Consider the following 72,089-nt stretch of genomic DNA (forward strand, 5'->3'; position numbering starts at 1 on the left):
CTCTTGTGGTATTACATTATGACAGTTTGCATTTGCCTTATGACTAAGCATGTTGAATTTTTTTCATATTGCATTTATAGATAATTTTGGGGGGGCAGATACAGTGTCTAAATATTTTGCCCATTAAAAAATAAGCTTTTAATTTTAGAGTGATTTTAGATTTACCAAAAAATTTCAAGATTGTACAGAGAGTTCCCATATACTCTATACCCAGTTTCCTCTGTTACTAACATCTTATATTAACATGGTAATATTTGTTACAATTAATGAATCAGTATTTCTACATTATTATTAATTAATGTACATGCTTTATTCATATTTCCTTAAGTGTTGCCTAATGTCTTCTTTCTGTTTCAGAATCTGATCTAGGATATCAGATTACATTTAGCCATCGTGTCCTTTAGGTAGGCTATGACAGTTTCTCGGACTTTCTTTGTTTTTGATGACCTTAATAATTTTGAAGAGTACTCATTAAGTATTTTTAGAATGTGGAATGTCCCTGCATTGGGATTTGTCTGTTATTTTTCTTTGGTTATGCTGGTATTGGGGCAGGAAACTGTAGAGTTTAAAGTGACATTTTTATCACATCATAACAAAGATACATACTATCACATGACTAATCCCTGTTGATGTTGACCTTAATAACCTGGCGGAGGTAATGTTTGTCAGGTTTGTTATACTTTTTTCTCAAAATGTATTTTGTATTTTTTCATTTTTATGCGTTTCCAAGACAATGTGTTTCTAGAAAATAAGAGCTGATCATAATACTCCCAATATAAGATGGTTTTGCTAAGTTAGTCTTTGATGTTTTGCTAATATAAGATAGTTTTGCTAAGTTAGTCTTTGATGTTTTGCTAATATAAAATAGTTTTGCTAAGTTAGTCTTCGATGCTCTCCAACTTCCTTTTCCTCTAACAAGTAAAACAAGCTGTAACAGTGGCCACAACATAGTCTATGTCCTCAAGAAACTCATTTTTCAGGGAGTGGCTAGAGAAGTAAAGAGATCATTGCAACAATGGGACTGCCATGTGCTATAATAGAGGAAATTTCAGGATGCCATGTGTCACTGATGTAACAAGAGAAGGCTTTATGGAGGAAATTGCTTCTAAGCAGAAACCTGAGTGAGGAGGAATTAGCCAGATAAAGCTGGAGAGAGGATGATGAACAGTTCCAAGTAAAAAAGGTGGTTTCTACAGAACAGCAAGTGACAAAGACCACTGTGTGTATAGATCATTTAGGTAGTTTATGAGAACTAAAGGCCAGGACAGACTGACTAGTGACAGTGTTGGTTGGAGAGTAAGAAGAGTCCAGAACACAAATACTTAACAAATCACATCAAAGGGTTTAAGTAGTTATTTCTCAGGGTGGGCAGTGGGAAGAGGTAGTACTGTCTCCACTGTCCTGCAACGTACAGAATTTGCTTTCTAATGTAAGCATGGCCAAACATTTAAAACTTGGGCTAGTGTTACATGAATTTCCTTTCTGGATAGTAAGGGAAGGAGGTAGTAAATTTGATGAAAATTATTTGTTATATAATTTTTTTCTAATAGGGTTGAGAACCACTAGTATAGACTATGTCGAAGGCAATGAAGAATCCCTGAAAGGGTTTAAAAGGGGAATGACATGATCAGATGTACATTTGGGGAAGATCATTCTGGCTATAATGTGGAGAACAGATTGGAAGGAGCCATCCTGGCAGAATATGGACCAGTTGGATGGTAATTTTGGTAATCCAGGTAGTAGACAATGGTGGTGTAAAATAAGGTATTGGTCATGGAGATAGAACATAATGGTGTCCTCCCCTGGATTCTCTAAACAGCTTTACTTTTGCCATTATATTCATTTTCAGGACCAAAATAGCATTTGAAATTTCAGGTATTTTTAAAAATAATGAAGAAATATTTTGCAGCAGGCCAATTACCAGGTTTCTCGAATTATATCAAGAGTGTAATAATTTAGAGTCAGACTCTGGTTAAGAAGTCTGAGTCCTCACTTTGACACTGAATAGCCCTAGCTTTGGGAAAATTTGGCTAATTTTTCTAGGCCTCAGTTTCTTCATCAGCAAAATGGGAATATTAATTGTATTTGCCATGTTGTAATTCCATGAGCATCAGTATTTACTTTACCTACTTATTAGACCAGCCTTGACTCTAGCTAAAAGGAGTTTCAGAGGCACATCACATAATTATCTTTCAAGTAGTGGTTTTGGACTTATCTCAACTATCTACATGCTCACATTTTGTTTCATATTTGGATAAATTTCAGACAATTCTAGGGTTGGAATTTCTGATTATGATTAGCAGCCATGGAAGAGAGTGAAACTTACCTGTTGGCACCAGGCTTTAACTCAATGCTTTTATAATTTGTTATCATCCTTTAGGGGCATGAAGTATCTTCAAAGGACTTGTGCATGAGGAAATAAAATAGTCCTCTGAGAATAAATTGTAGGATCATGGGAGAAAAATATATAATTACCTGAAAGGGACAGACTTGGGCCAGCTAAAATGTCAGTAACCTAATTGAAGATATTTTACTATGCCCTAAAGATAACAGTCTAAAAAGGATTGATTGACATTCAGTTCCTAGATTAAAAAAACACACACACATAGGCAAAACTGGCAGTATCCATCCAACTCAGATTAGGAAAGGAAATCGTAGCTTGCATGCTTCTGATTCTGATTAGAGGTGAATGCAAGGGTTACAGGGCTTCTCAGGTGGCACTGGTGGTAAAGAACCCACCTGCTGATGCAGAGACACAAGAGACGCGGGTTCGATCCCTGAGTCAGGAAGCCTGGAGGAGGTCATGGCAACCCATTCGAGTATTCTTGCCTGGAGAATCCCGTGAACAGAGAAGCCTAGTGAGCTACAGTCCATAGGGTCGAAAAGAATCGGACGTGAATGAAGTGACGTTTTGTAAGGCTTTGTAAGTTGTCATTATTAGGTTTTGTAGGTTGTCATTATTTCTTTTCTTCCTTTTCCTTGGAAATAGGAGGCTTTATTTTTCAATGAGCACTAAGTTACCCAGAATGAGGATGGTACTTCCAGCTTCCTTTGAAACTATGTGTGGCTCTATGACCAACTGTTTGTCTATGAGACGCATGCCGGCATGGTGTGTGAACTTTCAGAAGTTTCCATAAGAAAAGGGAATGCTTTCTTTTACCCTTGCTTTTTCCTTCTTCCTGCTGGTTAGAATATATATGTGATGGCTGGAGATTAAGCAGCTATCTTGAGCTATCATGAAGTTGAAACCATGTGTTGAGTATGGAGAGCAGCAAGATAGTGGAAGCCTGGGTACTTGGTAATGGTGGATCTGCTTTATCAGTCTTGGACTGTTTAATCAGGACTTCATTTTTGTGAGAGGTCATAACTTGTTCAAGTCTACTTTGTTCAACCTACTTATATGTGGGGATTTCTACCTCTCACAGCTGAATGTAATCTTAATTACTGCCTCAGAGTCAGTATTAGTTTCCTTTTGCTGAATGAATTACTACAACCTAATAGATTAATATTAAAACTCAACTTTCAAAAAAAGCTAAGATCATGGCATCCGGTCCTATCACTTCGTGACTGGGAAAACAGATGGGGAAACAATGGAAACAGTGTCAAACTTTATTTTTTTGGGCTCCCAAATCACTGCAGATGGTGACTGTAGCCATGAAGTTAAGAGACGCTTGCTGCTTGGAAGAAAAGCTATGACAAACCTAGACAGCATTATCACAAAGCAGAGACATTACTGACAAAAGTCTGTCTAGTCAAAGCTATAGTTTTTCCAGTAGTCATGTATGGATTTGAGAATTGGACTATAAAGAAAGCTGAGCACCGAAGAATTGATGCTTTTGAACTGTGGTGTTGGAGAAGACTCTTGAGAGTCCCTTGGACTGCAAGGAGAACCAGCCAGTCCATCCTAAAGATCAGTCCTGAATATTCATTGGAAGGACAGATGCTGAAGCTGAAGCTCCAATACTTTGGCCACCTGATGTGAAGCACTGACTCACTGGAAAAGACCCTGATGCTGGGAAATAGTGAAGGCAGGGGGAGAAGGGGACAACAGAGGATGAGATGCTTGGATGGTATCACCAACTCTATGGATATGAGTTTGAGCAAGCTCCGGGAGTTGGTGATGAACAAGGAAGCCTGGTGTGCTGCAGTCCACGGGATCGCAAAGAGTTGGACACGACTGAGTGGCTGAACTGAAGTAAATAGCTTAATATAATGCACATGTGTTCTATTATAGTTCTGGAGATCCGGAATCTAAAATGCATCTCATTAAGCTAAGATCAAAGTGTCAGCAGTGCTGCATTCCTTCTTGGAGGCTTTAAGGGGAAATCCACTTCCTTGCCTTTGTGAGCTTCTTGAGGCTGCCTGTTTTCTTCAGCTTATAGCCCCCTGCTGGCATCACTCCAACCTCTTGTTCCCATCATTACACCCCTTCCTACTGCCTTTGACCTTCTTTTCTTTCTCTCATAAGGAAGCTTGTAATTATACTGGGCCTATCTCAGTAATCTGATAGCTCAGTTTGTTAAGAATTTGCCTGCAGTTTAGAAGACCCCAGTTTGATTTCTGGGTCGGGAAGATTCCCTGGAAAAGGAATAGGCTACCCACTCCTGTATTTTTGGGCTTCCCTGATGGCTCAGCTGGTAAAGAATCTGCCTACAATGTGAGAGACCTGGATTGGATCCTCAATTTGGGAAGATCCCCTGGAGAAGGTAAAGGCTACCCCCTCCAGTCTTCTGGCCTGGAGATTTCCATGGACTGTTTAGTCCATGGGGTAGCAGAGTAGGACTGGACTGAGCAACTTTCACACTTCACCAACTCAGTAATCAAGGGATGATCTTCCCATCTCAAGATCCTTCATGTAATCACACCTGCAAAGTCCTTTTGCTGCAAAAGGTAACATATTCACAGGTTCTGAGTGTTAAGATGTAGACATCTTTGGGGCCTTTATTCTGTTTGCCACATTCTTTTAGTTTGGTTCCATATGTTCATCTTGGAGAAGGAAATGGCAACCACTCCAGTATTCTTGTCTGGGAAATCCCATGGGCAGAGGAACCTGGCAGGCTACAGTCCCTGGGGTGACAAGAGTCGGGCACGACCGAACGACTGAACACAGACACAGACACACACACACACACACACACACACACACACACACACACGTTCATCTCTCTATTCTTATTACTGAGTAGTATTCTGACTATGATTTGATTTCCCAGGTAGGCAATCTCTAGGGAGAAAATATACAGATCATGCAGACACTGAAGTTTCTGTCCCTATGCAGAGATTTCCCATGGCAAATTAGTAAAGTACTTTCTTAGTATGAATTCTCTTTGCCTTGACTTCAAGGAATCAATGAGAACATGCTGGTCCATGTGAGAAGTTAATTTCTCACTGCAAATGAATAAACTGGCATTTGAATATCTACTTCTATCTCTGCATGGGTCAGCCTCTTGGGGCTTGTACCTAGGGCATTGCAAGGAGTGAGTTTCTGGGCCAGATCCTGAAAAGTGGCTGGATCTAATTGTGGTGTTTCAATCAATCCTGCCCAGCTCCTGCTGCCTTTCTGGATGACCCCTGACCATTTCCCTTTAAGTTCCTTCTCCACTGATTTCTAGATCATTAACTTGAAAGGAGTTAGTCAAAGGTGTGTGAAGTAATGTTGTCCTTAAATAATGTTTTGTAATGTAGGAAAAAAATTAGAAAATATTTTAATGGACATTAGGGTTTTTTTTTTTTATAATACTATTATTAGCTAATACCTGGGTTTGGGTGGACTCTGGGAGTTGGTGATAGACAGGGAGGCCTGGCATGCTGTGGTTCATGGGGTCGCAAAGAGTCGGACACAGCTGAGTGACTGAACTGAACTGAACTGAGCTAATATCTCTGACAATGTGACAATAAATAAAACATACTTCTAGTTAAGTAGTAAATGAATAAAGCAATGGAAAATTGGAATTCATTAAACAAATGAATTCTAATGTTACATTTTAAAGAAAAATGGTTATCAGTGATCATATCAGCAGATAAGATATGGTAAATACCAATTAATGAAAGATTCTTTCAACATATGGTAAACATCAATCAACAAAAGATTCTTTCAAGAATATGAAGGTGACTTAGAACTAGCAAATTCTTTTCACTCAGTGCATTGAATAGATTGGGGTAAGCATTGCCTAAGAGTGTAACAATCTCTAAAATTTTCTCTCCCACACAGTGAAATGACTATAATTTAATATTCAGTGTTATCAACACTTTCCCTTACATAATAAAGAAATTAAAGCATAAATTAGGAAAAACAAGTTGGATTTATTGAGACAACTCCAGATCACCACTTCCTGGAAGGTGGGAGGACAGATTTATTCTTATCTCTGAGCCTCCTGATTTAAACATTTGTTCTGTGTCCTTGGCCTGGAATGCCCTTCTTGTTGGTCTAGTAAGCACTTCTTCATTCTCTAAGATTCACATTAAATATCACTGTCTCTGTGAAGTCTTCCTTGAGTCTAAGGGGAAGTTAACCCTTACCATCTTCTGTGCTACCACTGTGTACTCTGTACTTTTGATAGATACGTTTTCCTTTCTACTATCTGTGAAATTCTTGAGAGAAGGAATATATACATACATACATACATACATACATATATATGTATGTATACAGTTATTTATTTATTTTACTTAATATAGCACTTACTATAATGCTATATTAGGCACTCTTCCAAGTGCTGCATAAATATCCAATCATTTAATCCCCATTAGTTATAAGGAACTGGCTCAGTGGTTGTAGAGGCTGAGAAGAAGGCCTATAGGGGGATTGAGAAGTCCCAGGATCTGTGGTCAGCAAGCTGGAGAGCTAGCAGACCAGTAGTATAGTTCCAGTCTGAGTCTTAAAGCCAGCATAATGTTTGGCCAAACGTCTGGGCAACCTGTGACCCAATCAAATTGACAGCTAAAGTGAGCCATCACAGATGTGTAACAGAGAAGGACTCACTGAGGAGGGAACATCTGAGGGAAGGAGGTGAGTGAGTGAGTCATGTCTGGGGGAAGAACATCCCAGGAACAGTAAGTGCAAAGGTCTTGAGGTGCCTAGAAGGTTTAAGGAACAGCAAAGGGTAGGGAGACTCCTACTAGAATGGACGAGGTGGAGGATAAGGAAATAGGGGACAAAGTTGGTAAAGAAATGAGCCAAGGGCAGAATGTGAAGAGCTTTGAAGGAATTTGAGGAGTTGAGCTTTTACTAAAAATGTCATTGGAAAGTTTCTGAGCAGAAAGGTGACCTTCTCTGGTTTATGTTTTATCAGCATCACTCTGATTTGTGTGTTGAGAAGTCTGAACAGTGTCAGAATGGAAGGTAGAAGACTAGGCTCCTCCACTAACTTAGGTGAGACACAGCAGTGATTATGATAGTGGAATGATGAGAAGTGGTCAGATTCTGCACATATGCTGACAGTTGAATTGACATATCAAATGTGGGGAATGAGAGCAAGAAAGGCATCAGGGATGACTTCTAGGTTTTGGCTTGAGCATCTGGGGAAAAGTAGAAGAGGCACAGGGTTTGGCAGCAGGGAGGTAGTGAGAGGAGGTCAGGAGTTCAGTTTTGGACTTGTTGAATTGAGATGTCTATTAGTCATCCAAGTGGAGGTTTAAGGAGGCTTCTGGATATGTGAGTCTAGTGCAGGGGAGAAATGTGGGCTGGACAAAACATATATTGGGTGGTATTTAAAGCCATGAGACTAGATGAGATCACCTAATAAGTGAGTGAAGAAGATGAAGAGGAAAGGTTCGAGGACTGAATTTTGGAATACTCCAAGTTTTGGAAGTCTGAGTGTTGGAAGAGAACCTAACAAAGAAGACTGAGGAGGAACCAGAGATATAGGTAGAAGACCAGATATGTCTCCTTCTATAAACCAAGTGGAAAAGTGGTTCAAGGAGGAGAGAGTGATTGTATTCTGCTAACCAATCAAGTAAGAGGAAGACTGAATATTTAGCCTTTGGATATAGCAACAGGGAGGTTGAAGTGATCTTGATAAGAGCAATTTAATTGGAGTGGATTTGATAAATACTGACTGTATTAGGTTTAAGAGAGACTGGGAAGGGAGATTTGGAGGTAGTAGAGATGGTAACTATAGACAACCTCCAGAAAAGAAAAAAAATGGGAGTAATAAATGGAAGAAGTGGGGTCAAGACAGGGTTTTTCAGAGGTGAGAGAAATAATGTCCATAACTGATGGAAAAGATCTAGTGAAAAGGGAAGAACTGAGAACAGAATTGCTGGAGTGAGCCCTTGAGGAGGTGACAGTAAGTGGGCATCTAGTCTACAAGTAGAGCAACTGGTCTTTTGTAGGGGCACGAAGTTTTCATCTATAGCCATAAGAAAGAAACCCAGGACTTGGGCACTCATGCAGTTGGTGGGTGTTTGTGGGAACTCTCTTCTAACTCATTCTACTTCCTCAGTGAAATAGGAAGCGAGGCCATCAACGGGGAATGAGAATAGGTGGTGAGTAGGTGTTTGAGGTTTGAGGACAGAGGTGAAGGTATGTAATACCACCAGAGAAAGAGGGAAAATAGAAGGACTTGGGAAATATAGTGTGATTGCTGGCCTACTCAAGGTTTATGATCATAAATTTAAAGTGAGATCTCTGCATGGTTTGGTCCTTCACCAGGCACATTTAGCTTGCACAGGTGTAAGCATGGACTACAGGGAATATTGCCTTTAAGAAGGACCATTGTGGAATCAAGTGAGTTTCTCAGAGTGTTGAGGGGCAAGGAGACTAAGGGTACTTGCAATGTATAATAGGAGAAATTCAGCTGAGAAGGGAAACAAGTGAATGTATACATGAATGAGGACTTCTGTGGTGGCTTAGACAGTAAAGAATCTGCCTGCAGTGCAGGAGATCTGGGTTCAATCCCATGGTTGGAAAGAACCCCTGGAGAATGGCAGCCCACTCCAGTATTTTTACCTGGAGCATTCCATGGACAGAGGAGCCTGGTGGGCTACAGTCCATGGGGTCGCTAAGAGTCGGACACAACTGAGCAACTAACACCTAGGCTTATACATGAATGAATGTTTTCCTTAGTTGCAACACATTTTTTCCTCTCTCATTCATTGATTCAAAACCTCTTTCTTCTTAATGGCCCATGTAAGAATTGTATCACCCAGAAAGCATGCTGTGCTTAAACAGATTCTTGAATGAGCATGATTTAAGAGGGGGCAAATGTTTTATCATGGATCTTGGTGTAGAGGAATTTTGCTGTTTAAGTTTTCCCTTAGGTAATTTAGAATTTTTATTTCATTCAAATTTTAGCTTGTTCTGGCAGGAAAACACTGACCTCTGCTAAATGCTAGAGTGTGGCTCAGAGAAGTTTGCACAAGCATTCTTTTTTTTTTTTTTAATTGGGCCGGATCTCAGTATCTTTCTGAGTATTTGGTGAATGATATTTTGATTGATCCTTATTAGGGGTATGTGTCCAGGGGCATGAGGGTGAAGGGACTCTTATTCCCTTTGGGTCCCTGTTTGGCTTCAATTTTGTATTCAGCAGGCAGAACAAGAGAAAACCTTTGTTTACAATACAGAGTCTCCTTTAACCCAAGGTAAGGGTCAGAGAGTACCAAGAAAAAGGTACAAGGCCAACCAATGCACCACCCTGACACATCCTCAGTTCTGCCTCCCTGTTTTACATATGACACAAAATAAAGGCTCTTTCTACTTCACTCTATATAACCATCAGTCCATGCATAGCATGGCCACTCCCTAGCATGACTCTGTGGTCAGGAAACTTGGTGATAGTGGCGTGTGTATGTATGTGGGTACTATTTTAAAACTAGTGTCCTAAAAATAGTTGTGTACAAATAGAAAATGCATGCTGGTTGAGCTCAGGCTTGTTAAGCCCTGGAACTCAGTCTGGGAGTATGGCAAGTATATCGTATTCTGTTACATAGAACCCGTAACCAAGGGAGAATCTAAAGGAATCTAATACAAAGGCACTCCTGCAGAGACCACTAGTTCTCAACAGGGGCGGTACCACCTTTTAGGATGTGTTATAGGAACTATGGGTACATTTTTGGTTATTACCATCATTGAAGGCATGCTAACTGGTATTTGGTGGCTGAGGGCCAGGATTGACAGATGTTTGGAAGAGTTCCATAGGACATAGAAATTGTCCCACCCTACTATCAAATGTCCTTTAAGGTACTGATGCGGGTGAAAACCTATTTATAATTATCTGAACATAACCCTAACTCTAGTTTTATTTTTCTTTTGTACCACAGTTGAAGCATTATGTCAATTAAAATGAGTTTTTTTGTTGTTGTTGTTCCTGTATGTTAGTAGATTATACTATCTATGAATTCCCTTTCAGGACAATGAAGGGATGTTTCATTATAAAAAGGGGATAGTGGGTCTGATATAGTTGAAAACTACTCTTCTAGATATTTGCTTGTGCCTTATTCTTTCCATGCCAGATTGACAAATTATCTATAATCTCATTCAGTTTTATTCACAGGAAGTAAGGAGGCATCAGTCAGGAGCCCATATTTAAGTCCTAAAGTCAGAAGAGTCTCAGGCGGAGGCTGCCTGTGAGTCCTCCCTTCTTTTCCCATATTTGGAAGAAATGAAGACAGGAACAATCCTAATTTCTTGTAGAAAAAGAAATCACAGTGAAAATGTGTGTAAGGATGGGGTGATCTGGGGCTAGACATCGTGTTAGGTGGGAATCCCCACCGGGGCAGAGATAACATCTTCTCTGTCTCTTAGTCCTCCGCCTGCAAACTCTCTTCCACCATAGCTGTCCACACACAACTGGTTCCTTTCCCTAGAAATGTAACTTGCATGTCCCAATATTACTCGATAAACACTGCAAACAGATTTCCTTTCTTCTCAAGATATGTGTTGGATGGTAAAAGGTTTACACCAAAACATGCTGTCCACCAAGCTCCAGACATTCCACTTGAGTGAAGGTGCCAAGTGAAAGGTTTGGAAAGATCTTCAAAAGGAAATGCAGAGAGGCAAAGGATTCATTAATCAGGACCCTGCAATTACGAGGATCCAAGGCCTTTTCCCATCATCAGGGTGAAGCAGCTGCAAATATCACAGTGCGGAGGAACAGTACAGACACTGTGATATTATATGCTTAAAATGGAAATGGTTAAGTTATTTATGTTTTAAAAGAGGGAAGCAGACTGATTAAAAGGAAAATGTTAGGGACCAACCAAAGAGAAGATTGATATTCAAAGGATACTTGCTGCTGTTGAGCATAATGTGAAATTTAGGCATGTAAAAGGATTAACTGAGAAATGAATGTCTCCAGACTGGGCCTGTGTCTCTCAGGAATTCACGCAGGACTTCTTACAGCAGTGTTGTGGACTGGACAAAATGTTTGCTGAGTTTGGTTGAGGTATCAGAGAGGAAGGACTTAGTGGAGGGAAGTGACTGAGAGCGCATGGTTGAGATCACTGCCAGCTCATGTGTATACAACCTGTGCAGTCACACAGGGCCCTGTGATTATTAATGCTTTTTGAATGGAGCCCCCCCACATTTCCATTTTGTACTGGGCTTTTCGAATTATGCAGCTAGTCCCGATCAAAAGAATGGATATCTGAGTCAGAGAGACCTGGGTTCAAATCCAAGCTCTACCACTGGTTAAGAGTATGGTCTTGGGCCCCTTATTTAACCTCTCATCTGTAAAATAGGAACCGCCATAGTATCTATCTCATAGGGCTGTTCCAATGACTACAAGAAATCGCATAACAATACTTAGTAAATATTATTAATCTTATTATTAATGACAAAAATTTAAATGGCATGGCAAAGGCACCAAGACACAGTCATCGCAAGAGTAGAATTGTTTTCGAAACTCTTTTTTGTAACACACTTCTGCTCTGGATGAGTAGATTGACATTGCCATCCTTGTGGCAGGACAGCCCAAGATAATTTTCTTAATTGCAGGCTTCACTGACACATTTTGTGCCATAACCAGAGGAGAGTAGGTGTTATTTCAAATCTGTGAATCATCACATATACTCATGCCTCACATATTTCTTATAGATTTAAAAGAGTTGAACTCTAACCAAGATAATGGAGACATTATTTTAGAATGTAGAAATATGCCCATATAAAGGCAACTCGCTATTGAGAAAACTTCCTTCTCTGTGTGGGCCTGCCAAGTCATTTTATTTGCCTTTCAGTTATTTAAGGCAATATTCCCAAACAAAGAAGGTGCAAATCAAAAATATCACCAGGCCCATTTTGCTAGGACTACATACTAATTATCACCTTGTCATGAGCACATTGATTGTATTGTATTAGAATATAGTTTGGGCTAAGTGAGGAATGAAATGTGGAAATAAGGCTGAGTAGATGCGTTTTCTTCCATTTTTACTGAATACCCCCTATTAGTTCCTTGCTTATTACTATAATTAAAAGTAGTCCTTGGCAGTCCTTTAAAAATTATTTCTGAAGTTGAGAACAAATTTTTTAAATATGAAATGGAATTCTTTAAAAAGGCTTTAATATATGAAATATGTCATGACCATTCTACTTAGTAGAAATACCTCAGCTACCATACCATGATAAGGAACTCTCCCTGCAAGAATTGAGTCATAGTTCTAGAAGGACACTCTTCAGTCGTTAGGAAGACAAAATTGCTCCTGTGATGTGGAAAGTGAGTTCTTTTCTTTTCAACGAAGGCTCATCCATAGTTGCTTGTGAAGGTAAACTTGGACTTCCACCTCTTTCTAAACAGTTAACCTTGGGGTTCACTCCATCATTAAAGATCTGATAAATACAGAGTTGTAAATTTAGGAATGACCCTCCCTAATTTTATTTTCTTTCATTTTTTTGGGCCATTGCCTCACAACTTTCAGGATCTTAGTTCCCCAAGCAAACCTTGAACCTGTGCCCTCAGCAGTTCTAACCACTGCACCACTAGGGAATTCCCTCTCCCTAATTTTATATCTTACTTTAAAAAAATTTTTGTGATAGTAAAACCTATATAACAAAATTTACCATTGCAAACATTTTTTTTTTTTTTTTGTGGCTGTGCTGAGTATTAGTTGAAGCATGTAGGATCTGGTTCCCTGACCAGGGATTGAAACTGGGCCCACCCTGTTTGGGGAGCACAGAGTCTTAGCCTCTAGACCACTAGGGAAGTCCCACCATTGCAACCATTTTTAAGTGTATAGTCCAGTATCATTAAGTGTATTCACATATCTTTCTTTTTTAAAAAAGAGGTCTTTAGCTTAAATCTGCACGTGTGTGTGTGTGCTCAGTCATGGATGACTCTTAGCTTGCCACCCCCACAGACGGTAGCCCACCAGGCTCCTCTGTCCATGGAATTTTCCAGGCAAGAATACTGGAGTATATTACCATTTCCTTCTCCAGAGGATCTTCCAGACCCAAGGATCGACCCCACGTCTCTTATGTTTCTTCTATTGGCAGGAAGTTTCTTTACCACTGCACCACCTGGGAAGCCCTGTAAGTCTGCATAATTGTTGCCAAATCTCTGTAAATAATTAGTATAGACACTGACAAGGAAGTGACAGACTTGCCCGTGGCATTTTCAGGAAGTGCACCTTTGTGGCTTGTGAGAGAGCACCCCATACCAGGCAAGAGTGGGTGCACCTCAGGGCTCAGCAAGAAGCGAGAGGGAAACAGGACAGAGGTTTTCTTGAGGTTCTGCACGTGTCACTCTTTGTCCCGGGATAGGTTAGAAATAATGAGCTGATTAGTGCCATCCGCACACTAAGTCGCTTCAGTCTTATATGACTCTTTGCAACCCAATGGGCTGTAGCCTGCCAGGCTTCTCTGTCCATGGGGATTCTCCAGGCAAGAATACTGGAGTGGATTGCCATGCCCTCATCCAGGGGATTTTCCCAACCCAGGGATTGGAACTTTGTGTCTTATGTCTCCTTCACTGGCAGATGGGTTCTTTAACATTAGCGCCACCTGAAAGCCCAGTCTTCTGTAAATCCTTCTAACAAAGATTGCCTCCCCTCCTCAGACACTTCCCTTAATCAGTTATTTCTATTTCTTCCCTGTTTTATTCTTTTCATCTATTGGTTTTTTATAACTAGCTAACTGTCTCCTATTTTAATAAAACATAGAAACCAATCCAACCAAACAAAACCCTCTCTTATCAAAATATTCCCTTGATTGCCTTATATTCTAACTTTTTGTGTGTGTATTCTTTTTAATGTAGTTAAAATTTTTCCTTCAAAGCTACACAAGCCAACATGGAAATGGTTTAAAGTGTCAGATTGTGTTCTAAGGCTTTTGACAACAAACAGTCCCTGCCCCTATGCTGCTTCTTACTCCCCAGGAGCAATGATTTACATTCTACTTTTAACAATATATTAAAAAAAAATTCATCTCCACAACTCAGAATAACATGCTTGTTCAGATTTTTCCATCTTTGACCATTGGGAGCTCTTTCAGATTGGTTCCAGTGTCCTTTTTGTTGTCTGAGCCCTTCCTTCCTTTCTGGCACTAGACTTATCCTCTCCAAACTTCTTATATCTTCCCCACCTGCACCCTAGAATCAGCCATTACTCCAAGAAGGCCTGGCTCCTTCTATTGGAAAATGGCACAGGTGTGTGCTCACTGCTATTGGGGAAACACTTCTAGGCTTTCTCAGTGGACAGAGCTAGGAAATATACATACGTATTCCCATGTATACACACATTATGTATAATTATCTATTTCTCTACTATCTATCTACTCAAAGTATGTAAATTAGGCATGAGTTTATACTGATGTCCCCAACTCTAACTTATTATCACTTAGTCTAGCCTCTCCCTTGTTTATTTTTAACTTTTTCCTTTAACTGTGAGGAACTTGGTTCCAATTATCTATTTGTTATCACTTGTTCAACTCTAGTATAGATGTAAAGTACTTTCAGAATTCTTATCTGGTATTCCTGTAAGAAACTAATTTGCAGACTAGAGTACAGTGTTTATATACAGTCCTTTTTATCTTTAGTTTTAGAGTATCTAGTCTAAATACTATTTTCCAAAATTACTTTAGGTCAGCTCTTCCCCTACCCCTTTCAAAAAGGTTATGTCATGCATCTGTAATAGAGTTAGATTCATTTCTCTAGTCTGTATTGCATACTAGCCTCCTCTAACATCCTAGTTAACTTTTTAAATTTGCATTCGTTAAAGTCCACACTTGGTAATGCATAGTTCTATGGGTTTTGAAAAATGCATAGTCACATATATACACTACCTCAGAGCCATACAGAACAATCCTATGACTCTAAAAATGGCCTAATCTCTAATTCGACTTTGGATTGCTTTTATCAAATTGCTTTAAAGAGCTGTGCAATACTGTATCACAATTATGAGCTACCCTCAACAGGGGCTGTAGAGAGACTTCTGACATAGCCAACTGTAAATGACTAGAGGGGCAGGTTAGAAGATCAGATTTACTGGGGGATTGATGGAAGCAGGTGGTACCTGGGGACAAGTTAAATTGTAGGGGAAAGCAGAGAGAACAATTAACTGGGCAGGTCTGTTTCTATGGAGGGCTTCAGTCAGAGGGTTAATGTGCTTATTATTAATTCATTGCCTGTTAGCTCCCTTCATTGACTAACCTGTTTGAATGGGTCTGGGCCCTGTAAATATTTTTCCTTTGGCATTTGGCACTGGAAAGAGAAACACTGAAGGAGAAAGGGGAATTTCTCTTGGTAGCCTGAAGAGCATGCTTTCTTTTTCACTGCTCACTCCTGTAGTGCGTAGCTTTTTCTGTTTGTTTTCTTCAGATCTTGTAAGTAAGCGTGGTTGGGAGCTCCAGAGGGCACAACCTTCCCTGCAGCCCAGGTTGCTGCTCTGTGAGGGCATGCTGGGACTCATCGAGCTGGCTGTCTAGTGAGCAAGATGCTTAATCTTTGTCCTGTTGAGTGAGTGAGAGCTGCTCTGTCCCCAGCCAAATACAGAGATGTGCCAGTTTCCTGTAGAGGGAGGCCCCTCTAGGTCCTGGTCCCAGAAGTGTCCACAGCGGCAGTCTGGCCCCTCTGTGCACCCACCCATTAGCTTCATCTCACCTGTGCCCCACAAAACTGTTTTCCATGGCTGTCCTGACATGGGCACTGAGGATCCCAGGCCTTACCTGCAGTGGCCCTCTGACTCAACTGCCTCCTGACTCTCTGCACCTCTTGCCCCTCTGCATACCCAGTCTGCCAACCAGCTCTGGCTGGCCTGTCCCCAGAGGGTTGTTTCTGCTTTCCTGGCAACTTTGGACCATCTCTGGCTTAGGTAACTTCTCTGCGTCAAGTGGGCTTTGACAATACCTCCGTCAACAAACGCTGAAGTCTGACCTCCTCCAGCTTCCTCTCTGTTGGTTTTCCCTCAGCTCTTTAGCACCCGTTAGAGCTCTCATCCCGTCTTTATAGTTCCTGTCCTATCACTGCTCAGTAATGCTTTATAGTCAGCTCCTCCTGTTTAAATTACTGTGTCGTTTCTGCTCTTGATCTGATTGTGACTAATTAAAGTCTGCTCGCACAGGGAGAGGACACAGGTGTGCTCGGTCTTTTATTAACTCTCATTTCAAGAAAGAATAAAGCAGTTTCCTGTCAGGAAATTTGATGACGATATTGGCCCAGGTTCTCTAAGCAGAGGATCAAGTGGATATACGAAGCTTATTTAACCAGTAACTCAAGGCCCCACACCTTAGATCCTAACTTGAAGCTCCAGGTAGAGTTCTGAAAAAGGGAGTTTTCTATATGATAAACGGACACTGATGAATGCATTATAACCTGGAACTGATAAAGGTTCAAATCATTTGTTAGACTTCTGCCTATAGTGGAATTAGATGAATTATTCTGAGAACAGTACAGTGAGATGTAAAATTCAGTTTCTTTTCTGAGCTTGGCACTTAAAAATGGCATAATAGCCACATAGTTTCTAGATTAGGCATGTATTAATTAAAGGAAAAAAAAAAAGGTTCTTTGCTTCTTTCTGATTCCTGCCAACAATGCAATTCTAAGTTTCTCTTTTAAAGAAAATTTCCTGGGTCTGAAGAGGAAGTTTGAATTCTGCTGACAGACTGATCTTGCTTTAAATTTATTAAATGTTCTGTTTCTCTTATTTGGCAGATAATGGGTCATTTTAGTTTCTGGATTTTACATAGCTGTGGTTTGAATACTCTTCTTAACACAGTAATTTTCTTTCTTTCTTTTTTTTTTTTTTTTGACCTAGAAGTTTCATATTAACGACAAAACAAAAATAAGCACACAACACTTTCTCTTTCATCCCATTGGTTACAGTCAAATCACACGGTCATACCTACGGAGTCCTTGTGTTCAGCTGAAACCCAAGGGTTCCATTACTAAAAGTAAGAAGTGGAGAATTATTTAGCATTAGCTATAGACACTATACTATATTGCTTCACTAAGCAACTGAGTGGAAGGGGTGGTGGTGTTGAATGGAACTGCTGAGCTAGCCTGGGTCAGAATATTAAGGGGGCTGCTTTGCAGGTTAAGGACTTCTAGCTTTCTTTGGGAGTGATGAAGGGAGTCATTGTTTTTTATCAGACATGTCACTTGATGGAGTTACTTAAAAACAGCCGTCTGTTGACAGTTCAGGGTTGGGTTGATCTGGAGGGACTGGAGATTAGGTCAGCAGGTAGCTGACTTGCAGAAAGAGATGAGGTGACTAATTCAAGATACGTTTAATCAGCATTGAGATGAGAGTTCACGAAAGTATTGAGGATGTCATTCCAATTTCAAGCTAGACCCCTGGATTCTGTATTCAGAGGTCCAGGACATGGAACTCTTTCAACTCAGCCTAGAGGCAGTTTCTACATGAGAGGAAGTATAACACTACTATTTCTTCAGTTCAGTCTCTCAGTCCTGTCTGACTGTGACCCTGTGGACTGCAGCATGCCAGGCTTCTCTGCCCATCACCAACCCCAGAGCTTGCTCAGACTCGTGTCCATCGAATCGGTGATGCCATCCAACCATCTCATCCTCTGTTGTCCCCTTCTCCTCCTGCCTTCAATATTTCCCAGCATCAGGGTCTTTTTCAGTGAGTCAGTTCTTCACATCAGGTGGCCAACGTATTGGAGTTTCAGCTTCAGCATCAGTCCTTCTAAAGAATATTCAGGACTGATTTGCTTTAGGATTGACTGGTTGGATCTCCTTGCAGTCCAAGGGACTCTCAAGAGTCTTCTCCAACACCACAGTTCAAAAGCATCAATTCTTCGGTGCTCAGCTTTCTTTATGGTCCAACTCTCACATCTATCGACGACTACTGGAAAAACCATAATTTTGACTAGATGGACCTTTGCTGGCAAAGTAATGTCTCTGCTTTGTAATACACTGCCTAGGTTTGTCATAGCTTTTCTTCCAAGGAGCAAGCATCTTTTAATTTCATGGCTGCAGTCACATCTGCAGTGATTTTGGAGCCTAAGAAAATGAATTCTGTCACTGTTTCCATTATTTCCCCATTTATTTGCAATGAAATGAAATGGGACTGGATGCCATAATCTTTGTTTTTGAATGTTGAGTTTTAAGCCAACTTTTTCATTCTCCTCTTTCACTTTCATCAAGAGGCTCTTTAGTTCCTCTTTACTTTCTGCCATAAGGGTGGTGTCATCTGAATATCTGAGGTTATTGATAATTCTCCTGGCAGTCTTCATTCCAGCTTCTCCTTCATGCAGCCCAGCATTTCTCACAACGTACTCTGCATGTAAGTTAAATAACAGAATGACAATATACAGCCTTGACTTACTCCTTTCCTGATTTGAAACCAGTCTAGTGTTCCATGTCCAGTTCTAACCATTGCTTCTTGACCTGCAGACAGATTTATCAGGAGGCAGGTCAGGTGGTCTGGTATTCCCATCTCTTGAAGAATTTTCCACAGTTTATTGTGATCCACACAGTCGAAGGCTTTGATGTTTTCTATAAAGCAGAAGTAGATGTTTTTCTGGAACTCTCTTGCTTTTTTAATGATCCAACGGTTGTTGGCAATTTGATCTCTGGTTCCTCTGCCTTTTCTAAATCCAGCTTGACCATCTGGAAGTTCTCCGTTCATGTACTGTTGAGCCGTCACTGGGAGAATTTTGAGCATTGCTTTGCTCAAAATTTTGAGCATGTGAGATGAGTGTAAATTGTCCAGTAGTTTGGACATTCTTTGGCATTGCTTTTCTTTGGGATTGGAATGAAAACTGACCTTTTCCAGTCCTGCGGCCACTCCTGAGTTTTCCAAATTTGCTGGCATATTGAGTGCAGCACTTTTACAGCATCATCTTTGAGGATTTGATATAGCTCAACTGGAATTCCATCACCTCCACTAGCTTTGCTTGTAGTGATGCTTCCTAAGGCCTACTTGTTAACCATGCCCTAATTAAAGAGTGAAGCTGTTTGCCAATGTTTCTTAAGGATTCCCTTGGTTAACTCTACCACATCTACAAATCTCTGAAGATTATGTATGTAACAGTTTTGCTGCAAGATGAGATGATGGTCCACATACCTAAAGAGAGAAGGAACAAAAAACTCATGTGAGACATTTATTGAAAGGATTTGACATCTTTCCCATTGTTTTTTCCCTCCCGTCATTTTTCTGTATGTATCCTCTCAGTAATATAGTGAGGCAGGAATTACTTTAGAGATAAGAAAGCCAAGCTAAATAAGTTAGGGAGATTTGTCCAGGAAGTTGTTAGTGTTAGCACTCAGATTAGCAGTGGTATTCTAATTCTCTGGCTGGTATTCTTTACTTATATAGCTGTGAAAAGAAGAGAGGCAAAAAGCAAAGGAGAAAAGGAAAGATATAAGCATCTGAATGCAGAGTTCCAAAGAATAGCAAGAAGAGAGAAGAAAGCCTTCTTCAGCGATCAATGCAAAGAAATAGAGGAAAACAACAGAATGGGAAAGACTAGAGATTTCTTCAAGAAAATTAGAGATACCAAGGGAACATTTCATGCAAAGATGGGCTTGATAAAGGACAGAAATCATATGGACCTAACAGAAGCAGAAGATATTAAGAAGAGGTGGCAAGAATACACGAAAGAACTGTACAAAAAAGATCTTCACAGCCCGGATAATCAAGATGATGTGATCACTAATCTAGAGCCAGACATCTTGGAATGTGAAGTCAGGTGGGCCTTAGAAAGCATCACTACGAACAAAGCTAGTGGAGGTGATGGAATTCCAGTGGAGCTGTTTCAAATCCTGAAAGATGATGCTGTGAAAGTGCTGCACTCAATATGCCAGCAAATTTGGAAAACTCAGCAGTGGCCACAGGACTGGAAAAGGTCAGTTTTCATTCCAGTTCCAAAGAAAGGCTATGCCAAAGAATGCTCAAACTACCGCACAATTGCGCTCATCTCACATGCTAGTAAAGTCATGCTCAAAATTCTCCAAGCCAGGCTTTAGCAATACGTGAACCGTGAACTCCCTGATGTTCAAGCTGGATTTAGAAAAGGCAGAGGAGCCAGAGATCAAATTGCCAACATCCGCTGGATCATGGAAAAAGCAAGAGAGTTCCAGAAAGACATCTATTTCTGCTTGATTGACTATGCCAAAGCCTTTGTCTGTGTGGATCACAATAAACTGTGGAAAATTCTGAAAGAGATGGGAATACCAGACCACCTAACCTGCCTCTTGAGAAATCTGTATGCCGGTCAGGAAGCAACAGTTAGAACTGGACATGGAACAACAGACTGGTTCCAAATAGGAAAAGGAGTACATCAAGGCTGTATATTGTCACCCTGCTTATTTAACTTCTATGCAGAGTACATCATGAGAAATGCTGGACTGGAAGAAACACAAACTGGGATCAAGATTGCCGGGAGAAATATCAATAACCTCAGATATGCAGATGACACCACCCTTATGGCAGAAAGTGAAGAGGAACTAAAAAGCCTCTTGATGAAAGTGAAAGAGGAGAGCAAAAATGTTGGCTTAAAGCTCAACATTCAGAAAACGAAGATCATGGCATCCGGTCCCATCACTTCATGGGAAATAGATGAGGAAACAGTAGAAACAGTGTCAGACTCTATTTTTTTGGGCTCCCAAATCACTGCAGATGGTGATTGCAGCCATGAAATTAAAAGACGCTTGCTCCTTGGAAGAAAAGTTATGACCAACCTAGATAGTATATTCAAAAGCAGAGACATTACTTTGCCGACTAAGGTCCATCTAGTCAAGGCTATGGTTTTTCCTGTGGTCATGTATGGATGTGAGAAGGCTGAGCGCTGAAGAATTGATGCTTTTGAAGTGTGGTGTTGGAGAAGACTCTTGAGAGTCCCTTGGACTGCAAGGAGATCCAACCAGTCCATTCTGAAGGAGATCAACCCTAGGATTTCCTTGGAAGGAATGATGCTAAAGCTGAAACTCCAGTACTTTGGCCACCTCATGTGAAGAGTTGACTCATTGGAAAAGACTCTGATGCTGGGAGGGATTGGGGCAGGAGGAGAAGGGGATGACCAAGGATGAGATGGCTAGATGGCATCACTGACTCGATGGACGTGAGTCTGAGTGAACTCCGGGAGATGGTGATGGACAAGGAGGCCTGGCATGCTGCAGTTCATGGGGTCGCAAAGAGTCAGACACGACTGAGAGACTGAACTGAACTGAACTGATCTTAACTTTCTCTTTTTCTCAATATAAAAAAGAGCTGACTATACAATAACTAATTTTTCTTGAATGATATAACTTCTTTTTTCCTAAATCATATATCAAAAATAATAAAAATTAAGTATTATTTATAATTCCATTATAATAATATAGATAATAAAGTAATAAACATATATCATAATATTTTATTACTTATGAACCATTTTGACATATATTATCCAATTTCAATCTCACAGAAATCCTTGTTAGCTAGGTAGGAAAAGGTACTATTCTATTTTGCAAATGAAAAATAGAGGCTCAGTAGGGTTAATTGATATTCTTAAAGACATATAGTTTGTGTGTGGTAGAGGTTGAATTTGAACTAAGGCCTGACTCCAAAACCTGTTTTCCTAACCATTCTCTCCTCCATATACTACATAATACTCTACGACATATTAAGCATGTCTGTTATTCAACTAACTATATGCACCCAGAGGTTAATCTGGCAGAGAGAACAAAGCTTCTAAATGTTCCAGGCATGAGTCTAATTCTAAAGTAGAGAAAGAGTGGGCACAAACTCAAATTGAATATGTATTCTATAGTAGGTATTCTGAGAAGCACACAGGCTTATAATATATAGTACCCTCAAGATACATTACTGAATATATATATATATATATAATGTAGATATTATTATTTTTCTCATTTTATAGACACAGAAACTGAAGCTCAAGGAAATTAAGTAAATTATCTAAATCCAGATCCCTCTGATTCCAAAATGTGTGCTTTTTGTGGATTAATGTAATTGACTTCAAGAGAGATATCTGTTTGTCAAAGTTCTTCAGGGAACAGGGAAAAGAACTGGGTTTCTTCCACCAGCTTGACCACAAAATGACACCTTGCTTTGAAAAGGATTAGTGTATCATTAAAGAGTAGAACCAGTGTATTATTAGAGAATTCCACTGGTTGAATTAGTCATCTGTCGATCTGATAGGCAGCAAAGAAGACATCACTACTTATGGCCTGGTGACATGGGGAATGTTGTTGTTATTGTTGTTCAATCGCTAAGTCTGATTTTGCGACTCCATGGAGTGTAGCCTGCCAGGCTTCTTTGTCCAAGGGATTTCCCAGGCAAGGATCCTGGAGTGGGTTGCCATTTCCTTCTCCAGGGGATCTTCCCGACCCAGGGATCAAACCCGTGTCTCCTGCATTGGCAGGTGGATTCTTTACCACTGAGCCCCCAGGGAAGCCCTGCTTCTGACCTTCTTACCCACTGTCAAGGATTCCACTCAAATAAAATTATACATTGTCCCCACAGGTTTGTCAACATCAATAGTCTAGTTTAGGCTTGATCATATGCACTAGCAGGGGCATATGTTCATTGAGTTTAACAGAAGCATAATTGCCTGTACTACTTACATTTTTCTCTTAAAAAAAAATTTTTTTTTTCGCTGAGAATATGCAGTTGAATTCTAGATGGCTAAATGAATATTGAATGGACCCTCAGTGTATTCTTTGAATTGTGTCTCTCCCTGCATTTATAATGGTGTGTATTTTCAGTGACACATTTTGGATTTTCTGGAACAGTTTTGGTTTCAAGTTATTTTTTATTTTCCTCCCAAAGTGTTTCTGCTTGTCTGGTCTAGATTTTTTTTTTTTCTTTCAGAAAATAGTAAGTATATTGCATGTTGTGCCTGCAGGCATTTCACTTGCCATCTGTCACCTGTTCTTTGTTTTCCACTAAACTACCTGTTGATTCCTACATTAAATATACAAGGAAGCAGTGTCTGACACACAACCCTCCTTACCCTGAAAAATGAAATTCCATTTCCAAAATCAAATGGAAATTATCCAAATAATTCAGGTAAAATTGCTTTCTAATGTATCCCCTTCTCCTCTCAGTATGAGTTGGCTAGCAGGAGAAGGCGATGGCACCCAACTCCAGTACTCTTGCCTGGAAATTCCCATGGACAGAGGAGCCTGGTAGGCTGCAGTCCATGGGGTCACGAAGAGTCGGACACGACTGAGCGACTTCCCTTTCACTTTTCACTGTTCACTTTCATGCATTGGAGAAGGAAATGGCAACCCACTCCAGTGTTCTTGCCTGGAGAATCCCAGGGACGGGGGAGCCTGGTGGGCTGCCCTTTACGGGGTCGCACAGAGTCAGACACGACTGAAGTGACTTAGCAGCAGCGGCAGCAGCAGCAGGAGAGGCATATGAACTTTAAACTTGAACCATAAACTATACTACTTGATTAATTGATTTCATAAGATAACTAAGCCACCTGCCCCTTGGGGTTTCCGAGTGTTGAAATTTTTCTCACTGTTCTTATATTTGGTTTTCTAGCCATATATCGCATACATTATTTTCCAGCTACAATTCCATATAGTACCAGAGTTTGTTTGTTTGTTTGTTTGTTTGCCAGTTCATAATCATGAGTGAAGAATAATGGGCAGAGAAAATTTAATTTGCTTCTCAACCACTTTCTTAAAATCAGCAGTTTGCTGAAGTGAGTCTTCACCATAAACACTAAATTTTAATGAATATGTCACCTTTATAGTTCCTCAGAAGGATTTAGTATATAAAATTATCCTCGCTGTGGCAGAATTTATCAGTTAGAAGCAGTCTCAAGAGAATATTCATGTAAAGTTTTTGTTTTTTGGCCATGCCACATGATTTACAGGATCTTAGTTCCCTGACCGGAAATCAAACCTGGGCTCCAGCAATGAAAGCTCTGAATCCTAACCACTGAACTGCCAGGGGAGTCCCTAGAATGTTTTTTTTTAATGAAAAAAAAAAAAAAAAGGTTATTGAGTCTATGTTTGATTAATTCAATTCTGATAGTTGTTTACTGTCACATAGTCTTCAGAAAAATACATTTTGTTATACTCAAAGTGTATTTACTCTAGATTGTTAATAAGTTCTGAATTTATAAACTTTTTTTTTTTTACTATAATTTGGGTATATTTGTTGCTAGCAAAAATATGTGTACACCTGTCATTTATAGAATACTGAATGTTTGGCAATTTATAAGGTAAAATATAGGAATTACATCAATTGGGAGTTAGAGCAGAGAAGACCCTAAATGATGTAATGGAGTCATAGAAGGATTAAGAGAGGACCCAGCTAAGACAATGCAGAGTGAGGGAGGCTTTCATCTGGCTATCAAATGCCATGCAGAAGCGATGTAGTAAATACAAAGAATAAATGAACACTGAGAGAACAATATCTTAAAATCATAGTTCATGCTTTGGGACATTCACTAATCACACACAGAAACTAGAAGAGAATGTTTTCTTCCATTGTGAGTAATATTTGAAGTATTTCACACACAGTCTTTGAAAATTCAAATATTGGTCTCTGAGGGAGACAGGACATACGGAGCAATGAGCTTTTTTAAAATTCAGCACATGTTGGGTCTCTGAAGAGAATCTGAACTAAGTAGAGTGTTGGCATTAATGCATGATACAAGTTAAAATATGAGTTATCTCTGGATTTATTCTTACTGGTTCGTTTCTTCGGGGCAGTATATATATTTTAAATCAAAATCATACAAGAGATTAAATAATACTACAAAGCTTTTATTAAAAAAATGAAAAAGCAGTGCTTTCTGTTTCACCTCAGGGGAGGCTTTTAAATCTTTGGCAGTTTTTCCTGATTTAATATGCCTATAGCTATACTGCTATTTCTTGATTTATAAATTTTAGGCTTTATTAACTCCATACGCACATATACTTCCCTTTCCCTATCCTCTTTATATAATCCTAATCTAATTTCTAGTTAGTTCAGTATGTAGTATTTACATTATTATGTAAGTGTTGCATATTAGTAAGCCAATTAAATGTACTTTGACTGCTTTTCCTTCATTGTACAGCTGCTTATTTTCCTGGAGTTAAGAATTGCCTAGCTTTTCATCATTTCAGTTTTCTGTTACTCTAACCAAATGTTTAATTAGATTTTTAGAAGCTTATCAATCCTACTTTTAACATTTCAGATCAACTGTTGATTATTTCTGTCCTCCTGCTCCTGTCTGGATGGGTTGCGACCTGGATTGTCATCCCAGGACACCTCTAGTAGTTTTATGTATGACATTGCTTGTTTCCCAGTTTTCACGTTTTCTTCTTTTTTGTTAGGTCCATTTTACTGGGACCTAGTCTTCATTAGCTTTCTGAGAAAGGGTGTGTGGGTGTGCTTCCTTATTTACCGGCCTAGTTGATTGTACCTTAATTCTAGGATGAAAATAGCTTCTCCTCTGAACTGGAAAGGCTTTGCTACATTGTTTTCTGAACTCCTCCATTGCTTTCAAGAAGTTGATGCCAATTCTGATTACTGATCCTTTTTATGTAATTGTCTCCTTCCCCAATTCCTTAGAAGTTTTAAGTTTATTCTTAGTACAGTATCCTGAAATTTCATTCTGTAACTTGGTGCCTTTTTAAAAAAATTCATTGGGCTGGGCACTTAGTGGGACTTTTAAATCTGAGATTGCCTGTCTAAATTGCAAGTTTTTTTTAAAAACACTCTAGAGTGTTTTCCTTGATTATTTCATGATTTCTTTCCATCTTCCCCACCCCCACCTTCCCCATCCCCCCCACCCCCTGCCTTTTCTCTTTCTGGAGTGCCTGTCATTAAGATGTTGGACGTTCTGTAAGGATTGTTTAAGTGTCTTATTCTTCCCCTCTTATTATCCATCTTTTTATCTCTCAGTTTTATTTTTTAGAAGATCTCCTTGCTTTTATCTTCTGACCCTTTAATGGAGCATTTTTTAAAATCTTGCAGCCATATTTTTAATTTCTATTAAATTATTCTTGCTTTGATAATTTCTTTATTAAACCAATCATCCTCATTTTGTTACATGAGTGTGATACGTTCTTTTATCTCTCTGATGATATAAATTACAGGGTTTTTTTTTTAAACAAAGTTTTGTTCTGTTCCTTGCTTTATCTTTGTCTCCTCTGGGGTTTGTTGTTGATATTGGAAGTTTTCCTCAAATGTCTTGGGTCAGGTGCTGAGTTGCTCAGTGGTGTCCGACTCTTTGTGACCCCATAGACTATAGTCTGCCAGGCTTCTCTGTCCTTGGTATTTTACAGGCAGGAGTACTGAGTGTGTTGCCATTCCCTTCTCCAGGGGATCTTCCCGACCCAGGAATTGAACCTGTGGCTCTTGCATCTCCTGCATTGGCAGGTGGATTCTTTACCACTAGCGCAATATTATTATTCAATCACTCAGTCACCTCTGACTCTTTGTGACCCCATGGACTGCAGCACACCAGGCTTCCCTGTCCTTCACCATCTTGTGGAGCTTGCTCAAACTCATGTCCATCGAATTGGTGATGCCATCCAACCATCTCATCCTCTATCGTGCCCTTATCCTCCTGCCTTCAATCATTTCCAGCATCAGGGTCTTTTCTAATAAGAGTCAGCTCTTAGCATCAGGTGGCCAAAGTACTGGAGCTTTAGCTTCAGCATCAGTCCTTCCAATGAATATTCAGGACTGATTTGCTTTAGGATTGACTGGTTTGATCTCCTTGCTGTCCAAGGGACTCTCAAGAGTCTTCTCCAACACCACAGTTCAAAAGCATCAATTCTTTGGTGCTCAGCCTTCTTTATGGTCCAACTCTCACATCCATACATGACTACTGGAAAAAACCATAACTTTGACTAGATGGACCTTTGTCAGCAAAGCAATCTCTCTGCTTTTTATTATGCTGTCTAGGTTTGTCATAGCTTTTCTTCCAAGGAGCAAGCGTCTTTTAATATCATGGCTTGCAGGTACCATATACAGTGATTTTGGAGCCCAAGAAAATAAAGTCTCTCACTGTTTCCATTATTTCCCCATCTATTTGCCATGAAGTGATGAGGCTAGATGCAATGATCTTCGTTTTTTGAATGTTGAGTTTAAAGCCAGCTTTTCAGTCTTCTCTTTCACTTTCATCAATAGGCTCTTTAGTTCCTCTTCTCTTTCTGCCATAAGGGTGGTGTCATCTGCATATCTGAGGTTCTTGGTATTTCTGTTGACAATCTTCATTCCAGCTTGTGCTTCATCCAGCCGGGCATTTCTCACGATGTACTCTGCATGTAATTTAAATAAGCAATGTAACAATATACAGCCTTGATGTAGCCTTTCCCAATTTGGAACCAGTCCATTGTTCCATGTCTAACTGTTACTTCTTGACCTGCGTACAGGTTTCACAGGAGGCAGGTAAGGTGGTCTGGTATTCCCATCTCTTTAAGAATTTTCAGAAGCCCCAAATGCCTTGTAGTCATTGGTTAAATACTTATATTTTTAATAATCTAACAGTTTTTTTCCTAGAGATGAATAGACTATATGAATTTATTTGCTGACATATCTTTTATATTTACAAGGCAAAATTTAATCAAGTTCTCTATACACCCGCATTTAATAATGAGGCACTAAATGCTGTTTTTGCACAGGAAGTGCCCATGCTTCCAAGTCCTTAGCCTTTCTGAATGTCTGCAGGGTAAACTGACTGCCTATTTTTTGGTATCCACCTGTTTGGATACTTTGGCTTTACCTTCTTTGGCTCAACAATGTCTTTACCATTCTTCCATCTGTTTCCTAGCATTAAAAAGTGTTATTTTTTGGAACTTACCTAGTGGTCTAGTGGTTAAGAATCCGCCTGCCAGTGCCGGAGACATAGGTTTGATCTCTGCTCCAGAAAGGTACCACCTGCCACAGAGCAACTAAGCCCATGTGCCATGACTATTGAGCTACCACCCTAGAGCCTGTGAACCACAACTACTGAGCCTCAGTGCCTAAGGCCTGTGCTCCACAGTGAGAGAAACCACCTCAACCAGAAGCCTGTACACCACAGCTAAGAGTAAATCCCGCTCCCCACAACTAGAGAAAGCCTGTGCACAGCAGTGAAGACCCAACACAGCCAAAAATAAATGAATATATCTTTTTATAAAAATGTTGTTTTTTGTCTGCTGATGTTTATTACCTATTTGCTCTTAAGATTCATACCATTTTTTGATACAATTTCTGAAAAGAGACATACATGTAATTAATGTGTCATACTCAACTAGATGCCCCTTACTAGTTTTTTATTTTAGCAATCTGACTTACTAGATATGAAGATTTCCTTTATGTCTCTGAACTGTTAGATTAATAAAAATTAAGTTGGTTTTGATTGGCCAGTGTTATTTTCCTCCTTCCTCTTGTAAGAGCAGTTGCCTCATTGCTCTGAATGAACTGCCCCTTCTGCAATCCAAGTGGTTCTGGTGGGGCTGCTAGTCATAGGACCTCAGCCCCCTGATCAGGGATGGGCACATGATCTAATCTGGAAAATGGTTTTATTCTTTGGGGAATATGACTCCTGAGCAGAGGCAAGTGGAGACAGAATGCTGATGGTGCTGAGTTTTATTATTGGTGACCCCTATGGCAGAAAATGAAGAGGAACTAAAAAGCCTCTTGATGGAAGTGAAAGAGGAGTGAAAAAGTTGGCTTAAAGCTCAACATTCAGAAAATGAAGATCATGGCATCTGGTCCCATCACTTCATGGTAAATAGATGGGGAAACAGTGGAAACAGTGTCAGACTTTATTTTTAGGGGGCTCCAAAATCACTGCAGATGGTGATTGCAGCCATGAAATTAAAAGACGCTTACTCCGTGGAAGAAAAGTTATGACCAACCTAGATAGCATATTCAAAGGCAGAGATATTACTTTGCCAACCAATGTCCGTCTAGTCAAGGCTATGGTTTTTCCAGTGATCATATATGGATGTGAGAGTTGGACTGTGAAGAAAGCTGAGCACCGAAGAATTGATGCTTTTGAACTGTGGTGTTGGAGAAGACTCTTGAGGGTCCCTTGGACTGCAAGGAGATCCAACCAGTCCATTCTGAAGGAGATCAGTCTTGGGTGTTCATTGGAAGGACTGAGGCTGAAACTCCAGTACTTTGGCCACCTCATGCAAAGAGTTGACTCGTTGGAAAAGACCCTGATGCTGGGAGGGATTGGGGGCAGGAGGAGAAGGGGATGACAGAGGATGAAATGGCTGGATGGTATCACCGACCCGATGGACATGAGTTTGAGTGAACTCTGGGAGTTGGTGATGGACAGGGAGGCCTGGTGTGCTGCGATTCATGGGGTCACAAAGAGTTGGACATGACTGAGCGGTTGAACTGAACTGAGAGGAATGGTCTCATTATAATAAGCCTGGGTCCTTCATTGGGCATCATTAAAAACCAACTCTGATTAACTTCAGCAGGAAAGGGATTTAATGGGACCATTTTGAGTAGTTTGTGAAGTTTATGAGGTTTTTGAACCTGATTTTAGAGCCTGCTCAGAAAATAATGAATTACCAAGTCTGTTTGTTTCCTACTGCTTCTGTAACAAATTGCCACACATGTAGTGGCTTAAAACAACACACATTATTTTCTTACAGTTCTGAATGTTGAAAGTGTAAAGTCAAGAACTGTTCTTTCTGGAGTCTTTGGGAAATAATCTGTTTTCTTGCCCATTTTCAGCTTCTAGAGGCTGTCCTTCACATCCCTCCAACCTCTTGATTTTGTCAACATATCTTCTCTCTCTCTGATATCCTGCTTCCCTCTTATGAAGATTCTTGAAATTACATTAGGCCCACCCAAGTAATCCTGGATTATAATCTCCATTTCAAGAGCCTTAGGTCACATCTTCAAAGTTCCTTGTACCGTGTAAGATAACCTGTTCATAGGTTCCAGGAAGTAGGACATAACCATTATTCAGCCCACCACCCCAAGGAAGGCTCAACAGCCAAGAACACAGCTAGGTTACAGCACAGGACAACCATGAATCCTCACTGCTCCCAACACTGAGTATGCACAAACAGTGCTGTCCGCTGGGGCCCCAGAGCTGCTCTGATTCCTCTTCTCCTCAAGTGGGGGCACTGATTACTTTTAATTTATCATCCAGTATCCATTCTCGTTTATTCTCTAACAGCCTTTTCATCTGTTCCCATCAGCACCCAGAATAAACACTTTCCCAGTCTTCCTGCAGCTAGGCATATCCACGTGACTCTAAGTTTTGGATGATGAGGTTTAAGTGAAATTGTCTTGTGGCAGTTTCCGAGAACCTTCCTTAGAAGATAGTTGAGATCTGCCTGGTTCTTCATTCTTTCTTGCATTCTGCTGCCACCTTGGACCATGAGAGCAGGGGCCACACCCTAAGGATGGCAGAGAGTGAACTGAATGAGCCTAGGTCCCAGGGGACCTCAAGGAGCCAAGGTGCTATACCCACTCTGGACTCCTTGCTGCCAGGCTCAGTTTATGCGAGAGAGAATTCAAATTTTATCTGTTTAAACCACTGTTTTTTGGGTTTTCTATTATGTTTAGTGGAACTTAATTTTAAATGATACACTGAGGCTTTCTTATTCAGCTCTTCCTTCTGTTGGGTGAGTTGCTCCCATATCTTGCTCATAAATTTTTCCCCTTAACTTAGAAGGATTTTGTTTCTGGGCCTGCTGGAAGGAACTGTGCCAGTCAAAGGAAGGTTTAGAATGTCACATGCTGATAGCATCACAGTGTTACTATCACAGTCAGAAAACTGATTGCTGAGTCCTCTAGCCCAGTAATTCTCTGTAACAGAGAAGATACTATATGCCCTTATGGCATTTTGGAAACTTGTAGACCCATTTTGTCTTATTAAAATGTTAAAATAATTGGAGGATGCACTGGCATTTCATGGGCTGGAACCAGAGATATTTCGCAATGTAAAAGACTAACCCATACATCAAAAAATTATTCTGTGAATTGGATGAGACTTTCAAATGTTCTATGGGAATATTTCATGTAGGTATAAAATTTACAAGGATCTGTGCCTCGAACCCAGCTCCATTTTATATAAAGTTCTAAGTAGTTTTTCCGTATTTTAAAGATCACTGAATTTTCCAGGTATGTAATTACTGTGTTAGCCAAGAGAAGATTGTCCATTGTCGCTGGGGATCTTTACCAAGAGTCATTCTCTGTTTTGAAAATCATGTGCCTGACAACAGTGCTGCTCATGGCATTTGAGTCTCTAGTACAACATGATCTGCATTCGTGGTTGTTACATCATAGTGATTCTGCTCACAGGTGCAAATCTCTGAGTGCCTAAGAGTTTACATGCTGATCTATATTACTTTGTTGTATTTTATTTATCATTTATTTTATAACTAGAGTATTACATTGGTTTAAAAATATTTTGTGTAAATAATATTACCTATGTGTCTGTTTCAGGACCTCAGAGGCAGCATTATAAATCTGTGTTATAAAGAGGGAGCATTGGGTCTAGTAGAGCCTGGGCAATAAAAACAAGCACAATCCACTAGTGGAAACAATGTCTAGGGGATGCTGAGTCTGTTTCCCGAAGGTTGGCATGAGTTCTTCGGACAGGGAAAGAGCTGAGCCTTGAAGGATTCCCTTGATAAGGCTCAGGGGCTTCTCTAGACACCTCTTACTAGCCCTCAACATTACCTTGACTCTGACCACCAGATCATAGATTAATACTTTCTTCCTCTGACAGATTACTTTCTAACTGACCTTGAACACCAGCCATCTCTGTTCAGCCTCTGAATCACCTCCTCCGTGACATTGGAAATCAGTAGTTTTAGATGCTGAATCCAGATAAATCTCTATAGAGAAAGTAAATCTGGTTTCACTTTTAATTCCTGTACAGGATATCATTAGCATATTTTCCATATGAATAGCGACTGTTGGGTACCATATGTTATCCACCATATGGTCTTATGCCCGTTTCAAGGCATATTTTAATATAGCACAAAGGCAAAAAGGTTTAAACTGAAATGCTTGCTGTGCATTGTGGTTTGAACTTTTTGATAATCAAGAAGGCTGAGTAAATTAGCTTTTTTTTGTCTGTTTCATAGAATGAGCTCTCAATAAATTACCTGGAAAAATTAACTGAACAGGAGAAACTTCAGGCAAAATAAAAGTAAATTATTAGTATTTTATCTCAATCTAAGCAGGACTTCAGAGATTTTGCAATTACATGCCATTTTACTAGGTGGACAAAGAAGAAACTGGGAAAAGTCTGGTTGACAAGGAAGAAGGAAGGCATAACTTCCGTATTCTCTTTATTAAAGGCTCAAGAATTAGGCTATTTCCCATATTAAAGAAACTTTCAATATGTCCCATATTGAGGATACTTTCTCTAATTAGAGATTTACTGAGGCCCTTTTGTGTTCTAGGCTTTCCTGAGAGGTAAAGAATCTCCTGCAATGCAAGAGATCCCTGTTTGACTCCTGGGTCGGGAAGATCCACTGGAGGAAAGATAGGCTACCCACTCCAGTATTCTTGGGTTTCCCTTGTGGCTCAGCTGGTAAAGGATCCACCTGCAATACAGGAGATCTGGGTTTGATCCCTGGGTTGGGAAGATCCCCTGGAGAAGGGAATGACAACCCACTCTAGTATTCTTGCCTGGATCATTCCGTGGACAGACCATGGGATCACACAGAGTCGAACAAAACTGAGGAAGTAACATTTTCACTTTTGTGTTTTAGGTACTGTTAGGTAGTTAGAACAGGAAAAAGTAGTCCAAAGTGGTGGTGGCTTAGGGAAAAGCCTCTGAAAATGAAACAAAAGAAAATCCATGGACTGGAGTGAGAACTTCAGGTAAAACAAACATGCCCCCTTCTTGGCCAGCCCAATTTGCATACGCTCAAGGTGGGGAGGAAGCTAATGTATAAAAGGAGGAAGCCAAGATGGATTGAGGCCTCTCCTTTGGGGTCAGCCCACCCTCACGCCTTGAGGGTGTACCTTCCTTTGCTTGTGAATAAAACTCTGAGCTGTAAAGGAGCTGTAACACTGGTCCGCCATTTCTTTTTTTTTTTTTTTTTTCTAGAAAGAAAATCATTTTATTCTAATCAATTCACAAACAATAACATCAGAAAAGCACGCTTAAGAGGCCACAACCGCCTCTTCTGCCCAATCCCAAACTCAATACCATCTCAATGAACTTCTATATAGTGACAATGCCCTCTTCCACTGCAATCGTGAAGCACAAAAGCTATTAATGATTAAGGAGAGGTTTAACAGGTGGTCTCACACTTCACATATTCACTACTAATTATACTTTAAATGCTAAATCAACATGGTCACGAGAGGTGATTTTTCATATCATGTCTTCAATTGGAACTTCTTGATTAAGCTAATCCGTTGGCCAATCTGCACTGTTTCAGCACCTCGCTGAAACCCTCACAAAGTTTAAGGTCACCCTGGCTCTGGACACACTCCAAAAATTGTTTCACCTCATAGAAGCAGGGGCCATTCTGCTGCAGTTGTGCCGGCTGGGTTCCCTGAGGCTCCTGGTAAGTGATGTCAGGCCTTGCGGGTTCAGCACTGCTTCCTCCACTGAAGCCCCCAGTGATGGCATGACCCAGAGTGTGGCCGACGGCAGAACCCACAGCCACGCCGGCAGCAGTGGTTGCCATCTGGGCCATCAGGCCTGGCTGCTGGGGAGCAGCAGCAGGGGAGCCAACGGCAGACGGTGGAGCCACTGCTGGTGGCGGAGCTACGGGCGCTGGCCTGGGTGCTGCTCTCATCTGAGGCGCGTGGCTGGCAGGAGGGGCCACGCGGGAAGTGCAGCTTCGGCTTCCACGAGGCATCTTGACTGCACTCCTAAGCGACGGTCCGCCATTTCAAATTTTTGCTGTGGTGAAACAGAACCAAGGAAATTACACACTCCCCCGACATATCTGATGCCATGACCCTGATGTAACCTGGCTGAAACAACCTTGGCTTGGCCCTCGCAAGGCAGAGGCCAAGTATAGCAGAAGCCCAACTTGGTGAAAGCTCACGCGGTGAAAGCTGAACGCAAAGGAAACCCAGTGCAGTGGAATAGACAAGAAGCCCAGCATGCTGGAAAGCAGGACAGCAAAAACAAACTTGGCAGAAAGTTCACACAGCTCAGTCTGAGATTCCAGAAGACCTCCGGTTAAGGCAGGAGGTTCTTGGCCCTATGGTTGGAAGTACATATAGCTAACAAAATCTTAGTTCCTTTACAGTCTCTTGTTTCTTGTTTCCTTGAACCCCCTCTGAACAGGCAAGTGGCAGTGGGTGCAGTTGAGGGATTCTGGCAGGGGCTACTCCCCAGTGTGTCCCAAAGATTCTGTTATCTGCTGCGCCTTAGCAGCTGTTGCCCAAGCCAGTGAGGGTTCTTCTGTCCTTAATATTCGTGCCAAGGATCAGGCCAATGAAAACTTGTGAGCACAGGTCAGGTATTTAGCAGATTTTATGGCAGGTTATGAAAGGGATTCCTCGGCATGTTTTTCCCACTGCTTTTTCCTCCTGTCCTTCAGCTCCTCTATCCATCTATGCCATTGTTTGATTGGGCAGGTCATCATCTTCCTATTTCTGAAAGTTGTGTTTGAAACAATTTACCTAAGATTGGGACTCAAACCCACATGGCAGGAACTCTACTATGCTTAGTCACTCAGTCATATCTGACTGGGACTTGAGCCCGGCCAAAACCCACAGTGCCTGGTTTCAGGGCCTAATGAAGCTCAGGTTCTTGATGTCTCATTGCAAAAAGAATTCAGTGAGAGACAAAGCTATAGGTAAGAGGTGGATTTGTTCAGATTCAGAGAGAAGCACACCCCACAGAGTGTGGGCCATTGCAGAGGGTGGGTACGGTGGCCATGAAATGTGGTTTGGTTAGTTTTTGTGAGCTGGGTGATTTCATATGCTAATGAGTGGGAGGATCATTCCAACTCCTTGGTCTTTTGATAGTGCCTTGGAACTGGCATAACTGCCACACAATTGCACTCATCTCACATGCTAGCAAAGTAATGCTCAAAATTCTCCAAGCCAGGCTTCAACAGTATGTGAACCGTGAACTTCCAGATGTTCAAGCTGGTTTTAGGAAAGGCAAAGGAACCAGAGATAAAATTGCTAACATCTGTTGGATCATTGAAAAAGTGAGAGAGTTCCAGAAAAACATCTACTTCTGCTTTATTGACTATGCCAAAGCCTTTGACTGTGTGGATCACAACACACTGTGGAAAATTCTTCCAGAAATGGGAATACCAGACCACCTGATCTGCCTCCTGAGAAATCTGTATGCAGGTCAAGAAGCAACAGTTAGAACTGGACATGGAACAACAGACTGGTTCTTAATCAGAAAAGGAGTACATCAAGGCTGTATATTGTCACCATGCTTATTTAACTTATATGCAGAGTACATCATGAGAAACACCAGGCTGGATGAAGCAAAAGCTGGAATCAAGATTTCTGGGAGCAATATCAATAACCTCAGATATGCAGATGACACCACCCTTATGGCAGAAAGTGAAGAAGAACTAAAGAGCCTCATGTTTTAGGTGAAAGAGGAGAGTGAAAGAGTTGGCTTGAAACTCAATATTCAGAAAACTAAGATCATGGCATCCAGTCCCATCACTTCATGGCAAATAGATGGGGAAACAGTGACAGACATTATTTTTTGGGGGGGGGGCTCCAAAATCACTGCAGATGGTGACTGTAGCCATGAAATTAAAGGGCGCTTGCTCCTTGGAAGAAAAGTTTTGACCAACCTAGATAGCACATTAAAAAGTAGAGGCATTACTTTGCCAACAAAGGTCTGTCTAGTCAAAGTTATGGTTTTTCCAGCAGTCATGTATGGATGTGAGAGTTGGACTATAAAGAAAGCTGAGCACTGAAGAATGGATGCTTTTAAACTGTGGTATTGGAGAAGACTCTTGAGAGTCCCTTGGACAGGAAGGAGATCCAACCAGTTCATCCTAAAGGAAGTCAGTCCTGAATATGCATTGGAGGGACTGATGCTGAAACTCCAATACTTTGGCCACCTGATGTGAAGAACTGACTCATTGGAAAAAACCCTGATGCTGGGAGGGATTGGGGGCAGGAGGAGAAGGGGATGACAGAGGATGAGATGGTTGGATGTCATCACTGACTCAATGGACATGAGTTTGAGTAGGCTGCAGATGTTCATGATGGACAGGGAAGACTGGCGTGCTGCAGTCCATGGGGTTGCAAAGAGTTGGACATGACTGTGAGACTGAACTGAACTGAAATGGAAGTGTCATGGCACCTCTAGGTATGTCATTTAGCTTGCAGTTTGAGGATCAAGGTTTAGTTGAACTTTACTTGTCTGCCATCTTGGACCCATTTGATTTTAATCTGTTTATGTTATGTGCTTGGGCTATGTCATTCTTTTAATAGTTATTCCCTGCCCCCTTCTCTCCTGTTTCACACTCTTTTCCTCAACCCCATCTGGGTCCACAATGTTGTGTCTACAATCTTCTGGTGGGAAAACCAGAAAATAGCTGGCCCTTGGGGAGGGAAATACTGTATAATATCCACTCCTCTAGAGATTCAGGCCTTCATCATCCATGTTTCCCACAACCTGTGCGACAACAGGACCTCTCAGTGGACCCACTAGAGCGGGTGTCAGGCACACAATGCCTGCTAGAAGTCCATCTATTGGTGGCATCCCTTCAAGGGCAACTGGGCTTCCAGGGACAATGTTTGCCACTTTAGGAGTTAGCCCTGTAGGCCGTTTGGACCCAAACCCTTACCACCCTTCTCCTAAAGCTACAAACATATTCCCTGGATCAAATCTCCACTCCACTTTAATGGAATATCTGGTCTGTTGCCTCATCTATTTGTCCTTAAGCCACTTGCTAACTCCTACAACCAGGACCCTGCCCCCTTATACACCACATCTCTCCACCCAGCTTATTATTAAAATACTCTTAATGCCCCTAACATGACCAGATAACCCACTTCTTTGTCATTACTTCTGTTATTACCTAGAATGTGTCTAAAACAATGAAATGTTTACCATTGGAAACATGCTAAACTGCTCTTATGGAGGACTAGGGGAGGAAATCAGTGACTTACATTCCCTCAGAGCAATAAGAGAATTAGGTTTGTGACTATTTTGCCAGGTTCCCAGTCTCAGGGCACAGGCTTGGATTGCTTTACATCATGATATCTATTGCCATCTGCAGTGGACAAACCATCAATGAGTTAAGATCACAACCCCTTGATCCTACCCAGTACTAGTCATGCTGGATACCTTGGGGATGCCCAGCTGCAGCCTGGGGTGTCAGGAGGTTGACCTGCCTTGACTTGACTAGGGATCTGGTCCTCAGAAGGTTGTCATATCTCAATCTGCACGGGGATCTGCCAGTCCAGGGGTTCCAGGAGGTTGACTTGCCTCAACCTGCCCAGGGACCCAATTCTTGGGAGGTCGACATGCCTCGACCTGCCCGGGGATTAAATCTCCAGGAGGCTGTCACACCTCAGCCTGCCTGGGGATCTGAACCCTGACCCGGGGACGCCCAGCTCTCAGGTTGCAACAGTACTGGGTAGGATAACCTTCCAAAAGACTCACCCATAAGGAAGTCCACCCGTGGGAACTGAAGAAAGCCTATTACTTGTGGCACTGTGCCCAGTCTCAGCAGTAACTCAAGAGTCCAACAAGAACCGCATTTCCTTTCTGGAAAGTCTAAAAGAGGCCCTCCGAAAGTTTACCAATCTGGACTTAGACTCTTACGAGGGACAGATTTTAAAGGACAAATTCCTGTCCCAGTATGCATCAGACAAAGTTACAACAGCTACAGCAGCAGGACCCTGCTGCCTCTTTAGATGAGATGGTCCAGACAGCCACCAATACTTTTTATAACAGAGAACAGGAGAGGGAAGCCAAGGCCCAGGAAAGGGAGAGAAGGAAAGAGATAAGTCATGCCCAGATGCTGGCCGCCCTCCAGAGAAGCCCTATGGCAAACCCCAAGTCCTTGAAGGACAAGGCATGAGGCAAATGCCTAATCTGTAGACAGGCAGGACATTGGGCCAAAGAGTGCCCAAACCGTGACAAGTCTCCTAAAACGGCTTGCTACAAATGCCATCAGTTGGGACATTGGGCAGCATTCTGCCCTCAGGACCCAAGAGCCTCAAGGTCAAGCACCAAGCCTTCCCTCATGATGGTTCAACAGGACTTAAGTGGCCCGCTCCAGCCAGCCCACCTTTCACAGATAACCATCATGGGTCTGGAGCCAAGGGTGCAACTGGATGTGGCAGGTAGGTCCAAGAATTTCTTGATTGACACAGGGGCTACCTACTCTGTCCTGACCTTCTACTTTGGAGCCTTCTCCCAAACCTGTACCATTTTTTGGGTGCTACAGGAAAAACAATTACAAAAGGATTCACCCAAGCACTTCTGTTTTGCTGGGATGGACAAATACTTCCCCCCCCCCCAGTTTCTGGCGGTCCCTGAGTGTCCTACTCCTTTATTGGTAAGAGATCTTTCCCTGCCTTCGAAATCTTGCAGCTATTACAGTCCTGATAGAAGATGCTTTAAAACCCTCTCTTGGGAGCAAACTAACTATTTTTACCAGCCACCAAGTGAAAAAATTCCTGAATGGGATAGGCTGTTTATGGATGTCTGATCAAAGGATCCTCAGATATCAAGTAGTGCTGATGGAAAGTCCAGGCCTGACTATATCCTCTTGTGAGGTTCTTAACCCAGCCACCCTCCTGCCTACCCCTGAGGGCCCTCTCCCCTTTCATTCTTGCCTAGAAACTTTGGACCATTGGACAAAACCCTGAGAGGGATTGTCAGAAGATCCTCCGACCAATCCTGAGGAAATCTCATACACTGATGGAAGCAGCTTTGTCTTAGATGGAAAAAGAAGAGCTGGATATGCAGTAGTCTCCAATTTTGAGATCATAGAGGCTAAACCTTTGCCACCAGGTACTTTCAGCCCAATTAGTTGAGCTCATAGCCCTGACTCGAGCTTTAGAGCTGGGAAAGGAGAAAGAGTAGCCATTTACACTGACTCCAGGTATGCCTTTCTGGTGCTACATGCACATGCTGCTATTTGGAAAGAAAGAGACCGCTTGACCATCCAAGGGTCCCCAATCAAATATGGGGATCAAATCCTTAGGCTCTTGGAGGCAGTCTATCTTCCCACTGAGGTTTCAGTTTCCCTCTGTAAAGGACACCAAAAAGGGAGCACAGAAGTGGCACAAGGGAACCACACAGCTGATCGGGCAGCTAAGAGCAGCATTACAGAACCATGACCTAATAGGGGTTGCCACCATAGTTCCGCAGACTAATTTGCCAGGAAACCCTTCATATACTGAAGGTGAGACTCTTAAAGCTAAGTGTGAGGGCTTTCAAGAAGATCATATGGGGTGGTTCCAAAAGGAGGGACTCCTTTTTCTGCCTGGGAACCTCCAGTGGAGGTTGGTGTTAACCTTTTCCTTACACATGCCACCACTCATTTAGGGGAGAAGGCCCTCCAAATATTACTAGAAAGGTCCTTCAGAGGAACAGGCCTCCAAATGACTATAAAGCAAGTGGTCTCCTCTTGTCCCACTTGCCAATTAAACAACCCCCAAGGAGCTCAAAAACCCCAGCTGGCCCAGCCCATCCAACAGTGTGGGGCCTACCCAGGAGAGGACTGGCAGATGGACTTCTCCCAGATGCCAGTTTCTCAAAGGTATAAATACCTAGTAGTCATGATACAAACATTCACAGGGTGGATTAAAGTCTTTCCCACCTGGACTGAAAAGGCTGAGGAGGTGGTGAAAATACTGCTCCACGAAATCATTCCAAGATTTGGTCTGCCCAGGTCATTACAAAGTGACAATGGGACATCATTTACTTCTAAGGTCACCCAAGGGGTCTCGAAAGCATTGGGCATTAATTATTATCTCCATTGTGCCTGGAGGCCTCAGGTCTTTAGGAAAAGTAGAAAGAGCCAACCACTTCTTAAAATCAGCATGAACAGATAACCCAGGAGACCTCCCTCAGATGGAAAGAGGCTTTACCAATAGCTCTCCTCTGCACTCGTATTACCCCTAAGGAACAGGTTCATCTTAGTCCTTATGAGATACTATATGGGAGACCTTTTGTTTATGTCAATGACCTCTTCCTAGATCCAGAGGCTCAGTCCCTCTGGTCTTATACCATGGCCACTGGGCAATTCCAACAGAATATGTGCTTGTGGAGTATCAACCAGGACCCAAAAGATTCTAAAGAGCCACCACTATATGCTCCCAGGACTGAAGTCCTAATTAAAGTTCCCAAAGGCTCAACTCCAGCCCACATGGAAGGGCCCCTATCCCACAGCAGTTAAGGTACCAAGACATGACTCCTGGATTGACTACTCATGAGTCAAGCCATGGAAGAAAACAGAAGAGGACACTCAATACACCTGTGAGCTCCTGGGAGATCTCAGATACCTATTCAGAAATACAAATAAGTGCCATTCTAATGAACACCCCAACATTAAGTTTCTGGGGATAAGATTTCTCAGGATAGCTCTAAAGAGCCAACACAGCTTGGCAGGGATTATACTCCAAAATAGACAGGAGATAGATCTCCTGATCCCTGAACAAGGAAGGACTTGAGCCATCTTGAATGAGACATTGTTTCTGGGTAAATACCTCCATGCTAAATAAAAGAAAATCTCACAATCCTCAGGAAAAACATTCAGGTCCTACGGGATCTCAAAGAATGAGCTGGAAAGTCCTCAGGGTGGCCACAGTCTCTCTTTGGGGGATCCTTCTCCTGGTGAGAGGCAATTTGGAGTTGGTTAATGCCCCTACTTATCCCAGTTATCACCATATTGATGCTGCTTATATTGTTCCATGTATTATCATTTGTCTAACCTGTTTTGTCTCTGCCCTAGTCAACAAGCTACAAAATACTGTGCTAGTTCAACAAGAATATGTTAAACTATACCTGACCACAGAAAATATCACTCACCCTTAGATGGACACCACTATAAGGACTCTGAGGCTTGAGACTAGCAAGAAGGGGAGGCACAATGCCCCTTGCCATCCCAGCTCAGCAGGAAGTAGCCAGAGAGACCTCAATGCCCCTGTTCTCAAAGACTTGGGCCTCCCATCTCTTGAAGGGGGAAAGTTAGGTAGTTAGAACAGGAAAAAGTAGTTCAAAATGGTGGTGGCTAAAAGACAAAGAAAGGGAAAAACCCATGAAAATGCAACAAAAGAAAATCCATGGACTGGAGTGAGAACTTCAGGTGAAACAAACATGCCCCCTTCTTGGCCAGCCCAATTTGCATAGGCTCAAGGGGAGGGAGGGAGACAAATATATGAATGGAGGAAGCCAAGATGGATTGAGCCTCTCCTTTGGGGTCAGCCCACCCTTACGCCTCAAGGGGGTACTTTGCTTTGCTTGCTGAATAAAACTCTGAGCTGTAACACCAGTCCGCCTTTTCAAATCTTTGCTGAAGCGAGACAGAACCAAGGAAATTACACACTCCCCTGACAGTACTATGCTAGTTTCTGAGGAAACAGTGGTGAACAAAAGCAGGCACAATCCCTCACCACAAGGAATTTAAAATTACTATTAATACCTATTAATAGTAATTTTAAAACCACTGATGATCAGACATCCTGGAATGTGAAGTCAAGTGGGCCTTAGAAAGCATCACTATGAACAAAGCTAGAGGAGGTGATGGAATTCCAGTTGAGCTATTTCAAATCCTGAAAGATGATGCTATGAAAGTGCTGCACTCCATATGCCAGCAAATTTGGAAAACTCAGCAGTGGCCACAGGACTGGAAAAGGTCAGTTTTCATTCCAATCCCAAAGAAAGGCAATGCCAAACAATGCTCAAACTACCACACAATTGCAGTCATCTCACACACTAGTAAAGTAATGCTCAAAATTCTCCAAGCCAGGCTTCAGCAATACGTGAACCGTGAACTTCCTGATGTTCAAGCTGGTTTTAGAAAAGACAGAGGAACCAGAGATCAAATTGCCAACATCTACTGGATCATCAAAAAAGCAAGAGAGTTCCAGGAAAACATCTATATCTGCTTTATTGACTCTGCCAAAGCCTTTGACTGTGTGGATCACAATAAACTGTGGAAAATTCTAAAGAGATGGGAATACCAGACCACCTAACCTGCCTCTTGAGAAACCTGTATGCAGGTCAGGAAGCAACAGTTAGAACTGGACATGGAACAACAGACTGGTTCCAAATAGGAAAAGGAGTATGTCAAGGCTGTATATTATCACCCTGCTTATTTAACTTCTATGTAGAGTACATCATGAGAAACGCTGGGCTGGATGAAGCACAAGCTGGAATCAAGATTGCCGGGAGAAATATCAATCACCTCAGATATGCAGATGACACCACCCTTATGGCAGAAAGTGAAGAGGAACTAAACAGCCTCTTGATGAAAGTGAAAGAGGAGAGTGAAAAAGTTGGCTTAAAGCTCAACATTCAGAAAACGAAGATCATGGCATCTGGTCCCATCATTTCATGGGAAATAGATGGGGAAACAGTGGAAACAGTGTCAGACTTTATTTTTTGGGGCTCCAAGATCACTGCAGATGGTGACTAGCAGCCATGAAATTTAAAGACGCTTACTCCTTGGAAGAAAAGTTATGAGCAACCTAGATAGCATATGCAAAAGCAGAGACATTACTTTGCCGACTAAGGTCCATCTAGTCAAGGCTATGGTTTTTCCTGTGGTCATGTATGGATGTAAGAGTTGGACTGTGAAGAAAGCTGAGTGCCAAAGAATTGATGCTTTGAAACTGTGGTGTTGGAAAAGGCTCTTGAGAGTCCCTTGGACTGCAAGGAGATCCAACCAGTCCATTCTGAAGGAAATCAGCCCTGGGATTTCTTTTGAGGGAATGATGCTAAAGCTGAAGCTCCAGTACTTTGGCCACCTCATGAGAAGAGTTGACTCACTGGAAAAGACTTTGATGCTGGGAGGGATTGGGGGCAGGAGGAGAAGGGGGTGACAGAGGATGAGATGGCTGGATGGCATCACTGACTTGATGGACGTGAGTCTGAGTGAACTCTGGGAGTTGGTGATGGACAGGGAGGCCTGGCGTGCTGCGATTCATGGGGTCGCAGAGTCAGACATGACTGAGCGACTGAACCAAACTGAACTGATGATTATATATTTACACATAGAGGTGAGTACTGTTAAGGACTTTGCAACATACACTGATACAAATATCCAATTATTATGTCATACACCTGAAACCAATAAAATATTATATGTCAATTATACCACAATTAAAAAATGTTTTAAAGTACTGTTAAGAAAAATAACCTAAAACAAAGGATATCGAATACCCTGGATTTTTTTTTCCAGTAGCTTTTCTGTATCCAACATCCATCTTTCTTGATACCTGCCCTGTGTTCTGGGAGGTTACCTTGATGTCATCCCTCTGGTCTCAGTTTGGGTTTGGCACTAAGAGGCATCAGCAGAAGGTTAGAGGGTGCGAGCAGAGTGAAACCAGGCCATTAACTTCCCCACCCTGCCAGTATAAACTGACTTGATTTCTTTGCTGGAGAACACAGCTATTCTCTCTAGGTTCTGGGAACCTTCCCTCTCATCCTTTACTGCTGCAACTGAGGGGTGATTAGGGCTTCCCACTGTTACTAGCAAAGGATGCTTTCTAGAGTTGGTCTGGCTGGCTTCCCTTAACAGGGCCCACATGTTTGTAAATGGTCTCATTGAACTCACCTGTGAGTGTGCCTTCATTTTTCTAACAGTCCCCAAACCTTTACACTAGCCTGAACCAGAGTGAGGTGGGAGCAATAAGGAAAAAATGTTTGAAGAAAAGACAAAGTAGCTGGAGCCTGGGGGTGGGAGGGAGGGTGTGGTGTGTGTGTGTGATATGATGCTGGAGGTGGAGACAAGGCCAAATCATGGGTCATAGGCTGTAGTGGATGTTATTCTTTTTTTTCCTTTTCTTTCCTTTTATTTTGACTGCTCAGCATTTGAAACTCCTTCCTGTATTTGGGGAATCCCTCACTTTAGTTGTGTTAATGATAGGTGGGCTGACTTCCTGTTAGAGAAGCTCAGCTCCAGGCAGCTATATGTGGTCACATGACATAGCCTAAGCCAATCAAGTGGACCCAACCAGTATTTGGATCAGGAGCGAGATGAACACAGTGAAGAATTCCCTTTTCCTTTTGGTAAGTGAGGCAGTGGCTCCAGTAATTGTTTCCAGAATGTTGGCAGCGCCAGCTGTGGCATCCATTTCCTTAGCTTGGTCCCTAGCCTTATGGGTAGCTCACATTCTTTCATAAGTTTCTCTCCTCTGAGTCAGTTTCTTCCTAGTGACAATATGTTTTTAATAAGCTCCTTTGCTCTTTAAATCAGCCAGAGTCAATTTCTCTTGTTGGTAACTAAGAACACTGATAACCGAGGTACACTGTGGTAACTAAGAACAGTATGCTTTAATTACCATTATAAGTGTTTTGACCTTTGTCATAGAAACAAAAGAAAGCTATTGAAGGTATTTAAGCAGTAGGAATGGAGTCTTGGCAGTGACAGGATCAAGCTTGTGGAGAAATGTGTAGGACTGCATTCAAGAAGATCTAGATTAAATGTAGGGAGACCAAGAAATGGGCGCTGTTGGCCTAGACAAAGAGGAGTTGCAGTGGAGACAGAAGTCCTTGGATGTAAGGGCAATATCGCAAGTGAACTTTCTATGACAGGATGTGGGAAGGTTAAGGAAAAGTGAGGCATCGAGGTTATGCTCCATTTTCTGCTTCCTGAACTTGTATTGTCTGCCTAGATGAATTCAACTACTTTGTTTAAATTCATGATTGCTATTCAGGCTTAATGGCTGATCAAGATGATTTTTCCATCCTTTTATGCTTTATATGCATGCATAAACTTGTTGGAATTGGATGCCAATTTCCACCTAAATTGTTTTCTGATTCAGACTCTGAATTCAGACCATGTTTCTAAGCTTGGCTATCACCAATGAGAAACACAGTCAGTCTGAGTCACACTGAGAAATTGCATTTTGTACTGAAGATTCATCTGCAACCCTTGAGTCAACATATTCTTGGGCTCTTATGAGTAGGAGGCAAACCATTTTAGAAGCCAGAATTGGGCTGCCATCTGTTGTGTTTGGGCTTTGCTTCTTGTGCATGACTGGGGAATAAAACATTTAACAGGCGGTACCTATCTGGAAAGGGATATGCACCATCTCCATTCATGATAAAACTCTGAATTTTATTTTCTGTTCAAGGACATTGTTTAAACGTCCTTCTGGGCTTGTTTATGCATTCTCAGTTGAGTGAATTATTGCCTAAAGTTCACTACCATCAGCATATACACTAAGACGTAACAGCCGGAAGTTGTGAAAGCTGTTTGTTGCTTATTGGTAGCCACAGCCTCCTCAACATGGGTCAAGCCGTGTTTAATACCTCTTTCAAACTTGACTTATTTACAACTTTCCCCAACCAAAGGCATAAAATGTCCATTTATTGTACACTTATTTTGTACCAATCATTGTCAACCACCAATAAATGTACATTTACACACCTGCCATACACCGTGTTTTTATTTAGCTCTCACTATAACCATGTGAAATAGGTATTACTGACCATATTTTACAAATAAGGGAGTTGAGGTCCACATTTTGAAACCCTGATTTGAACCCAGATGTGTATTACTGGGCCCGTGCAAATCACTGGGCCACAAAATCATCTTACCTATTGTATGTTCCTCTCCTTTACTCTGTGTTCCCTCAGTGGTATCAATCCCAAATGTATTATATTATTTTGAAACTGAAGACTTTATGTAATGCATTCTGATAGAGAATAAAAGTAAAGACAAATAAATTAGTGGAGAAGTAGGGGGAGAAGATACATGCACCCCAATGTTCACTGTAGCATTATTTAAAATAATCAAGTATGGCAACAACCTAAGTACTCATCAATAGATGAGTGGATGTAGAAGATGTGGTATGTGTACGTATATAAATATATGGAATATATAGTTATGAAATACTACTCAGCCATAAAAAGCATGACATTTCCCATTTGCAACAATGTCAATGGACCTAGAGGGTACTATGCTCTAGGTGAATTAAGTCAAATAAGTTAGTAAATAAAGTAAATGAGTAAATAAGTGAAATAAGTCAGACAAAGACAAATGCCATATGATTTCATTTATATGTGGAATCTAAAAAAAAAAGAACAAATATAACTAAATTGAGTCATAGATACAGAGAACAAACAAGAGGTTTTGCCAGAAGTATACAGTCTACTGAAATAATAATTTAACTATTTTATGTAAGTTAGATAAATGAGTCATGGGTATGATGTACAGTGTGGGGAATATAATAAATAATTATGTAATATTTTTGTATGGGGATGGCTGGTAACTGGACCTATCACAGTGATCATTTTGAAAAGTATTAAATAAAAAGTTAGTCACTGTACTGTGTACTAACACAGTGTTAGTTGTATACAACACAGTTGCATAGGTCAATTATACTTCAAAAACAAACAAACTCAGAAAAAGAGATCAGACTTGTGATTATCACAGGCAGGAAGGGGAATTGGACAAAAGTAATCAAAAGGTACAAACTTCCGGTTATAAGATAAATAAATACTAGGGATGTAATACAACAAGATAGGTATAATTAACGCTGCTGTATGTTATATATGAGAGTTTTTAAGAGAGTAAATCCTAAGAGTTCTCGTCATAAGGGAAAAACATTTTTTCTGTTTCTTTAATCTTACATGAGATGATGGATGGTCACTAGTTGTGACCATTTCATGATGAATGTAAGTCAAATCATCATACTGTACACCTTAACCTTACACAGTGTTGCGTGTCAATTGTATTTCAGTAAAACTGGAAGAAGGAAAAAAGAAAGTAGGGTGAAAAGTTAAAGAAGTAGTTAAAGGAACTGAATATTTTAAGTAGTTAAATCATCAGGATCTCTGATCAGTCCTGGAAAATTAGTGGAACACTTTTCAGTGGATTCCTCCATATACCTATGTTACAAGTTAAGATGAGAAATAGAATCAGAAGACTTAAAAAAAAATCAGACAAGTTTCTCTACAATAAAAGGAAAATATGAGACCTGGAGTCAAAAGACAGGGTTTGAATCCCAGCTTTGAATTCAAATCTGGGTAAATCAGTTGACATTTAAGAGCCACTGACTCCTTGGATGATAATACTCCTGTTACACAACACATGTGAGGATTAAATGTTCCTTATTCATGAAATTATTTATAAACCATAAAGCATTATACAAATGCAGGTATTAATTTTTAACCTACTTGAGGCCTTACAGGTTAAATCTCTGAAAATGAGGTCTAGTGCAAATAATGTGTTCCTATAAGAAATGATGTCCATGTTGTTATAAGCAGGGCAGCATTATTAGTAATAATACCAACCACCATGACAATGCTTATATTTGCTCAATTTTCACATTTTATGTCCTTCTTAAAACAGTGCTGTGAGGCATTGCAGTGTTATAAAATTTACAGAACAAGAAGCCAAAATGTGAAGACCTCCAGTGTCAGAGAGAAAATAAGAAATAAAATTAGGATTTAATTCTACCTTACACTGTATTTCCCCCTTTGAGAATACTTTTGCTTAGTACCATTTATGGAAAAAAATATATCTTAAGCATCTGTGATTAAATTTAGCAGATACTGTTGAAAAGATGAGACTAAGAGAGTATATTTAGAGAAGGAGTCTACTTAATATGAATTCTTATCTGCTGGGGAAAAAAGGGTGTTTCAGGTATTCCTAGAGCTCAGTCTAGCAAAATTATTCATCATTTACAGGGAAAAATCTATGATAACTATACCTATAATTCTTTTTAAAGCATCTCAATTTTGAATTTATGTCTGAAAATGCTTTATTATTTCCTATGCAAGATGTCTCATCTTTTCTGATACGTCCAAGTAGTGGACTAGCAAACCTTCAGGAGAAGGTAAAACTTAACAAAACAATAGATAATTATCAGCTCAGTGACTCTTTACAGTGAACATCTAAGTTGTTTGCCTTTTCTAAACAGAAGCTCTAAGCAGCAATTGTTTTATTATTAGCCTGAGTTCTTTGGTTATCTTAAGCATGAAGTATTTTTAGCTCTGTTCATATAACACATAAGATTTAAGTAAAACATTGAGGAAAGGAGAGTGAATGCACATTGTTCAGTGTGACATTTCATTTTATAGAGCCTTTTTGACATGGAAATTGTCTGGTTGAATGCTTCACTGACAAGCTGGCTTAGATTCTTCTTACCTGTAGCTGGTATTTCTATGTGGATGGACACTGATTTCTTTAATAATCTTGTGCTTTTCTCTACTCCTTTAATCACTTCATTCCAGGAGAGGAGGGATGACACCGTTTTGTTGAATTTGAGAGAGGAACAGGGTTTGTATAGTCCAGGGTTTGTATAATCCTATCCTTTTGCAGTACAGCATACTATACAATTGTATACACTTTGTGATATGTGTTCCTAGCTTACAAAAAACCCTCTTAATACTTACCTGCTTCCAAGGAGGGACTGCACACAGCAGGATGCTCACCTCCAGCTACTGGTAGAGGTGGGTGAATTTGGGCTAATGAGAGTTCCTCTCCAGGAATTTGAATAAAGATAGTCGGTCAGTCTGGCGATGATATGGCCATTGCTTTCCTGTGTGAAAATTAATAACAGGAAACCTCATTACAATGGAGTCAGGAGGCCAGAAGGGAGAGCTCTCTCTCCCACACCACTCCATCAATACCTATTGCAACAGGAAGGGATGTACTTGGCATCTCCAGCAAAAAAGTAGCCCTACTGCCAGGTGGAGGAACAAAGAATTCTCCTTGCCTGGCAACAGCTCAGCTACTGAGAGACTGTTGCAACTCGCCAGTAAAAAGCCGCTATACTTCAAACTCGCAGTTTCATCAAATGGACTTTTTGTTTATAGTAGTCCCACCGCCAAGTTTCTCTTATCTTTTGTTTTACTAGACTTGCATGTGGTTCACTGTATCTCAAATTGCAATTCTTTGCTGTTCCCAACTAAACTGTTTTGATGGTAAAGCAACTGGCTGTTTTGTTTTAGGTTAACACCTCCTATGTGGATTGAGAAGCAAAAGCTATCCTCCAGAAAAAGGAGGATAAGCCAGGTCCAAAGGGGAGAATTGCCTGGCTTCTGATGGCTTTTTAGTTTTTTCTTTCAGTTCTTTTCTGGGACCTGGTTGAATTCCTGACATTGGGTTCTATGAGATGCCTGTATCCTTATAATGACAAAATTCACTTTTGGTTTTTGCTAAAGGTAGTCTATGGGGTCACACAGAGTCGGACACGACTGAAGTGACTTAGCAGCAGCAGCAGCACTAGTTGTTTTCTGTTACACGTACTTAAAGTATTTTAATAAATATGTTATTTAGTTGTGGCTAATAGAATAAATAATCTTATACAGGCTGTTTGAGAAAGAGGTTCTACATGTATCTATTGGTACAGCCAGTTTTAGGTGGTATAATGAAATTTTATTTTAAATATCCTTGTTTAGTTTAATTTCTGAAACACTTTAATATGTAAAGAGAGTATGAAATATAGCCATGGGAGTGGAGCATTTTATTCATTTATTTTTCAAATGGGGCATTTTAAAGCAAATCTGGCTGGTTTTAGAGTATAGGAATATATTTTAACTAAAGAGACTTTTGTTATTATTTGTTTTGTGGAAGAAAACAGTTTGAGTTCGTGAGAACAATTAACCAAATATTGATAGATGGCACATACTGTGGGATCAGGAGTAATCTGTCCAACCTTGTCAGGAATATCTATGAAATACTTAAAATAAGGAAATAAGAAAATAAATGTGGTATTTAATCATGTGTCTTCTTATTAGCTACAGAATTATATAAAATGGCAATTCTTATTGTCAATAATATGGTTTATTTTATGTTATGAGCAAATAGGTGATATTTGTCTCTTCATTCATTAACATGAATTATATTCATCCAGGGAATATAGGGATCATGAACATATAGTTCCTACTCCAGAGTCACATGGAGATTCAGAAATTGTAAATCAGCTAAATTCTGACTTGGAATTCCATTGAACTGTATTTGCCATTGCCAGCCTATAGATAGTAAATGGTCAGCTTCAAAATGTGCCCAATGCCAGTAACCAAAGAGGTGAAGTATTTGTATTACCAAACCAGAAGACAATGTGATTTGACTTTTTCATATATGGGGATAATTCACCTGATATCCTCCATCTCCATTTCCCCAACTTGCTTAAACATCTCCCATTGCCCAAATGAAGCAAAAAAATAGAATGAATGGAAAGATTAATGTGTTGCCACCATATTTGGTTTTACTGTGGTCATGTATGGATGTGAGAGTTGGACTGTGAAGAAGGCAGAGCGCCGAAGAATTGATGCTTTTGAACTGTGGTGTTGGAGAAGACTCTTGAGAGTCCCTTGGACTGCAAGGAGATCCAACCAGTCCATTCTGAAGGAGATCAACCCTGGGATTTCTTTGGAAGGAATGATGCTAAAGCTGAAACTCCAGTACTTTGGCCACCTCATGTGAAGTGTTGACTCATTGGAAAAGACTCTGATGCTGGGAGGGATTGGGGGCAGGAGGAAAAGGGGACGAAAGAGGATAAGATGGCTGGATGGCAACACCGACTTGATGGATGTGAGTCTGAGTGTACTCGGGGAGTTGGTGATGGACAGGGAGGCCTGGCGTGCTGCGATTCATGGGGTCGCAAAGAGTCAGACACGAATGAGAGACTGAACTGAACTGAACCACATTTAGAAGCACAATAAACATGACCAGTGATGATATGCAAGTGGGACAATAAGTTTTTTCTGAGATATAGTTGATTTACAATATTCTATTGTTTCAGGTATGCTGAACATAATAAATCAAAAATTTTATAGATGCAGTTCAGTTCAGTTCAGTTGCTCAGTCGTGTCTAACTCTTTGTGACCACATGGACTGCAACACGCCAGGCTTCCGTGTCCATCACCAACTCCTGGAGCTCCAAACTCATGACCATCAGGTCGGTGATGCCATCCAACCATCTCATCCTCTGTTGTCCCCTTCCCCTCCTACCTTCAATCTTTCCCAGCATCAGGGTCTTTTCTAATGAGTCAGTTCTTCACATCAGGTGGCCAAAGTATTGGAGTTTCAGCTTCAGCATCAGTCCTTCCAATGAATATTCAGGGCTGATTTACTTTAGGATGGACTGGTTGGATCTCCTTGCTGTCCAAGGTACTCTCAAGAGTCTTCTCCAACACCACAGTTCAAAAGCATCAATTTTTCAGTACTCAGCTTTCTTTATAGTCCAACTTTCACATTCATACATAACTACTGGAAAAACCATAGCTTTGATTAGATGGACCTTTGTTAGCACAGTAATGTCTCTGCTTTTTAATATGCTGTCTAAGTTGGTCATAACTTTTCTTCCAAGGAGCAAGCGTCTTTTAATTTCATGGCTGCAGTCACCATCTGCAGTGATTTTGGAGCCCAAGAAAATAAAATCTGTCACGGTTTCCATTGTTTTCCCGTCTATTTGCCATGATGTGATGGGACTGGATGCCATGTTCTTAGTTTTTTGAATGTCAAGTTTTAAGCCAAGTTTTCTCTCTCGTCTTTCACTTTCATCAAGAGGCTTTTTAGTTGCTCATCACTTTCTGCCATAAGGGTGGTATCATCTGTGTATCTGAGGTTATTGAGGTTTTATAAATTATAGTCCATATAAAGTTATTATAAAATATTGGCTATATTCCCTGTGTTGTACAATATCCTTATAGCTTTTTGATTTTATACATCATAGTTTGTACTTCTTAATCCCCTATTCCTATTCTGTCTCACCTTCCTTCCTCTCTCTGTTTTGTTATAAACATCTGTTTTATTTTTGAGACTCTGCATAAAAGTGTAATATTCATCTTTCTGTCTGGCTTATTTCACTAAACATAATACCCTTGAGCTCTGTCTGTGTTGCTGCAAATGGCAAAATTTCATTCTTCTTCTTTAATTTTGCTCAGTTTCATATATACTCTATGTGTAACCATATATTTTATATACTTTTATACATATAAACCAGAGAAGGCAATGGCACTCCACTCCAGTACTCTTGCCTGGAAAATCTCATGGACAGAGGAGCCTGGTGGGCTGCCATCTATGGGGTTGCACAGAGTCAGATACAACAAGTGACTTAGCAGCAGCAGCATGCATATAAACATCTTCTTTATCCTTTCATCTGTTGATGCATACTATGTTGCTTCCATCTCCTGGCTTTGTAAATAATGCAGCTATGAACATTTTGGGTACATGTATCTTTATAAATTAATGTTTTCATTGTCTTTCTTCCACACACAGGAAAGCTATTGCTGGATCACATGATGATCCAGTCTCTCAGTCTTCTCAGACTCTTTGTGACCCCGTGGATTGATGCACACCAGGCTTCCATGTCCATCACCAATTCCTGGAGCCTACTCAAACTCATGTCTATCAAGTTGGTGATGGTATCCAACCATCTCATCCTTTGTTGTCCCCTTTCCCTCCTGCCTTCGATCTTTGCTAGCTTCAGGGTCTTTTCCAATGAGTTAGTTCTTCACTTTGCGTGGCCAAAGTATTGGAGTTTCAGCTTCAGCATCAGTCCTTCCAACAAATATTCAGGACTGATTTCCTTTAGGATGGACTGGTTGGATCTCCTTGCAACCCAAGGGACTCTCAAGAGTCTTCTCCAACACCACAGCTCAAAAGCATCAATTCTTCAGCACTCAGCTTTCTTTGTAGTCCAACTCTCACATCCATAGTGACTGGAAAAACCATAGCTTTGACTAGACAAACCTTTGTTGGCAAAGTAATGTCTCTGCTTTTCAATGCGCTGTCTAGGTTGGTCATAACTTTTCTTCCAAGGAGCAAGTGTCTTTTAATCTCATGGCTACAGTCCATCTGCAGTGATTTTGGAGCCCAAAATAATAAGGTTTCTCACTGTTTCCATTGTTTCCCCATCTATTTGCCATGATGTGATGGGACTGGATGCCATGGTCTTAGTTTTCTGAATGTTGAGTTTTAAGCCAACTTTTTTCACTCTCCTCTTTCACTTTCATCAAGAGGCTTTTTAGTTCTTCACTTTCTGCCATAAGGCTGGTGTCATCTGCATCTGCATCTGAGGTTATTAATATTTCTGCTGGAAATCTTGATTCTAATTGTGCTTCATCCAGTCCAGCATTTCTCATGATGTACTCTGCATATAAGTTAAATAAGCAGGGTGACAGTATACAGCCTTGATGTACTCGTTTCCCAATTTGGAACCAGTATACTGTTCCATGTTCAGTTCTAACTGTTTCTTCTTGACCTGCATACAGATTTCTCAGGAGGCAGGTCAGGTGTTCTGGTACTCCCATCTCTTGAAGAATTTTCCAGTTTGTTGTGATCCACACAATCAAAGGCTTTGGCATAGACAATAAAGCAGAAGTAGATGTTTTTCTGGAACTTTCTTGCCTTTTTGATGATCCAGCAGATGTTGGCAATTTGATCTCTGGTTCCTCTGCCTTTTCTAAATCCAGCTTGAATATCTGGAAATTCATGGTTCACATACTGTTGAAGCCTGGCTTGGAATTTTGAGCATTACTTTGCTAGCATGTGAGATGAGTGCAATTGTGTGGTAGTTTGAGCATTCTTTGGCATTGCCTTTCTTCGAAGTTGGAATGAAAACTGACCTTTTCCAGTCCTGTGGCCATTGCTGAGTTTTCCAAATTTGCTGCCATATTGAGTGCAGCACTTTCACAGCATCCTCTTTTAGGATTTGAAATAACTCAACTGGAATTCCATCACCTCCAATAACTTTGTTCATATTGATGCTTCCAAGGCCCACTTGACTTCGCATTCCAGGATGTCTGGCTCTAGGTGAGTGAGCGCACCACCGTGATTATCTGGGTCATGAAGTTCTTTGTTGCATAGCCTTTCTGTGTATTCTTGCCACCTCTTCTTAATATCTTCTGCTTCTGTTTGGTCTATACCTTTTTTTTTCCTTTATTGTGCCCATCTTTGCATGAAATGTTCCCTTGAAATCTCTAATTTACTTGAAGAGATCTCTAGACTTTCCCATTCTATTGCTTTCCTCTATTTCTTTGCACTGATCACTGGGGAAGGCTTTCTTATCTCTCCTTACTATTCTTTGGAACTCTGCATTCAAATGGGTGTATCTTTCCTTTTCTCCTTTGCCTGTTGCTTCTCTTCTATTCACAGCTCTTTGTAAGGCCTCCTCAGACAACCATTTTGCCTTTTTCTTTTCCTTGGGGATGGTCTTGATCCCTGCCTCCTGTACAACCTGCATCCATAGTTCTTCAGGCACTCTGTCTATCAGATCTAATCCCTTGAGTTTATTTGTCACTTCCACTGTATAAATGTAACAGATTTGATTTAGGTCATACCAGAATGGCTTAGTGGTTTTCCTGCTTTCTTCGATTTCAGTCTGCATTTGGCAATAAGGAGTTCATGATCTGAGCCACAGTCAATTCCCAGTTTTGTTTTTGCTGCCTGTATAGAGCTGCTCCATCTTTGGCTGCAAAGAATATAAATCAATTTCAGTATTGACCATCTGGTGATGTCCATGTGTAGAGTCGTCTCTTGTATTGTTAGAAGGGGGTGTTTGCTATAACTGGTGCGTTCTGTTGGCAAAACTCTATTAACCTTTGACCTGCTTTATTTTGTACTCCAATGTCTAATTTGCCTGTTACTCCAGGTATTTCTTAAATTGGGGACATTTGTTATTGGTTTCTGTTTTTTTGAGATTGAGTTGTATAGGTTGTTTATATATTTTAATGTTAATCCTTTATCAGGCATATCACTAGCAAATATTTTCTCCCATTCAGTCTTCTCATTTTGTTGATGGTTTCCTTTGCTGTGCAAAGGGAAGGGAAAGTCACTCAGTTGTGTCTGACTCTTTGCAACCCCATGGACTGTAGCCTACCAGGCTTCTCAGTCCCTGGGATTTTCCAGGCAAGAGTACTGGAGTGGGTTGCCATTTCCTTCTCCAGGGGATCTTCCCGACCCAAGGATCGAACCCAGGTCTCCCGCATTGTAGGCAGATGCTTTACCCACAAAGCTAAGTTTAATTAGGTCCAGTTTGTTTATTTTTGCTTCTATTTCCTATGCTTTAGGAGACAGATCCAAAAACATTGCTACATTGGACATCAAAGAATGTTTTACCTGTATTTTTTCCAGGAATTTGATGATTTCCAGTATTACATTTTAATCCATTTTGAGTTTATTTTTGTATATGATGTGAGCAAATGTTCTGATTTTATTCTTTTATGTGTCGTTGTCCAGTTTTTCCAGCACTGTTATTGAAGAGATTGTCTTTACCCTTGTGAATTCTTGCCTCCTGTGTCCTGGATTAATTGACCATAAGTATATGTTTTATTTCTGGGCTCTCTATTCTGTTCCATTGTCTGTTTTTGTGCCAGTACTATACTGTTTTGATTATTATAACACTGTAGTATATTCTGAAGTCAGGGAGTGTGATACTTCCAGCTCTTTCTCGAATTTTTATTTTTGGCTATTTGGAGTCTTTAGTGTTCTCATACAAATTTAAATGTTATTTGTTCTAGTTCTGTGGAAAATGCCATTGATATTTTGATAGGGATTGCATTGAATCTGTTCTTGGGTAGTGTGGTCATTTTAACAATGTTAATTCTTTCAATCCATGAACGTGGTAATTTTTCACTTGTTTGTGTCACCTTTGGTTTATTTTATCAGGTCAGTGTCTTAAAAGTTTTCTGAGTACAGGTCTTTTGCCTCCTTGGTTAAGTTTATTTCTTGGTATTCTTTTGATGTGGTTGTAAATGGGATTGTTTCTTTAATTTCTCTTTGTGATATGTTTTTTTTTAGTGTACAGGAATGCAACAGATATTTCTGTATCTTAATTTTGTATCCTTCAACTTTGCTGAATTCATTGATGAGCTCTAGTAGTTTTGGGGTGACATCTTTAGGATTTTCTGTGTATAGTGTTATCTTCCCTGGTGACCTGCAATGCAGGAGACCTGGGTTTGATCCCTGGGTCTGGAAGATTCCCTGGAGCTGCTGCTGCTGCTGCTAAGTCACTTCAGTTGTGTCCACCTCTGTGCAGCCCCATAGATGGCAGCCCAGGAAATGGCAACTCACTCCATTTGGCAAGTATTCTTGCATGGAAAATCCCATGGATGGAGGAGCCTGGTGGTCTATAGTCCATGGGGTTGCAAAGAGTCGGACTGAGTGACTAACACATATGTCCATGTATAGTATTATGCCAGCTTCAAACAGTTTTTGACAGTTTTACTTCTTCCTTTTCAATTTAAATTCCTTTTATTTTTTGTTCTTGTCTTATCTCTGTGGTTAAGACTTCCAATACTGTGTTGAATAAAAGCAGTGTGTGGGCATTCTTGTCTTGTTTGAGATCTCAGAGGAAATGCTTTCAACTTTTTACTCCTGAGTATAATGTTAGTTCTGGGCTTATCATATATGATCTTTTTATATTGAGGTATGTTCCCTCTATACCCATTTTGTGGAGAATTTTTTTTATCACAAATCGATACTGAATTCTGTCAGAGGCTTTTTCTGTATCTACTGAGATGATTATATGATTTTAATTTTTTAGTTTGTTAATGTGCTATATCACATTGATCAATTTGTGGACACTGGACCATCCTTGCATCCCTGAAATAAATCTACTTGATCATGGTCTCTGATCCTTTTAATGTATTCTTGGGTTTGGTTTGATAATATTTTGTTGAGGATTTCTGCATCTATCTTCATCAGTGATATTGGCCCGTGGTTTTCTTTTTGTGTGGTATCTTTGTCTGGTTTTGGTTTCAGGGTTATGGTGACTTTCCCTGCAAATTTTTGGAGTAGTTTGAGCAGAAGAGGTGTTGTCTCTTCTCTAAATATTTGGCAGAATTCACCTATAAAGCCATCTAGTCCTAGACTTTTCTTTGATGGGAGTTTCTTAAAATTATGGATTAAGTTTTATAACTGGTAATTGATCTGTTTGTATTTTTAATTTATTCCTGGATCAGTATTGGGATATAATACATTTCTAGGAATTTTTCCATTTCTTCTAGATTGTCCATTTTATTGACATATAGTTGTTCTTAGTAATCTCTTATGATTCTTTGTATTTCTGTGGTGTTAATAGTAACTTCTCTTTCATTTCTGATTTTATTGATTTGGGCCCTGTCTCTTTTTTTCTGGTGGTTCAGAGATTAAAGCGTCTGCCTGCAATGCGGGAGACTTGGGTTTGATCCCTGGGTCGGGAAGATCCCCTGGAGAAGGAAATGGCAACTGACTCCAGTATTCTTGCCTGGAGAATCCCATGGACGGAGGAGCCTGGTGGGCTACAGTCCACGGGGTCACAAAGAGTCGGACATGACTGAGTGACTTCACTTTCTTTTTTTCTGATGAGTTTGGCTAACGCTTTAACAACTTTGCTTATCTTTTCAAAGAAGCAAGTATTAGTTTCATTGGTATTTTCTATTTTTTTAAGTCCATTTCATTTATTTCTGTTTGGATCTTTACGATTTATTTCCTTTTACCACCTTTGGGTTTTGTTTGTTCTTTTTTTTCCAATTACTTTAGGTGTAAGGTTAGGTTGTTTATTTGAGATTTTTCTTGCTTCCTGAGGTAGTCTTATATCACCATAAACTTTCTTTTTAGAATTAGAAGTGATTTTACTATGTCCCATATATTATGGATCATTGTGTTTTCATTTTTGTTTGTCCCCAAGTCTTTTTTATTTCTTCTTGGATTTCTTCAGTAATCCATTGGTTGTTTACTAGCATGTAGTTTAGTCTTTACGTGTTTGTGTTTTTCCTTATAATTGATTTCTAGTCTCATAACATTGTGGTTAGAAAAGATGCTTGATATGACTTCAGTTTTCTTAAATTTACTGAGACTTTGTTTAGAATATTCTCTCTCTATATATATGTGTGTGTGTGTGTGAATATATATATATTCATCAGGTTTAATGTAACATTTAAGGCCAGTGTTTCCTAACTGAGTTTTTGTCTGGATGATATAAGTGGGGTTTTAAGGTCACCTACTATTACTGTGTTACTGTCAGTTTCTCCCATTATGTCAATGTTTGTTTTAGGTATTTAGGTGCTCCTATGTTGGATGCATATATATTTACAATTGTCATATCTTTTTCTTAGATTTATCCCTTGATGATTATGTAATATTCTTCTTTGTATCTTTTTACAGTTTTGCCTAAGTATTACCACAATGACTGTCTATTGATTTCCATTTGCATGGAATACTTTTTTCATCTCTGCACTTTCAATCCATGTGAATCTTTAGATCTGAAGTGAGTCTCTTGTAGGCAGCTTATACTTGGGTTTTGTTTTGTATCCACTTAGCGATTCTATTGGAGAAGGAAATGGCAACCCACTCCAGTGTTCTTGCCTGGAGAATCCCAGGGACGGGGAAGCCTGGTAGGCTGCTGTCTATGGGGTCGCACAGAGTCAGACACGACTGAAGCGACTTAGCAGCAGCAGCAGCGATTCTATGTCATTTAATTGGAGCATTTAGTTTATTACATTTAAAGTACTTATTGAACTGACACAACATTGTAACTCAATTCTACTTCAAAAAATAATTATTGATAGATTTGTACTTATTGCCATTTTGTTATTTGTTTGGAGGTTTCTAGAGTTCTTTTTTGTTCCTTTCTTCTTTTGCTTTCTTCCAGTGTGACTCATTGGAAAAGACTTTGATGCTGGGAGGGATTAGGGGCAGGAGGAGAAGGGGACAACAGAGGATGAGATGGCTGGATGGCATCACTGACTCGATGGACGTGAGTCTGATTAAACTCCGGGAGTTGGTGATGGACAGGGAGGCCTGGCGTGCTGCGATTCATGGGGTTGCAAAGAGTCAGACACGACTGAGCAACTGAACTGAACTGAACTGAACTGAGTGTGACTTGATGACTATCTTTAGTGTTTGGATTCCTTTATTTTTGTGTGTGTGTGTCTGTCTATCTGTTTTGTCTTTCTGTTATACCCAACCACCTTACCTGTCTTCTGAGAAACCTGTATGCAGGTCAAGAAGCAACAGTTAGAACCGGACATGGAACAATAGACTGGTTCCAAATTAGGAAGGGAGTATGACAAGGATGTATATTGTCATCCTGCTTTTTTAACTTATATGCAGAGTACTTCATGTGAAATGCCAGGCTGGGTGAATCACAAGCTGAAATCGAGATTGCCAGGAGAAATATCAATAACCTCAGATATGCAGATGATACCACCCTAATGGCAGAAAGCAAAGAGGAACTAAAAACCTCTTGGTGAGTGTGAAAGAGGAGAGTGAAAAAGCTGACTTAAAACGCAGTGTTCAAAAAACGAAGATCGTGGCATCTGGTCCCATCAGTTCAGTTCAGTTCAGTTCAGTCCCTCAGTTGTGTCCGACTCTTTGCGACCCCATGAATTGCAGCACGCCAGGCCTCCCTGTCCATCACCAACCCCCGGAGTTCACTCAGACTCATGTCCATCGAGTCAGTGATGCCATCCAGCCATCTCATCCTCTGTCATCCCCTTCTCCTCCTGCCCCCAATCCCTCCCAGCATCAAAGTCTTTTCCAATGAGTCAACTCTTCACGTGAGGTGGCCAAAGTACTGGAGCTTCAGCTTTAGCATCATTCCTTCCAAAGAAATCCCAGGGCTGATCTCCTTCAGAATGGACTGGTTGGATCTCCTTGCAGTCCAAGGGACTCTCAAGAGTCTTCTCCAACACCACAGTTCAAAAGCACCAATTCTTCGGCGCTCTGCCTTCTTCACAGTCCAACTCTCACATTCATACATGACCACAGGAAAAAACCATAGCCTTGACTAGATGGACCTTAGTTAGCAAAGTAATGTCTCTGCTTTTGAATATGCTATCTAGGTTGGTCATAACTTTTCTTCCAAGGAGTAAGCATCTTTTAATTTCATGGCCGCAATCACCATCTGCAGTGATTTTGGTCCCATCACTTTATGGCAAATAGATGGGGAAAAAAATGAAAACAATGACAGACTTTATTTTCTTGGGCTCCAAAATCACTATGGATAGTGACTGCAACCATGAAATTAAAATATGCTTGCTCCTTGGAAGCAAAGCTATGACCAACCTAGACAGCATATTAAAAAGCACATCACTTGCTGACAAAAGTCTGTCTAGTCAAAGCTATGGTTTTTCCAGTAGTCATGTATGAATGTGAGAGTTGGACTATAAAGAAGTCTGCGCACCGAAGAATTGATGCTTTTGAGCTGCGGTGTTGGAGAAGACTCTTGAGAGTCTCTTGGACAGCACAGAGATCAAATCAGTCAACCTAAAGGAAATGAACCCTGAATATTCATTGGAAGGACTGATGCTGAAGCTGAAACTCCAATACTTTGGTCACCTGATGTGAAGAGCTGACTCATTGGAAAAAACCATGATGCTGAGAAATATTGAAAGCAAGAGGAGAAGTGGGTGACTAAGGATGAGATGGTTGGATGGCATCACCAACTCAACGGACATGAGTTTGAGCAAACTCTGGGAGATAGTGAAGGACAAGGAAGCCTGGTGTGCTGAAGTTCATAGGGTCACAAAGAATCAGACACAACTGAGTGACTGAACCACAGCATTGTTAATTTGCCTTAAAAGCAGCTCTAGATATAGCTTACTGTGCATAATAAAAGTACAATGGACAGTATGTGCCTGACAGACTAATTAGATTATTAATAGAATTAACAACGGGATGACAAAAATAATTCCTAGTAATAAACTGGCATAATACCTACCTTTAAAGTTTTCTTTTTCCTAAACTTTTTGCACAACTAAAGGTTTTAAAATGTCATTCATGTTGACGTTTCTTTTTACTAATGTTTACATTTTGTGAGTTCCTTGTAGCAGATAGTTGAATGTTGCATTTTTTAAAGTGTTTTGATTTTAGATTTAACATTGCTTCTTCAACATTCACTAGAGCCCAGAAATGAAAATGTTCCTGTCTGGAAAATTATACCTTAGAACAGAAGTTCAGCTCTTATTTCTTTGTACAAAAGCTGTTGGTTTTTTACACGTAAAATATTAAACCTTGTAGAAAGATTATGTAAATGCAAGGAAAGAGTCCTGGAAGAAAATATAGCAAAGTGATAATAATGGGGAGATAAAAAAAGAACTAAGACTGAGAAAATGTGGAAAGTACAAAGGGGACTTTAAACTCATTTAAATCATATTAAAAACTGATGTGAAGAATGTATACACTTACTACTTAAATAATTAGCAATGAAAAAATAATGTATCTGTCCTGATTTCCTTATTTTTAAGTAAGTTTATTATTTAACATTTTAAATAATATTATTGTATTTCTAAATTATATAGTATTTCAATAATTTTGATTGTGTTATTTTATAAACAAACTTGCAATTTTATTTTTTATAATTTATGGCAACACCCTAGTATCAGCACTCCACACTTGTCTTTTGTAAAGCAGTTTCCCAATTTTTTAGTTCTTCATGTTAATTTGTATTATAGGGAAAAACTGAAATATGTATTCAAGTATCTTTTTTTCAGGATGATATTAATGTGATACAGTTTTGACACCTTGTATTTCAGAGAATATCAATATGTAGGTTTCAAATACATTTAATTTTATTTTTTTCAGAGTCAGCAGAAAGAAAACCAGATTGCCTTGGAGAAGGGTCTCTGAAGGAAGGTGGGCCTAGAGATGGGTCAGGGAGAGAGAGAAACAGGGAGGGTACAGCAGATATTTGGCTAGGCCTGGAGTGGAGGCGGTGCACAGACAAGGATCCCTTGCAGGTAATCAAACATGGCTTTCATGGAGTGTGAGTAGATAGAGGGTAAGTGAGATAGCGCTTAGCAGTTGCCTGTACTAAGTCTTGAAATTTGTCTCAGCAATTTCACCTCTGTGAGCATGAAGATTTAACTATTTCTGTTTAACTCTAAGTCTGGACCTAGGTTTTCAGGGTCTTTAAATTAAGTGTTATTTGGAAATAAAACACTGTTTGAGGACACACACTGACTGAAAGTAAAGCTATTGAAAGAAATGTTCCATGCAAATGGAACCCCCCCCAAAAGCAGAATAGCTATATTTATATCAGACAAAACAGACTTTAAAACACTGACTGTTATAAAAGAGCATTACATAATCATAAAGGGATCAATTCAATAAGAGGATACTACATTTTAAAATATTTTTTGCACCCATATGTAAGCACAAAATATATAAAGCAAATATTAACAGACCTAAAGTGAGACATAGATAGCAATACAATAATGTTTAATAGTAAAGGACTTCAATACTCCACATATATCAATAGATAGATCACCTAGTGAAGTGAAGTGAAGTTGCTCAGTCGTGTCCAACTCTTTGCGACTCCATGGACTGTAGCCTACCAGGCTCCTCTGTCCATGGGATTCTCCAGGCAATAGTCCTGGAGTGGATTGCCATTTTCTTCTCCTGGGGATCTTCCCAACCCAGGGATCGAACCCGGGTCTACCGCATTGTAGACAGACACTTTACCATCTGAGCCACCAGGGAAGTCTAGATCACCTAGAAAGAATACTAATAAGGAAACATCAGCCTTAAATGACTCATTAGATCATATGAGCTTAACAGATTTGTACAGAACATTCTATCCAAAAGCAACTGAATAAACATTCTTCTTATTTGTACATGGAACGTCCTCTGCTGCTGCTGCTAAGTCGCTTCAGTCGTGTCTGACTCTGTGCGACCGCATAGACGGTAGCCCACGTCCTCTAGGAGATCGTATATTAGACCTCAAAACAAGTTTTAGCAAATTTACAAAGATTGAAATCATATTAAGCATCTTTTTTGATCACTGTGGTATGAAACTAGAAGCCAATAACAAGAAGAAAACTGAAAAATTCACAAATATGTGGGGATTAAATGGTATGCTCAGAGAAGTAAATGGCAACCCACTCCAGTATTCTTGCCTAGAGAATCCTGTGGACAGAGGAGCCTGGTGGGCTGCCATCTATGGGGTCGCACAGAGTCGGACACAACTGAAGTGACTTAGCAGCAGCAGTAAATGATATGCTACTGAACAATCAATGGGTTAACAAAGAAATCAAAAGAAAAATTAAAAAATACTTTGGAACAAATGAAAATGGAAATACAATATATCAAAATTTATGGGATTCAGCAAAAGCAATTCTAAGAGGGAAGTTCATAGCAATAAAAGCTATATTAAGAAAAAGAAAGATTCCTAAAGAACCTAATTTTACATCCAAGGAACTAGAAAAAGAAAGAAAAGAAAGTGAAGTTGCTCAGTCGAGTCTGACTCTTTGTGATCCCGTGGACTGTAGCCTACCAGGCTCCTCCATCCATGGCATTCTCCAGGCAAGAATACTGGAGTGGGTTGCCATTTCCTTCTCCAGGTGATCTCCCTGACCCAGGGATTGAACCCATGTCTCCCACATTGCAGGCAGATGCTTTACCCTCTGAGCAACCAGGAAAGAACAAATGAAATCCAAAGTTAGTAGAAGGAAGGAAATAACAAAAAGCAGAACAGAAATAAGTGAAATAGAGACTGGAAAAAAATAGATTAAGTTTAAAAGAGCTGATTCTTTTTGAAAAGATAAACAAAATTGATAAGCCTTTAGCTAGATTTACCAAGAAAAAAGAGAGAGAATACTCAAAACAAATAAAATAAGAAATGAAAGATGAGACATTACAACTGATACCACAGAAATCCAAAGTATTATAAGTGACTACTATGAACAATTATACATTAACAAATTGGACAACCTAGAAGAAATGGATGCATTTCTAGAAACATACAACCTTCCAAGACTGAATCATGAAGAAATAGAAAATCTGAATAGCTTGATTGCTAGGAAGGATTTTGAATCAGTAATCAAAAACTGTCCAAAAAACAAAAGTCCAGACAGCTGTCCAGGACCAGACAGCTTAACAGATGAATTCTGCCAAACATTCAGAGAAAGATTAATACCAATCCTTCTCAAACTGTGCGCTGCCCAGGTGGTGCTAGTCTTAAAGAATCTGCCTCCCAGTGCAGGAGACACATGGGTTTTATCCTTGGGTCAGTCAGGAAGATCCCCTGGAGTAGGAAATGGCAACACACTCCAGTATTCTTGCCTGGAGAATTCCATGGACAGAGGAGCCTGGCAGGCTACAGTCCATAGGTCCACAAAGAGTCAGACATGACTGAACGACTGAGAACATAGCATTTCTCAAACTCTTTCAAAAAATGAAAGACGAGGGAACTCTTCCAAACTCATTTTATGAAATCAGTATTGTCTTGATACCAAAACCAGACAATGACACAACAAGGATAGGAAAGTACAGGCAAGTATCCCCGATGAATATAGACATGAAAATTCTCAACAAAATTTTAGCAAACCAAGTTCAACAATACATTAAAAGGATCATACACCATGATCAAGGAAAATTGACTCCAAGGATGCAAGGATGGTCTAGTTTTCTTAAACCAGTCATATGATACACCACATTAATAAAAGGAAGGATAAAAATGATCATCTTAATAGATACAAAAAAAGTTTGACAAAGTTCAACTTTAATGTATGATTAAAAACTCTCAACAAACTGGGTATAGAGGCAACAAAATATAAGCCATACTGCATATGATAAGACCACAGATAACATCATACTCAACGGAGAAAAGCTGATAGTTCCCTCTAAGGTCAGGAACAAGACAAGGATGCCCACTCTTCCACTTCCAGTTCAACATAATATTGGAAGTTTGAACCAAAGCAATGAAGAGTAAGAAGCAATAAAAAGCATTCAGATTGAAAAGGAAGAGATAAAACTGTCACTATTTGCAAGTAATTTGATATTATATATTAAAAAATCTCTAGAGATGCCACCAAAAACCTGTGAGAACAAATAAATGGATTCAGTAAAATTGCAGGATACAAAATCAGTATAAAAAATGAGTTTTCTCTCTAGACATTAATAATGAACTATTATTTTTGTTGTTCAGCCCCTCAGTTGTGTCTGACTCTTTGAGACCACATGGACTGCAGCACGCCAGGCTTCCCTGTCCATCACCAACTCCTGGAGCTTGCTCAAACTCTTGTCCATCGAGTCAGTGATGCCATCCAATCATCTTGTCCTCTGTCATCCCCTTCTCCTCCTGCCTTCAATCTTTCCCAGCATCAGGGTGTTTTCTAAAGAGGAATTAAGAAAACAGTTTCATTTACAATAGTTTCAAAAAGGAATACTTTTAACCAGGGGTATGAAAGATCTGTACACTGAAAACTGGACAGCCACATGCAAAAGAATGAAAGTAGACTGCTGACTCCATACACAAAAATTGACTCTTACAGACTTGAATGTAAGACCTAAAACCATAAAACTATTAAAAGAAAACATAGACAGTAAGTTTCTTGACATCAGTCTTGGTGATAATTATTTGGATCTGACTCCGAAACCAAAGGCAACAAAAGCAAAAATAAACAAGTTGGGCTACATCAAACTGAAAAACTTCTGTACGGTAAAGAAAATTATTAATAACATGAAAAGGCAACCTACAGAATGGGAGGAAATATTTGAATATCACATGAGTTAAGGGTTAATATCCAAAATATAGAAAGAACTCATATAGCAGTATGAGTAACACTTGGGCAGAGGATCTGAATAGACATTTTTCCAAAGAAGACATACCAACAGGTATGTGAAAAGATGCTCACAGTATCATTAATCATCAAAGCAAAACCACAATGAGGTATCACCTCATACCTGTTAGAATGGCTATTATCAAAAATGAAAGAAATAACATGTTGGTGAGAACGTGGAAAAAAGGGAACACTTGTACTCTATTGATGGGAACGTGAACTGGTGCAGCTACAGTACAGAGGTTCTTCATGATCCAGCAATTTCATTTCTAAGCATTTATCCAAAGAAAACAAAGCCACTAATTTGAAAAGATGTATTTACAATAGCCAAGATGTGGAAGCAACCTGTGTCTATCACTAGATGAAAGGATAAAGATGTTGCATACATGTACAACTGAATACTATTCAGGCATTAAAAAAAGAAATGGAAAATAAAAGATTTCTATAAAAAATGGAAAATAAAAGATTTCCATAAAAAATGGAAAGCTTGCCAATTCTGACAACATTCTAGATCCATGGGTGGATCTAGACGGTATTTTGCTAAGTGAAATGTCAGACAGAAAAAGACAAATACTATATGATCTCACTTATACACGAAATATGAAAGAAGCAAGCTCATAGGTACACAGAATAGATTAGTGGTTGCCTGAAATAAGCAGTGCAGGATGGGTAAAATGGGTGAATGGGAGATGGTCAGAGAATACAAACTTCCAGTTATAAAATAAGTAAGTCATAGTAATTTAATGTACAGTATGATATCTGTAGTTAATAATACTGTATTTCATGTTTGAAAGTTGTTAATAGAGGAGATGTTTAAAAGTCCTCATCACAAGAATAAAAAAATTTTTAACTATGTATAAAGACAGATGTTAACTGGATTTATTGTAGTGATCATTTTGCTGTATATACAAATATAATCTCATTATATTATATACCAGAAACTAATATAATGTTGTATGTTAATTAGATTTCAGTCAAAACAAAACAACATTTAAATTTATTAAGCACACATATACACATATAAGCAAAATTTTCAGTAATATAACCTATCCTAAATTTCAGTTACTTTTTTTTTTGCCACCAATAAATATTTGTGCAGTGAATGAATACAGAGGTTAAATGCAAAGCTGGTGATGGAGATTAGACGATTCTTAGTACATGGAGCATAACTGCTGGAGGTGGGCAAATTATTACTAAGAAGCACAAAAGCAACCATACAATGAAGAGGGTTTCTGAGTAGCAGAAGTGGCAGTTACACAGATAAATTTCTGTGAAGATGAATTGAATGTCAGAGTGTCCAGCAAAATGGTCCCACAAGACAAGCAGTCCTTTAAGGAGCCGACATAGTATAGAAGAGGGGAATGATCAGAATAGAAAATTGGTCTATGCTCTGAGTAAACTAAGGCTTAGAAAGACTATGACTTGCCCAAGGTATCAGGTGAATAAGTAGAGTTGGAAATAGAAATCAATTCTGCCAGTCCCTGGAGTAACGTTCTTTCCATTATATCACTTCACCTTCTTTAAAGTGAAAGTGAAGTCGTTCAGTCGTGTCTGACTCTTTGGGACCCCATTGACTGTAGCCTACCAGGCTTCTCCATCCATGGGATTCTCCAGGCAAGAATACTGGAATGGGTTACCATTTCCTTCTCCAGGGGATCTTCCTGACCCAGGGATCAAATCCAGGTCTCCCACATTGTGGGCAGATGCTTTAACCTCTGAGCCACCATCCTTCTTTAGAGACTAACAAAGTCATGAAGTGCTAGACTCAGAGTGTTCAATGCAAATACCTCTTGTAGTGGTGTCTGTTGTGTTTTCTGTCTCACGTCTGACTTGGGGAAGTATGATCTTGACAAGAGAACTGAGTACTGAGAGTAACACAGCAGGTCAAAGTGCACGTTTGTGTTTGCTTCCTATTTATCGCCTAGCTTGGAGGTAATCACTGATAACAGTCCCTAGTAGTTGAAAGTGAAAATTCAAATACTTACTTTAGGCCAATGCCTGCCACCTACTTTCTCAGTCAGAATTAATAGCTTCCTTTATATATATATGGAACAACAGACTGGTTCCAAATAGGAAAAGGAGTACGTTAAGGCTGTATATTGTTTGCTTCCTATTTATCGCCTAGCTTGGAGGTAATCACTGATGACAGTCCCTAGTAGTTGAAAGTGAAAATTCAAATACTTACTTTAGGCCAATGCCTGCCACCTACTTTCTTAGTCAGAATTAATAGCTTCCTTTATATATACATGGAACAACAGACTGGTTCCAAATAGGAAAAGGAGTACGTTAAGGCTGTATATTGTCACCCTGCTTATTTAACTTAGATGCAGAGTACATCATGAGAAATGCTGGGCTGGATGAAGCACAAGCTGGAATCAAGATTGTCAGGAGAAATATCAATAACCTCAGATATGCAGATGACACCACCCTTATGGCAGAAAGTGAAGAACTAAGGAGCCTCTTGATGAAGGTGAAAGAGGAGAGTGAAAAAGTTGGCTTAAAGCTCAACATTCAGATAACTAAGATCACGGCATCTGGTCCCATCACTTCATGGGAAATAGATGGGGAAACAGTGGAAATAGTGGCTGACTTAATTTTTCTGGGCTCCAAAATCACTGCAGATGGTGGTTGCAGCCACGAAATTAAAAGATGCTTACTCCTTGGAAGGAAAGTTATGACCAACCTAGACAGCATATTAAAAAGCAGAGACATTACTTTGTCAGCAAAGGTCCATCTAGTCAAGGCTATGGTTTCTCCAGTGGTCATGTATGGATGTGAGAGTTGGACTATAAAGAAAGCTGAGCACTAAAGAATTGATGCTTTTGAACTGTGGTATTGGAGAAGACTCTTGAGAGTCCCTTGGACTGCAAGGAGATCTAACCAGTCCATCCTAAAGGAGATTAGTCCTGGGTGTTCATTGGAAGGACTGATGTTGAAGCCGAAACTCCAGTACTTTGGCCACCTGATGTGAAGAGCTGACTCATTGGAAAAGACCCTGATGCTGGGAAAGATTGAGGGCAGGAAGAGAAGAGGACGACAGAGGATGAGATGGTTGGATGGCATCACCGACTCAATGGACGTGGGTTTGGGTGGACTCTGGGAGTTGGTGATGGACAGGGAGGCCTGGCGTGCTGCAGTTCATGGGGTCACAAAGAGTCGGACATGACTGAGCGACTGAACTGAACTGATATTTAAAAATTATTTAACTCCTGTAGCTTCATTACCATCTGTACCAGTCATCAGAAGCTATTCTTGTACTATCTTGGATCATCTCTTCTATTGCCATTTTTGAACAGATAGTTATTTATTTTAGCTATTTAAACATTGTATCATTTAAACTTTTCATTTCTTTAAGTCATTTCAATAAACATTTTAACTCATGATGTCAGAAACTGCATTTTGTATCCTACTCCATGATGAGTATACAGTAGTCATGTATTGTGTGTTTATTGAATAAGTGAAGACTTAAAAGTAGAATTTATTGAAGTTTCTAAATTCATTTTGTAGTAGTATTAGAATCAGATATACTAAACTCAATTTATTTTTAAAAATGAAGTATTTGCTCCAATTAGGAAGAGCCAGAGAGCATCTGTTTCTTATTTATGTTTATCTTCATTATATCTGACACTTAACATAGAATTGAGTCCATGGTATGTTCCAGGGAGATGGTTGCTGAATAGATAAATAGCCATTTTATCCTTCTCATGTCTTCTCTCCAAAGGACATGTATGTGGTCATCTCCTCAGAATCATTTTCACTTTCAAGGTGTACCAGCCAGAAGTTTTGAGAGGAGACTAACCCCACTGCAGTAATTCCATCCACCTTACTACAGTGAATTATTCAAGTAATCCAAACCTAAGCCAGTTGGATTCAGGAACCTGCAGGTAATCAATCAGGCTAGTAGACAGGGGTTTCTGTTTCAAGTTTCTCATTCTGAGAGAACAATGGAAAGGCAGCTGTCACTCTCCAGAATACAGCAGAATACAGATGGAAGGTTGGCACTCTTGTAGCCATTTTGTCACCATGAAGGAACCAAGCATTGAGATGATATTGACATCGTAGATGTCAAAGCAGAGGGATAGAAAGAAAGAAAATCCTTAATGACATTGTTGAGTCTATGTCAAGTGATTCCCATCAAATTATCTTTACATCCTGACCAGATGCAGATCCAGGTCTAAGATTGGAGTGGCTTGAAGCTTATACAGTTTTGTTCTCTTTAAGAAAAAAGAATATAAGATCATAAATGCAGAATTAGGTGAAAATGTAAATATTTGATTAGAATGAGAAAAGAAATCACACCAATCACAAATTTTAAAAAGCTGACAAATGTCACAAATATTCCAAAACCTAAAAGAACAATATTTTTATTATCTGCCTAATATATCTCTATGGAACTTTTTTTACCTACTTTTTGGGATCCACTTTCTTTGCTATCCTTTTCATAAGACAATATGCTCTTCATAAGATAATAGCATTAGAAAGATTTTGTAGTCTTAAGAGAGAACTCAGTGTTGATCAAAATTTGTTTTGTTTTCTTTCAATAACTTAAAAGAGTTTATTTCAGTTTTATATTACACACACACACACACACACACACACACACACACACACACACACACACACTTATTTTTGGCCATGCTGTGTAACTTGCAGGATCTTAGTTCCCTGACCAGGGATTGAATCCAGGCCACGGCAGTGAAAGCCCAGAATCCTAACCACTAGGTCACCAGGGAACTCCCTGCACCATATTTTTAATAACATGCAAATAGTACATGTTTTTCAAGTTTGGGAAGTACTCTATAACATTTCGTACATGATTTATAAGATTTCAGAGCATGTCAAGTTTTCTTGAGCAACAATACTCTTAAATTGTAAATCTCAAAAGTGTAAACCTAGTGCACTTTGAGTTGACCGCATGTAATTTCCAATTGTCTTCAGTGTCCTGTTTGTAGTGGCAGATTATTGATTTTATCTTATCTTCATTGATACCAGAATCTTGGGGGGGCTTGCGTATATGTGGCTTCCCTTACTCTGATTTATAGTACTTCTCTGCTTTATGTGCTATAAGCACAGGGATTCTGATAAATTCTATCTCAAATGATTCCCATCAAAAACCAAACCCAAAAAAGCCTGGTGCCTTTTAAATGATATATGCTGCATTGTCAAGTATATACCGGACAAGAGGGAGTTTCTGTCTTGACTAGCCATCTGCCTATGCTTTCATGCCTCTGATGGTCTGGTTGGCGAGATGGTTCCTTTTTTGTGAGTCAGCTCAGTTGTTCATTGATCAGTGCTGGGTTGAGTGGTCACTGCACAATGTAGAATGACCTCTCTGTGCTGCTATCAGCAGAGACAGCAGAATGATTAGCACATGGATCTCTCACCTTCCAGGAAGCGGCTTAGGCTTCTTCTTCGTGGGGCAGTCTCATTTCCAAGAGCCGTAAGAGAGTGCAAGCTCTAAGGCACAAGCAGTTTTCAAGTCTACTTGCGTCTCGGATTGGCACCACACGGGCCTCACAAACCCCTTCCGATAATGGAGTTCTACACTGCTGCAGTCTGAAGCTGTTCTCCCAGAGCCCTAACCCCAGCCCAGCAGGTGTATTACAGTAACTAGGTGGAGGCATATGAAGCTAAAGGATCTCTAATGATGGAGCCAAACTTGAAAATATAAATCAGTTTTCAGTCAGAATACATAATTTGCATACATATACACTTCTTTTTTGAAAACCATTTTAAAAATTGAAGTATACTTCATTTACAGTGTTGTGTTAGTTTCAGGTGTACAGCAAAACGATTCAGTTATACATATATATATAATATATTCTTTTTAGATTCGTTTTCATTATAAATTATTACAAGATATTGAGCATAGTTCCCCATACTGTATAGTAGGTCCTTGTTGCTTATCTGTTTTGTATATAGTGGTTCAGTTCAGTTCAGTTGCTCAGTCGTGTCCGACTCCTTGCGACCCCATGAATCACAGCACGCCAGGCCTCCCTGTCCATCACCAACTCCCCGAGTACACTCAGACTCACGTCCATCGAGTCGGTAATGCCATCCAGCCATCTCATCCTCTGTCGTCCCCTTCTCCTCCTGCCCCCAATCCCTCCCAGCATCAGAGTCTTTTCCAATGAGTCAACTCTTCGCATGAGGTGGCCAAAGTACTGGAGTTTCAGCTTCAGCATCG

The 72,089-nt window shown here is 40.2% G+C and overlaps 1 pseudogene across 1 annotated transcript; it reads right to left on the minus strand.

Moving 5' to 3' along the window:
- LOC108637109 lies at nt 33,370–34,154 on the minus strand (annotated as a pseudogene). Its single transcript, XR_001918752.1, has one exon. The product of XR_001918752.1 is annotated as a coiled-coil-helix-coiled-coil-helix domain-containing protein 2 pseudogene (transcript).

Source organism: Capra hircus, chromosome 11 (genome assembly GCF_001704415.2).
Source record: "Capra hircus breed San Clemente chromosome 11, ASM170441v1, whole genome shotgun sequence".
Classification (NCBI taxonomy): domain Eukaryota; kingdom Metazoa; phylum Chordata; class Mammalia; order Artiodactyla; family Bovidae; genus Capra; species Capra hircus.